The following is a 72,089-nucleotide window of genomic DNA, read 5'->3' on the forward strand; positions in this document are numbered from 1 at the left end:
CTGTCTGTACATTATTCCGACTACACTGATCCACCACCACCCGTGCCAGCCTTGCGCGAATTTCAGATGTCTACGTACCTCTACACACCCGTGTGAATTGTGTTTGAGTGCTACATATGTGTTCTAATAAAACCATCCGCTCTTGTGTATCCACGGAAATGATATTCATAGGATTTTTTCAGCAGTACAGAGAAGTTGGTGGAACATTATGATGGCTAAATAAACATGCAAAGGTTAACTTTTAATTTCGCAATTTGTTTCACACATGCTCAAAATTAAATTGGTTTTTTGAGTTTTTACAAAAAATTTTGTTTAAAAAAAGTTCAAAGTTAAATTGATCTATTTGAGATTGATTACCTTCATGGAAATATTTAAAGATTAGTATTTCAAAATTATTCATTTTGTGTTATAAATAGAGTTATTTTTCATGGAAGGACAAGACTCTAAGAGATATTTGCTGGCTATTAATCCCCTATCCTTTTTGAGGCATGCGTTTTGATATATTTAATATTCATGTCCTTAATTCTGTCATTTTATGAATGACTATTCATAGTATAGTATAGGAAAATACATTTCCTAAAATATCGTGAATAAAATTGTACGTTTTACGAGTAACTATGTTCTATTTATGATTTAATCATATCAATTTCGGCATAAAAACTGATCCATCAACTAGAAAGTATTTCGCCTTAATAATAAACTTTAGCATATGTTTTTGCCATGAATATTAATTGGAAATATAGTTGGAAGAGGAATGAAAAGGGTTTTCATGGATGAAATTTTTTCCAAATCCATTAGAATATTTTGAACACAAATCAGACTATGTAAGCCATACCAGTCATTATGAAATCCATGCAACATAACTGCATCAGGATGTAAGGTTTGGAGTACCGACCACGACATTACGCTTACAGGTCAATTCACAGGTTCCTAGTATACAAGCCCACGGTTGAAGATAGATTATTATTATCTCACTGCTAATGCACCGGAGTCTATTTATCAAAACTAAATATAACAAAACTTAACTGAATTAAATACTTTTTTACAAGCGCAACTGATATACACTCATAGAAAATAGTAGCATACAAATATTTTATTTATGCATAAAATTGAACGGCACATTAATTTTGTTGAACCCATTACTGTTTTTTGTTTCAAATTCCCTGAAGCTATTACATATAATTGGCATTGATTGTGACTTGGGTGAAGCTCGACGATCCATAAAGTCTCATAAAGCTATCTTCATTAGGTATCTTTTGACATAGGGTGTGCTCTTACAGAACGGTATTTCGACTGTGGGAAAAAAAGAGAAAAATGCTACCCGCCTAAACGATATTAGTTTGAATAACAAACAAGGTTAATAGAGTATTCTAATATATCAAAACAACTTTTTATTTTTTATTGAGTCTAGAATTTATATTTGCAGAAACGGTATCAGAGAATTAGGCAGGGGTATGTTATATGCAAATCAAACCACGAATATTCCCTACGAAGCAATAATGTGCCAGCCATATAAGCCAAACCAAATATTTGTTGGATTGAAAGCATGTGTATGGCATTAACAAGAGAATATTTTTAATGAATTTTAATAATTGAAATTAATTTTCTCTGATTTCCCACACGCTACTGGTGGCAACTAAAGCTAATAGTAATGCTATTATTTTCATTTGGATTATCATCGAATTTCATTCGGTGTGCTCTATGGAACTCATGCCAAATCCTGGACTATTATGCCTTGCGGCTATTTGCCTAAAAAGCAGTAATGTTACCCAAAACATAAATCATAGCTGTATTCAATAGTGATAAATGTTGTTTATCACGCGGGAGCCATTTCTCCTTGTGCCGTTCTGTGCAACAAATGTGTCCACCTAATAAATCAATTTTGCTGAGCCGCGCAGTTTTTGTAAATTCTAATTAATTTTCAATTTAATCTGTGCTTACTGACTAAATTTGAAGTCCGCAGAAGTGCTGCGAACTTATACCTAACGTATAAATTTAATTTATAATTTTTTATCATTTTTCATAGAGAAAAGGAACCGGCATTGTACGCTAAATTCAACTCACAGGTCATTTCTCTTGACACTTTGTAGGCATTACGTAACTTATCACGACTGTACGAGAACATGATTTATTGCGGTGTGTGATAAGAACTTTGTGAGCAAGCGACCACGAACGTGACTCGGTCGGAGAAAAGGACGCTCAACCCCGGGCGCCTCATTGCTCCATCTCCCCGCGAATGCATATCCTTTTGGCCCGACATCTTGGCCCTTTGGCCCATTTTGCCCCTCTGCTTCCAGTTTGCATCCATGTGGCGTCGCCGGAAGCTTTGTAAGAGGAATAAGGGAAGGGTTATGCTTGGAGGGTTCACCCGAGGCCGTGGAAAAAGTCAAACGTGTCAGCAGTGTGCTTTGAGCGCACACTTTTTCTGTGTTCCGCAATGATACGGGCAAGGCAATAGGGCAGTATTAGTTCCTGCCAACGTTTTCCTCGCAGGGATGCAGCTGAAGACCATATAGACGTTTCTGCAATGTATATTCCCCGTGTAATATCCGCCTGGTTCAAGTCAAGATTTCCGTCGATGTTTTAAAGAACAATGTAAATGACAGCCTAGTAGATGTGATTTGGAATTAAGCAGAAGTTATATAGACATTTAAAAATGCAGTCTAGGGAGAAATACGCGTGGGCTTGGTGGTTTGATTTCTTAAGGGATATAAAATAAAATGGACATTCTATATTAAAGAATCTACAAAATTAAAACCATGAAACACTAAGATTTCAAAACTGTAATATTTACTCAAATAATGAATTTATATTTCTAAGTGTTACGTTGGAGCTCAATTATAAAAGAATTTAAATTACTTAAAAACAACTAAGAGCTTTCCATCAACAGCAAAACAAATGAATAGACTGATATGGTACGCAAATTCAGTTGATGTAAACATTCTAAAATATTTATTTACCCCTTTCGACCCACCGTTACAAACGATGAGACTAGACGTGAATAAATGTATGATTTGAGAGAATATTCCATTCAATTTGTTTACAAATATAACAGTGACTTTTTTATGAGACCTCTGTAGTTTATGATGTACTTTGTAGATTGTAAAGAGTTTTTACGGCGATATATTTTCTATGAGTGAGAAACAGTGCCCTGAAATTACATAATTCCTGGTTTATTAGATTGATTTGCTAGCAAAAGCTGTTGCACAAACGATCTTTTGGAGACCTAAAAAAGAAATGTTTTAAAATTTCATTTCTTGATATTTAGTTTAATAATAGAATAGTTCTGTAAAAGTATGATTACGTACAATACTGTAAACCTAATATTATGTTATAGTGTAAGAATGGATCTCGCAAAAATAAAAAAATCATCATTATATAAGCATAGAAAGTATTTGGTGAAATTAGATTAAGTGAAGTGAAATTATTTCTTGATAATTAAAATAACTGAAAAAAGTACAGATATCCATAATAATCACAGTAATTTCATAGTTTTTACACAATAGATATTATAAATTAGTTGTAATTATGGATACTTGTAACTAGGTTAGCCGTACTGAATACCCATCACTGTTTTCTAGTTTCATCGGCATTAAACAAAATGTAATGATTTGAATATCTTACCATCATGCAGGAATATTAATTTTAAAACTACTAATACTAAGTATTTTTTGATCATTTGGGGTGAAATAAACTTAAGATCAAATAATTAGTCCCCTAAAACATAGACATACACGTACATTGCAAATGTATTCTAAGCAGTATCTAGTACATCAGCTATGGCAACTGCTTCGATAAAGAGAAAAATTTAAGAATTCTGAATGAGCAGGACAAGTGGCAAGTGGAACCATAACCGAACAAGCCTCCAGACTATCAAATGCTACACAGCTTGGAAAAGAAGCCACATGCATCTATTAAAATGCACATCAAAGTTAGCTTTGATAACTGTCACTACTCTACAGTGTGATCTGATTTCTTCACAGTTGTACTCATGGTATTTACAGCAAAAGGATTTTGTGATTAAGTATTAATTGGAACGCAGCTTCAATATGATCTGAATTTACTTATCCACGTTTATCCATATTATTTTCGATTTATTTTGGTGTACGCAAAGATAATTATGAAAAATAAGAAAATATAAAAATCTCCAAAACGAGCCATTTACTCATTAAACTAAAATACAAATTTGAAAAAGCTACCCATTTGGGAATACGAACGGATAATAATTTTCCAAGACAAACACTTCATACATAATGATATACCACTGGGATATACTTTTTAGGTTTAATAGGGAAAATTTTGTATAAAGCTTCATGCGAAGTCACCAAAGGTTCACAAAAGTTCACTATGAGTGGCTCGTTACATATACGCATCCGTTCGCCTCCTTGTAACCCCAAAAACTCGAGCTAAACTTAATCTCCATCAAAGTATCTTGTATGTTATTTCCTACAAGTACTACCAGGGTTTGCGGCAGTAGGTTATGCATCACCAGAGTTAAACTTTTCTCTTAACGATAAGCCGTTTGTAATTATATGTCATTTTATTCGACGAAGGTGAATTGGACCAACACCTATTAGGAAGGAGATTGAGGATAAAATAGGGGATATTTTAAATAATAAAATGAAATAGTTTATTTATTTTTAAATCCTATCATAAACGGATAGGGCATTAAAAATATTCGTTTCGTGCTCGTTCTAGCAAGGTTAAGTGGGAACAATTACGTTAATGCAAACACTGAATATATTTTCGTGAAAGTTCCACGGCGAAGAATTCTTCGATTCAATTGTCATTCAAACCAACAACATCGACCCACGAGTTGTTTTGGTCGACGCTTTTCGCGGCCGCTCACATTTCCATCTCTCTCCTCCTTTCTGTTATCCACTCCCTCCTTCCTTTCCCTCGAGAACTCGTCGGAAACACGCGGTCACGGTCTCTCGTCACGTCGCCAGGCTTCCGGTTAGTATGCGTGCGCCCGTGGTCTGGTCGGGCGTGCGAATTGTGCGGGACGGCCCTTTTCGGGGCTAGGAATCGCCTGGACGCTGCGGGTCAGTTTGCGATGGACTCGTAGGTTAAATGGGGCCGGAGAGGCGTGGTGAACCTTCGGGGGAGGGTGGTGCGGGAGGAGAGAAACGGAAGCGTTGCCGAACGAGCGCGGGGTCGCATTGCATATGTCGCCTTCCTGCGCGGCTGAGTCGTTCGCTGTCTCCCGTCCTTCCTCCCCTTTCTCTTCCAAACCGCTCCTGCGAAACATTTGAGCAATGCGATCTCTCTCCGTCTGCAATCCCCTTCCATGATGCACTACGTCACTTCTCCCTCTCTCTCTCTCTCACTCTCTGCAGTGAACGATTGAGTTTCAACGTCAGCTTAAGACGATTGAAGATTAACAAAGGAATGAGACTTTTGAACTCCACAAAAGAATATAATGATGACGATTACTGAAGTTGCTACAGTGTCGTGAAACTAGTAGAAGTAAAAGCATAACTCTACATTTTGTTACCCTTATTTCATCATTAATGAAATTACATTTAGTCTCGGTATCAGCTTTCTCTCAGCAGTCAGCAGTAACTAATAGATGTACATGGAAGTTACTGTTTCATGGGTGATGTGATCTAACTTTTACATGAGATTGGTGACAGACATGTCCCATACTGATTTTTAATGCTTTTGTTTGAACTGGTTTCGATGCATTAGTAAATTTCATAGTAACTAGTTTTGTATATGAGATTCTAATGAACATGTATTGATTACCGAGTGATATCGCGTTCACTGTAGGGGATCTGGATTTTTAGAACGTATCAAAATTATTGGAGAAACTAGACTAGGAATTACTCATGGAGCAAAAATTTAAATTTCCGATAAAACTCTTTGCATATATTGGAAGGAGGCCTTTTTAGCGATAGTATTGATAATGCTAACGTCATAAGTGTGATGGTCCCATTGCGGGAGAGGGTAGACAATGAGGGTGTGAGCCAGCGCCTGACGGCATGTTGTCGGCCTAGTATCGGCGTTCCCCAGGTGAAGAAGGCGGTTGGAGCGGCGGCACGAAGGGCACGAAGTGTTCCAGGCTGCGAGTCTTGGCTCATGTTGGCTTTAATGATGCCGTCGACCGTGGCTTTGAAGAGATTCAGAATTTCTTCAGGGAATTCAACTTTTTCAATTGAGCGGATGGGTGGTTTCGAGGGGGTTAAAGTGACGCTCTCGATCTGCAGCCTTGGTTAGAGGATTGATCGTGGACCTCTGGTTTGGAATCGTATGGAAGTCATCAATCGGTTGCGTACTTTCTGTGGGGATATTGGAGCGTCCTTTGTCGACCTTCAGCTGTCGATCCAATCGTGTAGGAACCCCCTGAACCGTTCTAGTGTTCACTACACGTCAGAGCCCGCCAGGTGTGCAGCGAGTAGGGTATTTGAGCACTGCAGTGTTTTTTTTAAGATTAAAGCTTAGGTCAGCGTGTAAGTCAATTAGTGGGTCTCTAAAGTCATCTTAGCCAAATTATGTAGCTTTAAATGAAGTGAGTTTCAGTGCTAGCAATAATTCATTTACCACGAATCACATAAGATCAGACGAAAAATTTTATAGGGGATTCAATATTAATAAGAAGATGATTCTCGTTAAAAATTTAAAAAAAACCTTTAAATCAAGGAAAAATTATCTGTATTGGTAGATTATTGCGGAAATTAAAAAAAAAGTCGCAGAATATCATCACCTTATTCAAAACCGGGCGCAGATATAATTATTGGGGCAGAAAGCTTGTTATCTACTGATATTGTCGACGGTGAATTTTCCCAAAATCCTTTTAAATTTACAGTTATGGCAGAAAAATGGAATTGGGGACGGTATCTTCATTGCAGTTAAAAAATATTGCGTCAGAAGGTCAAAGGTAATTACGGGTATTGGTTTGGAAAGAGTTTTGTGTTCAATTAAAAAAGCTAAATCCAAAAGAATTAATGTATGCGCATTTAACAGACCGCAAGTCACCAGAGATAATTCAAAACTTGATTTAGATCAGCAAATCTAGTTTCTTATACCAACAAAATGATCACGATGTTATAATCGGTGGAGATTTCAATGTCCCATCTATTGACTGGAGAATATTTAGTTTTAAAACGGGCGGTATAGATAAAGATATCTGCAAATCGCTATTGTGTTCCTTTGCGTTGAACTCATTGCATCAACTTGTCCCTTAACCAACTGGGGATGAATTTATTCTTGATTTGTTATCAACAAATATTCCCGAAAACGTCTTAACTCTAGGAATTGTAAAAAGAATTAGTGACCACAGGGCACTAAATACTAAGTTTTCGCTGCATGGGGTCCGAAATAAGAAGCCTGAATGGAAAATACACTTGTTTAAAGAAGGAGACTATAATGCCTTAAGTGCATGGGACAGGGTCAATTTGCAAATTTTAAGAACAACAGTAATCACCGAAATGTTAAGGATACCAGGAATCACTTCCTTGATATCACACGCTCAGCAGACAAAAATTTAATTTCCAGTAAATTTATAAAAGATAAAACGGAGCCTAGGTGGGAAAACGCGGATGTCAGTATGCATTGCGACGTCAAAAGCTATTTCATACCAAAATGAAAAATATTAGGGAGGATATCTCTAGCGAAAAAAAGAATGAGATCACTTGTGACTACAAGATATCAAGGGTGAAGGGCCTAGAATGAATTTCGGCAAGCGTTAAGAGAATTCAAAAGGTTAGCGTAAAAAATAAAAAAAATAATCCAAAAGCATTTTGGTCACACGCCAGAGAAGTTTAGGGTAATAAGCCAATTGTCAATTCACTCAAAAATGGTAAAGGTGACAGAGCGGCCAGAAGCTTGGAAAAGGCTAACTTATTAAATTCCTTTTAAAGCGACTTCACCAATATCTCACCGAATGCCTCGAATTGCTTACCAAATCGTACTGGTCAACCGATGCCCAAAATTTGGAATCTCTTATAATGGAAAAGAGCGTTTTCTGTAAAGTATTAAGCCTAATAAATCCTCCGGGCTTGATGAAGTACCCTCTCATATATTTAAGGAGCTAACTTCGGAAATCGTGCCGTATATCGAAATATTGTTTAAGAAGTAGAGATAAGGTTCCCAGATATTGGAAAACGGCTAACGTTACACCAATATTTATTAACAGAGACAAGGAGGAACCGAGCAATAACAGGTCTATTTCCCTCGAGCCCATTTTGCGTAAGGATATGGCACATCACCTAGTTCGATCGTGAGACACCTCGATAATCAGGAGTTAATAATGAAAAATCAGCACGGTTTCCGAAAAGGTGTATCCTGCGAGACACAACTAGCGCTTTTCGGTCATGATAATAATCATAATAGTCTTACTTCGGGAGGGAGCAATGTTCCAGTGGACGCGATCTTTCTAGATTTTAAGAAAGCCTTCGACGAAGTACCTCATAGTAAACTACTCGAAAAGCTAGACACACCAGAGCATATGACACACGAGATAAAAATCTGTGTAAAAATATTGTAGAGAAAAATTTCCCCCATAGCATCTTTCCTTCTCCCAGCAAGGTGACACACAGTTCTTCGCACTTTTGAAATTATTTTCACAATTCTTTTCCATAACTTATACGACTACTTCTTCACCACAATCATCCACTTGGCCGTATGTACATACTCATAAATAGTCAAAGCCATAGGCTTGAGTTTATTCGATCAATTATTTAATTTATGTAATTAATTCTTCCACTTACGAAACTCTTTTCCTGTCGTCCCTTTTAATCAACTACTCAAAAATACCACTGAAATATATGCCAATACTATTTAAAATGATTTAAATTATGTAATGAATGAAAATTTATGTAAAACATCATTAGTTTTAAAAGAAAATTTTGTCAAATGCGATAATATATTTTATTTAGTTTAATTTTGACGTGTATAGTATCCGCCGTCACTTTGTGGAAACGATTCATAATGAATAAGAAATACTTAGTTTTTCCACACAAACTTTATTTTTTATTCCCTCCAACAGCCCCGAGAACAAGGGGGACCCCCCCCCCGTTCTCCTTCCTCTTTCTACCTGCCTGCCCAAAGGACTAACCGTCCCCACCCACTCTCCGACCAAATTACACCCCGTAATCCCTCCCCCCCCTAGCCATACTGACCAATAACTCTGTCCCTTACTCCTTCACCTCATATGTTCAGCATTGCAAGGGTATATATATGTGTGTATATTTCTGAAATAATTACCTGATGATGACGATCCTCGTCGAAACCCGGTCGTAAAAATAAAGTTTGTGTGGAAAAACTAAGTATTTCTTATTCATTAATTTTGACGATTTACCTTCATGCCAGACTTTATTTATTAATCCGGCAAACCTAACATATGATCGTATTTTTCACTCCAACCTTAGTCTGCCTTTTTAAGTATAACTGCCTATTTTTAATTTAGGTGAAAAAAGGAGTCATAGAAATTTATAAAGAAGTCTAGGCTATATTCCGATAATTTTATTAATATTGTATCTCCACCCCACTTCAATTCATGTTCGTAATCCTTGGCATATGTGATGAAATAGTTAACTGCGGCCTTGGTAATCGACAAATACTCTAATGACTGTTCTCCATCAAATAGTTACATTCCAAAAAGTAAAGTGAAGCTGATTTTTTGTTGTACCGCTTTTTTCTGTTTAATAAAATTACGTTTGCTGTGCACGAAAATATTATTGCAGCTTGTAGATCTCACTTTATGCAGATCTCACTTTCCTACTATTTTATGTAATAGGTCTTGGAAATAACTTGGTGAAGTCTTCTGGTCAAACTTTTCCCTAAGAAATGTTACGAACGTGAATATAACTAAAATACGTCTTCCATCAATGTTTCTGACCGTGTATGCTTTTCTTTTGCGGCATATTCTATTTATACCACCTTCTTTGCTTCCATTTAAAGTAATCCTAATTCAGCATGGATACATATCTCATTTTTAAATACAAAATCTTATCATTTACGACTTATATACTCTCTAGATGAAATAACTCGGCTTATCACGGTTATCCCTTCCACGCGTCCTTCCACATTTCTTCAATCCCTTGTTTTCATGAACGAAATTGCTACGTTTTCTCTTAGACTTTCCCATTATCTGCTATAGATTTATTCATATGCGTCCTCAATATTTTTTCTCTTTCCTTTTCCTGGAGCCTATTTTTTTTAGCTCTGGTATCATCTACATCTACATAATAACCCGCAAGCCGCCGCAAGGGCGTGTGGCGGAGGGTGTTAGGTCACTTACCTGGTATGTCTTAATGTCGCAGCGCTATTTTCAGCTGTTTGGATTTAGGACTGATTTCCCTGTATAATGATGTTAATGAGATAAGGTTATTTTCATTGAGCTGTTATTGACGTATTCCTATTTCCTCCCCTTTCTTCCCGATAATTTTCTCTCGTATACTAATGGATTTTTAAAATTACTATATAAGGTCTTCCATTCATCCCTATTTGAGAAGTAACCATCCTTTTTTTGTTTTCCACGTTGCTATTTTCATTAAAGCTTTTAGATCTTCCTCATTTCCTTATTTTTCATTATATTTTTTAAAATTAAAGGTCCACCTCAAAACCAACATTTTAATTAAGAGTGGATTTGCTTTTAAAAATTATGAATGTATATACCTCGTTTTAATTGCATGTCTGGCCAATTCTAAATAATATACTTCAGCGTTGAAACATTTCCACAAAAACATTAGATTTTACTTTTACTTTAAATTGCAATCTAACATGCATATTTTAAAATATCCTGGAAATTTTCCCATGTACTCACTTCTTAGTTATTTTATTTTTAAGACAGAAGTATGCTATATGCAATCCATAATGCCTCAAATTAATCTCGTTTTTTCGCCACTGTAATTTATTGCCCTTACACTTAATCTTTGTTCTTATTTCTATATTTTAACCCTATTTTCACTGAGATTCGCAGAGATTTCTATCCTTTTCTTTTAGCGAAGTAAATAATTAACTTGTCAAGCAAAGTTATCTCCCTACTTCTTCCTGGTGGTGAATTCTAGCTATATATCTGGAGTGCCCGTATTTTTTGTGCTTACTTTTATTTTACTAATGCTATTTTATAGCACTTACTTACTTGATATTAGCTATTTCCTCATAGATCTCCGCCACTCCATTTTGGTTCTTTTCACCCCCACCGTTGGATCCTCGGTACACGTTTTACACCAGTAACCCCCCTTTGCCTTTGTGTTTCTTTTATCAGTCAAATAATGTTACTCCGATTTATATTTTTGGTTGATGTATGCTGAATTCTCTGAATTAAGTAATATCAGTAGCCCATTTATAATATTCCACATCCATTTTCTGTCTTATTTAGCGTTGTTGGTGATTGAACTGTTCAATTTTTTGTCAAGAAGACCGCAAGGGCTTCTACCTCCCGCTGCCTGGCACGAAACTTCACATAATGAACCGAGTGCCATATCTGACGGGATTCATTATTCTTATGCTTCCGTTCATCTTGAGTTCGTTGGTAGATGAAACCTCAAGGTTTCTTTCATTTTCTTTCCACGAGTGTGTGTTAAGCGTAAATCAATATTTAAATAGCCACCGTACTGAGCCAGCCGCCTGGCATTACTGTACATGCGTCGAGGGGTATGAATTCCTTGGATACATTTTATATATAACCGGCATGGAACTGGTCCTACCGGGAAAATTACCATGGGTTTTGTCCTAGAAGAATGCTCAAGTCCTCCAACCGTGTCATTGTCGAAGATCAGTGGTTACGAGTGTAAATTTAATATTATAAAAGATAATAATATATTTTATTAGTTAAAATTAAACTTTACGAATTGTACATAATGTATTCTTTTTCAGTAATCCATACTTTTAATAGTATTATCCGGTCGATAATAGATGAGTTTGCCAGAAAAATTATCTCTAGAATATTGGCCTCATTTAATTCATTTTAAAATATTTTTTAAAATAATTATTATATTATTATATAATAATAATTTAATTTTCTTGCCGAAAATTATGTACTCATTAATTTATCACAGTTTTACTTGCGAGGAAATGAGTTTATTACTGTGATTCTTTGCTTGAATGGTAGGTTTTTCACGACTCCATACGCATACGGCAAGTAAGGGAAATTATATTTATGTTGACTTTCACAAATTCTGAAAATCATATCTTTGGACAGGCAATGTTTTATATTATTAAGCAGTATAATAGTTACATCTACTAATTTGGTGGCACATGCCTAAATTTAACTTTAAGCACCATAGTTGCGACGAAAAAGACTAATTTTTAATACTACGTTGTCAGAAACAACAAGCCATGAGAATACGGCCCTAGACGCATAATCACATTAATACATAAGAAATCGTGATTAATATTTTAATTTCAAGCACCACAGTTTCATTTTACCAGACGCCACCCATCGTAAAAGTCAAATGGAAAGATAAACATGAGTCTACTGTGTAAATTCATTCTCGTTTATCTCGCCGTATAATAACCAAAATGTAAATTGCCATGTTATTAAGACGAAACGCCGAAATTAAAAAAAAAGAAAACACTTCCGGCACATTAAAAAAATCCGGGAGGGAGAATTGAAAACTTCTGGACACGACCGAAACGGTTCCTGCAGAACCTGCGACGCGGTAATTTTTCTCCGCACAATTATGGGGCAGTAAAGTTTCTGTCTTGAGGTAATTCGAGGAAATGTCGCGGAGTCGGGGTGGGAGGATAGCGCACATGCATCAATTGTCGCCCGTAATTTGCACGACAAATCATCTCGATTCGGAAAGGGCGTTAAATCACTGCCTCCGCGCAATAAAAACGGAAATCCGGGGCAATAAACTCCATGCCACGCAAACATTCAATAAAACTCCTTTCCTCCCGGTCCTCTTGCTCCTCTTCTTACTCTCCCCTTGTCCCCTCCGCCTACTCTCTGCCTCTCCCGCTCCGACCCTCACCCGCGCCCTTTTACACCCCCTGAAGGGTGGCGGGAGATGATGGAACGGCGGGCTGGTGTTTGGGGAAGGGCGGTGGTTGGCGGAGGGTTAGTGTCGGAGATGAGGGGCTAGGGAATAACTCCAAAGCCGTCTCTCGAAACGCCACTGCCGCAGGATACTCGGGAAATACATAAAAAAAATTCCGGGGGCTCGCGGCCGTAAAACACAGGCGTGAATGCGAAAAGTGTGAGGAGGGTATCTGCGGTAGATAAGGACGCGCGGGACGCGTGAAGGGCAGCGATACCAATGCGGTCGGAGGAAGAGGAGGAATGGATTGCGGAAGCAGTTTGGGGATTCAGAAGGGGATATGTGGAAAAACGGGAATCAGTACTGGAAAATGGGAACGGCTCTCAAATTTTGTATTCGATTCGAACCCGGGAAAGCTGACAATCTCCGAAAAAAAAGTCGCGTTTTCTCGAAAAAGGACCTTTATTTTGCGTCAGAACCAAAGGTTGGTCTTCATGGGTTTACGCAGACCAACATTAAGGTGAATGTGGCATGAAGAATGTGAATAGTGATTCTACATTTAGGTTAATGCAGAATCACTATTCGCGTGACAGGCCAATAAAAATCTTTAAACTTATTTCTGCGGCCATGTCTACGTCAAATATAGATATGTCACTGGAAACTGGATAACTGTTTAAGGGAAGGTATTTTATGCCATGTAAAAGTCCATTTCCTGAAAAACGGCAAATGCTATGATAAGTTATATAGAAGGGATTAGAATCAATAAATTGTATTTCTTTGGCATTATGTAGGTATTCTCTTTTTAACCCAAAATACTGTAGACGAGGAGAGCTACGTGATTTTGCGTCTTTACCTATGCGTCGAAATCTTTAGTATCCTAATTAGTTTATTTTGAAAGCATACGTGTTTTACTCATTCAGTGCTCATATATTTTCCAGAAGTTGAGTATGGAACTATTGAATTCATAAGTTTCATATTGGATATTTAAGTTAACCCTTATTTTCTCCTAAATCCTTCCGTTCATAAAGAAGCTTGGTTTTGTTTCGGGCCTTTAAAACGAAATGGGCATTCAAATGCAACTCATAGTTCAGAGTGTGAGAAAAAAGACGTCCATGTAAAAAATAATTACGCACTGAATGACTGATAAAATTCTTGATAAAATCTTTATGTATCTGAATTCCTGGCAGGAATGGATTCGCTAGAGGCAGTCAAATAAAAATTTAAAGTTTCTACGCAGATCTCTGAAATAAGCATAATATGTTTGCATTTTAAAGTTTCAAATATGGTCTGGAAGAAATTAAATGGGAAATGAGTAACTTCTCTACTAGGAGAATTTGATTCTAAACGTATGGAAGAGTTATGTGAAATCCATAGTGAAAAATATGCAAATATAATCATTAGAAATAAGGAAAATGGATAATGTGGATATACGTATGCAGTAAACTTTCGAAATAGTTCTGCTGAGAATTAGACGGGACGCAGAGGAGATAATCACGAAGATTAAATGGGGTAAAAGAGGACAGAATGCCGGATGGAAATAATAATATGAAAATTTGAAAAAGCACGAGATATAATGGATCCTTAAGCAGGAAAAAATAAGGAAAAATTAATGGGTAACCTAAAATAGAATATCAAGGAAAAATGATTCACGGAAAATTAATACAGATATATGATAAGAGAAATATCGCGGAGTTTTAACGTAGAACGGAGAGGACTGCATAACTGAAGTTGCTAATCTTTGGAATAAAAAACAAATGAATGATTATGAGAGTTTTTGACTCTTGGATAAATGGTAACACTTCTATTTTTTAAAATTGATTCTCATTTATTCCTTTCTACGCTAGTACTGCGCTACGCTAAAAAGAAACTCTGGTAACTTTAATTTCACCTCCATTTTGTTCTTTTCGATGTGGCCAAAGGTTTATAATTTCTATGTAGTTATTTTGTTTTTATATTCCTTTTACCTCTTTATTAACTGTTTTTGTTTGTTATCATTTATTGAATATTTTTATGATTGGTATTCTTCGCTCTAAAGTAGGGTATGGGTGCGTAACAAAACAACCTGGCATCCGACACTACAGTAAACCATTCCAGGATTTGATATTTATTATAATTTTCAAATCGTTCTAGAAGTCATTCGTCTAATTTAATGGCCAAGCCAAAAAATGTGTCCAAAATTAAAATGGAAATATAATGCTTTATAATTCACCGAAATGCGGGACAAGACGATTCGAATAATGCACAGAGCTGCGGGGGTGCCCTGACAGTTACTTAAGCGGAGTCTTGTAAAGCTCTTAGAAATTTACGTTTGCATGTAATGATTATTAGAATTTGATCTGGAGGAAATAATTGTCTTGTGAATCACTGATCAGTAACCTGGTAGAAATGATTACAAAACCATGAGCGTACGCAGGGAGTATGAATCCTAGGTGGATTAAGGCCTGCAATGAAATAGTGACCTAGGCGTACAAAGTGAATTATTTTACAAATCAAAATTGAAACATTAACTAGTAATCCGAAATAAAGCGATCTACTTAGTAACGGAAGAAATGAGGAATCGAAGGTCAATCCGAGAGATGACCTCCCGAGATGAGAGAAAACTGGTGGAAAACTAGTGGGTTCCGGATGTGAGCTTCGAGCCGGTTATTGAGTTGATTAAACTGAGGAGGACATTGAGGCTGTATGACGGAAATGAGCAGAGATGGGAGCAAACGTAGGAATATACTGATCAATTCTGGGCCGTGTGTACATCGATGGAAAGGCAATCTGGATGCTATGAACCGGAACTGAGAGACTGGAAGATGGACTGCAAATAGGAGTTTTTTTATATTTTAGATAGCTGATTTGGGAACTAAACGCTCTTCCATTTAACCACCCTAGCTGACTCACGTGATTGCTGCTTGCCTCATTCTAGACACTGAAGAGTGACATACAAGTAAAGAGAAAAAATTAGAGCACAACTACAACACTGGTTTTTATGGTGTGTCATCATTATAAATATTACGTTGATTTTGAATTGTGAGATTAGAGCTCACCCGGAATAAAGGTGATGGACGGGAGAAATTCAAGTTTTTCGGTACATATCGCAGCGTGTATAAATTATAGGAAATAATGGAAGTTAAAATGATGTATATAATTATACTTACGGAACATACATTAGAGAACTACAAAATGAAAAATGTTGCTAATCTGTTTCCTTCTTTAATGCCTCTCAGTCTTAGTCTTGTAATTGTTGTATTTTCCAAATTATATTTCACAACTCTCTTTTATAACTCATGTGATTACATCTTCGCCGCATGATAGATGCTACGTTTTAGCTTAAACTTTATGATTGCCATGTACATGCCTAGCGTTGAAAATGCAGGGCTTGATCCAATATCCTTTAGAAGTGCCTTTATATTCTTTTTAGATTTAAAGGAGAAGAATTCAAGGCAATGCATGTGCATGAAGTAGACTAAGAGCTGTTTAAGCTTCTTAGATTTTTCTATCTATCCATGCATTCCCGGTCTACTCCCTATTCCCAGGACCATAGGCTCTTCTACAGTAGCTCTTTTACATTTTTCACCTTTGTCTCACCGGTTCCACCCATTTATTTCCTCCCTTCTGATATCATCACCGACATGACCTGACAATCTATTTCTTTGCTTTCCAGTACTCTGGTAACCTTCTTGGTTTATCAGTCCGCTATTTTCTCGCAAAAGTTTTTAAAACACCCATTTTAAAAATTTTTAGTTAGGACATTTATTCCATTACGTCTGGTATCAATTTTTTTCATCAATGGAAAGTTTTTTTGGTACTCAATGGAAAATAATGTTTTCATGATGAGGTTGTGTTGAAGGGCCAGCAATCGGACAGTGGCTGCAGGCTTTGCATCATCAGGAGAGTTTTTCGTCCCACGTATCTGCGATGTAAGCTTCCCTCTTCCTACTCCCGATAAAATAACAGAACATTACAGAGTTTTTGAATAACTATCGTTTGTCAGTTGATGACAGTCAATGTTTTGAGCATTTTGGAATAGGTGAAGCATTGAATATAACAGTTCATGAAGAAAAATTATGATGAGATTCTCAATAGAGAAGTACATTGAATATGTAATATGGTCATCTATAATAACGCGTTAGACAACTCAGAGTGTGTAAAATTTTGATAACAAAGCAGCTTCGTAAAATAGATACTCGTTTGCAGAGGTTCCTCTATATATATTGATTATTCTAATTATATTCGGGGGATCTCTCCCAATTCTTTCGATCACAATTTCTGAGCGTTATCTATATTCCTGCAATTGTCTATACAGATCTATTGTGTATTAATCAGAAGTTGTCATTTCAATATTTACATCTTCAAACAAATCAAGTTCCCCGTCCAATTTAATTCCGCACAAAATAAAACAATAAAGTGGTAAGAGCTAATGGAACCATGATTAGTGTCATTACTTTAAATTAGAATTATTTAAGACAGAGGTATATGTATCGATTATTTTAATAATTATTATGTATAAAATTCATGGAATTTATTTGTAAAAATGCTTATTTTAAGAGCCATCTTTCAGTTGTATGATTTTCACCTAATTTTGAGAAAATATCTGAGCACACGCTTTTCCAATGTGTGACCAAAAAAAAATATTTAGGCGGTAGGTAGATCAGCTTCATAGACATTTTTAAAAATTGTGTTGGTAGTCAAGATTTTGATCTAGTAAAACTTACAGCTTTTCGAATGCGACTACTTTTGAACTTTAGAGGAAACGGCAGAGCATAATTTGGACTAAAAGAATATTTATCCAACTTCGGAGTTTTTAACGATCTCATGGGGAAAATTATGTTTATCTGTAAAGCCAAAGCCTTTTTCTGCTCCTTCTCTTCTCTGACTTTCCCTCTTCTCTATTCAACTTCTCCTAATTTTACTTCTTTCCCTAGCGTGCGTCCCTTCCTCCATCGTCAATTTAGTACAACTCAGGTTTGACTACCTTTTTCGTGAATTTGATTTTTTTCGAATGGTCACTTGGAGAACTGGCATGCTACGGCTTTCCTCATTCAATCGGCATGGAGGGGGTTAAAAATGATCCCGTTCCTTATAACAGCTAGCTATTTTTAGCAAAGTTTTTTTGTGCTTTAAATTTTCAATTCTAGTGTATGTTCCACGAGGAAAGACATTGAATTTCCTCAGGCAATAAAGTGATAATCATCTGAAGTACTTCCTATAGTTAGACTATTAAAAATAATATTATTTCCCATTTGAACATTAAAATGAGCTGTTTTGTGGCATTTACTTAATAAACATTTATTTCAAGTTGCAGATCACCCAAAGTGCGTAGAAAATTTGTATCATTAAAGAAGCAAAATACACAAGAAAAGAAAACATTTTGTGGAAAAAATATCCTCTTGATTTTAAGTTCTTTCTTTGCATATTTTAAATTGACAAATATGTATGCCCTGGATTTCCAAATTGTGCTTTTAATCAGATGTGGGTGTTTACGCCTATGCGTGTGTTTGAAGACAGGGTGGAAAGAGAGTAAGTAGAAGAGAGTGTACAAGAGAATACTTGTATTGCATATGAAATGGGGCGGGGATGTTTAAGGGAGCAACGGTGGTACATGAGGCCTCCTCCGTCTTTGTACTTTCTAGGAGTGATGTTTCCTGCTAGCGATCCTCAGTGAAGGATTTGTAATGCCGTATTTAGACACGAGGTAATGCTCAAAATGGCTTTCGGTGGTGGACCCGTCTCACAGTCAGGCAGTAAAGTATGCGCTGCCGAAAGAAGGAAGGCCATCGAACTTTTTCTCTTCCACTTAATCTCTTACTACCCAGAAGAAAAATATAAAAATCCTGAGAAAAGGTCTTCACGATACTCACGAACTTATTAAAAAATATTTTCAGGTAGTTATTTCAGCATTGCGGGCGATCTATGCAATTCGATTCTCCATAACTTGGACCTTTTGCGCATTCATTGCTGGTTGGATTATAATGGCTGATAATTGACAATGGTTGGCATACATTAGTTTCATTCACATATTCCTCATTTTCCTTTAAATGAAAGCATTTCATTTCAATACTAAAACCTAACACGCATGTATATAATGCCCTTTCTATTTTAAGTTGTAACATAATTTTACATTATTTACTGTTAAAACATTTATCCTATAAAATGGAAACGCAAATGGCAGCAAAATTTAGTTGAAAACATTAATTACTAGACTGAGTCCTTAAAGTACGAAAGTATTTTATAATACCTGCCTCAGTGCAATAACGGAATGAAGTAAAACCACTCGTTTTTGGCGTGATAGTCCTCTTTGCCTTCTTAGAAAAATAGCGGTTATGATGAAATTTTAATTCAGGTTTATTGGATCTCTATTTCTGGAAATATTCAGGAGTACATTTTCCTCCGTTGTATTTTTTCACTTCTAGTGTAAGCGCGTGTTATTAGATTTTCCATCAACTTATTTCTTAGTTTTCCGTTGGTGTCGGGGTTGGCGTATATTTAAAAATACTTTACGATTTCGTAATTTTTAAACTTTGAAACATTCCTCTACACGGAAAAGATATTATTAGTTGCTAATATTTGCATTTTTAGAGTTATGGAAATTTGTTTTAAAATGTCATATCCGAATTTATATATTAACTCACTGTATTTTGTATCAATTGACCGAAGTCGATTCAGGATTCGGAAATGCTAAGAAATGAATGCGGGATTTTATCTTGATGCTCAAAAAATGTAACGAATATTTTCCACGTAGAACCTAATAACAAAAATAAATTGATATAACACCATATAGTTCTCCAATAGGCTTGTAATTTTACTTTTGGCTTTGATAAATCGCCTCCTGTCGTAACTTCTAGGCTTGATTGTCGGAATTTCATTAAAGTAAGCGAAATACTTTCATAATGCTTAGTAGTTTTTATTTGAGCACTTCAATATTTCTCACTGTTCTATTAAACCACTAGCTTGCTCTTAGATATGGTTAATTTAAGAAGCCTTTAATTTTTGGGGCATTTCACCTATCATGTTGAAATATTCACAAATTACGACGACAAAATCAAGAGAGAAAAGCACCAGTGTAAAGCGAAAAGTACCGATAGATCGTTCCACTGGCACTAAAAGGATTAATGCAACCTTCTCCTTTCAAACGTGTTCCACAATTTAATTTTCAAGGGCTTACCTAATGTTCCATGTAACGTCCGCCTTTTAAGGTGAATTTCTTTTGATTAAATGGATATCTTTAATTCTCTCTCTATCTAACTATTATCATAGTGGTCATATGAAAGAAATGTGTTGCTGTAAGCACCCACAAAATATTCAAGTTCGATGATTGCCTGTTTTTTTTAAATACATAAGTAACTTATATAAAATTCCAAGAAACTGCGGGAGAAGCCGCAACAGTAAATTTTCACGGAGTCATCCGTTAATATGCATTTCAATGCAACAATTTCAGACTGTAAAAATCATTCACCTTCGAACCTGTATCCCTCGATGTCCGGTCAAGTGCTTTAGCCAGTTAATCGAGGTGTCCTCTTAAGCTTTGGAATTTTGGGGCTTTAAAGGAACAAGATATTGTTACACACATTCGTAGTCGTGCGCGACGCGTCACAGTCCACGAGGTTGAAGCCAACTTTAAACACTTAGGCTGTTTATACCTGTGACAAAAAGTCCAAGAAACTGATGGAGATGCCGCAACAGTAACTTTTAACGGAGTCATCTGCTAATGTGCATTTCAATGCTCATTAGCAAATGACTCCGTTATTATGGTCACGATATCTCCCACTCTCATTGGAATTCATTTTATGCTACCGTTTCTAACCAGTTGGCAATCATTTTATTCAAATAAACGTAGCTTGCGCAGACATAGTTGCTCATACACCGGATCATAGTTACGTAACTGTTCACACTAACGGATAACACTTCTTTCTCACCCATCTTCTCCTTCCTGGTATACTATGTCACTATCAACTGCTATCTGCATTTGACATAACTTAAAGGACATTTTTTGTAAAAAAAAAGGTTTCCTTTCTGAGAGAAAATGAGTTACTACTTGAAAAATTATAATAAAAAAAATGTAAAATATATAGAAATAATTTGATGGCTCCTGCCATATATTCTGCTTGAAACTATACTGATTAAATCTAAAGATGGATATTCCCTCACGTTCCCGAAGTCATGTCGTATATTTTCTACTAGAAGAGTTCACTATTTTCGTTTATGAGAAAAAAATTATGCGTTAATAAGATAACTCTTGAACGAACTAAATAAGCTATCAAGATGATGAAAATGGTGACTTAGGAATTTAAGTAAATTGGCATTAATATTAACTTATTTGTGAGAATTCAATTATAAAAAATACTACTTACTTCGTGAAAGATGATATTAGAGATTATTGAGAGAAAAAATTTGATGGAAATGAGGGCAAATTTCAAAAATGAAGTCCCTAAAGGCTGAGTCACTGTGTAAAAATGTGAACAAACAGGTCAGGAAGACTTAAACATGGAGTAAGCTTTATAAAATGGAGAAAAAGGGAGCGAAAATAATTCGTGCCCATGGAGGAAGACTGGAAAGTTTATGAGGTTGAGGTAGCCAAACGAAGAAGCAATGACATGTTGATGAAGGAAGGAACTTGTGGTAGGCGTATTAAAATGTAGACGGAGCATAAGAAGATATAGCTGGATATTGCATTTATGAAGAAAGTAAATATTCTAGGTAAATGGAAAAGAATTGAGAAAAAAATGATCTTTTTAAAAGAGATGGATTAGAAAATAAGAACATGTGCTGGAAATGTGTGCTTATTTTTGAGGGAACTTGTTTATGCCTTTTAGAAATACTATATTTGATCTCACGAATACATGAAATAATTTTCAGGGTCAGTCGAAGACCAAATAATTTTAAATCACTAAATAAACATAATACAATTAAATGCAGGTGTTAATTTCTAGGAGCAAGCGATGCTAGTTTTAGTTTTAAAACCGGTACTCATTACTATGTGATCCTAAATCATTACTCCCTAGGGCACGAAAAATATCCGTTGGACCTATCCCAATTTAAAAAATGTCATGTACGTAATGGACTATCCTTGGACTATCCTATATTCTCCCATTGAAAATATCGGAGGCGAGCTCAAGTGGGAGCAGGTGGAGGAACTGAGATGGGGTTAGTGAGGACGTTAGGGAAGCCACGTCGTGAGCGGTCGGGAAATAACACCAGTATACCGAAATGTGAACGAAGAAAAGAGAAGTAGGCGCAGTCAGCGGAAGTGTCGTGGGAGTCAGGCGTCAAAGTGAAGAGAGAAGTCGTAATGAGGCAGTTCGTGGAAGTGAGTGGATGAGAGCGATAGGGATCAGGTGGGGAAGAGCACTGGGGAGCGTTCAATCCCCCTAGGCTTTTTTTGTACCATTACCCACAGTATAGATTACGGAGGTCATTCGTTGGTTACTGCACCCTCTCTGTAAGGCTCCCACGGCGGGGAAGAGTGACGTAGTGGCTTAATAAAATGGGAAGAGAATGGATAGGAAGGGTGGCTGGAGACCGTCATTCACATTTTTTTTAAATTGGGCCAGAATTGAGACTGTGATGCACTCATCCGTTCCAGTGCAAGTATTGCTATTTGATGATTAATGGCCATGATTTAATGGCATGAAACACTCATGGCCATACCCCACACCTTTTATGTTAAAAATTTACTGAATTGTCAGTGTTATGGGTTAACTTATAATTGCATAATGGGATGGAGTAAAATTAGGTCAAAAGCTTGAATAAACACATATAAGAAATTATCGAAAGTGAAAATAGCGATTTCTTTCGAATAATACAATATTTTTCATTGTAACAAATGCCTGTTGAAGATTTTTAGAGTGAAGGTTGATTTTTTGTAGTACCTGAAAATTGATAACTAGCCTCTTACCCCTATTATATACGAGGGTCGTTTAATAAGTAAAGAGATAAATGCCTCGAACTCAAAAACGATATTTTGGATTGTTACAAAATATTTTAAAAGGCTAATCTTCAATATATTGACCCCCAATATTTAAGCACTTGCCTTATCTTTCTTGTAGCTTCCTAATTCCTTTGGCAAAGAATTATTTCGTTTGGACATGAAACAACTTTTGCAATACTTCTTTGACTTCCTCGTTGTTGACAAATCTTTTTCCAAGTAAGTCGTCTTTGAGTGGTCCTAAAAGGTTAATATAAAAAATTCCCGTTTCATTTTGAAGACACCTCATGTTCCCCCTGTGAAAGAAATAGAAATGATACACGTAGAGACTACTTTTCATATTAAAGTTATTTCATAATTTTTTATTCAATTTTAGCATAGTTTTATGCCTCTAATATCCTCCATTGTAAAAATACCTATATTTGTACTGTATAATGTCTTTGTACTGTATAATTTTTTACTGAAATGCTGATCATTCAGTTAAACGGCATCCCCGCTCTTAATTTATTTCCTTTCACTTCAGCTTTCTTAAAAACTCGTTTCTAATTACATCAATTTTCATTGATTAATATTATCCACACCCAAAGCTTTTCACTACTATTCTCTACTGCGTTCCAGGATAACTGCAATCCCTGAGCCCAACGTCTTACAATAATCTTTTTCATATGCAAATATGTGTCTAAAAGCTCCTCGCTAATTTTTCATCCAGCGCCTAGGCATATGGTACAATTTCCGGGTTACGTCTAGGATAAAAATAAATAGCCCTGTCTAAAAACCATTTCTTCCTCTCCACCTGACTACTTTCCCTCCCTATTTATCACGCAATCTTTTAATTTCTTAGACTCTGACAGAGATTGCCTTCAGGGTTATCTTTTCAGTCTACTCTTTAATGTTATAACACTTTTACTAATTCTACTCGTTAAATCCTTCCAAAAGATTCTCGATTACCAAGAATCAAGCCAATGTGCCATTATTATTCTTCCGCATCAAATTTTTATTTTTTAAAACTAATTAGCTGTGGCGTCATTTTGTGGATGCGTTGAAGAATGTAAAGCTTTTTTTAGTACTTTCCACGCTTAAAAATCAAAACAGAACATACGTTGAACGGAAAGCGGGTTGTTAAGATACGTCAGCCATCAAAATACCTTACGAGTAGGCAAAGTATTATGGTAACAATGTGGTGAAAAATAAGGAACTGTGTTGACTAGGTTAAAATGGCCGTATATATTTATCGCCATGACCAGGAGCAAATTTCAGTAAATTTTATTCTAATGAGCAGTGAATTTTCCACGATTTTATTGTCAATGGTCAATTCTCTCAACATTCGAATACTGAGTTTCCAGTTTCACCACCATCATTGCCGTCAGATTCCGAAAAATTTACGGTTAACTTTGCATCAATAATCAAGAGGTTTCATAATAGTTTTAGTATAATATTTTGCTCAAAATTCGACGAATAGTTGTATTTTTAGCACACTTCGACTAGCAATAGGAATACAAAAGCTAACGGAGCCATAATTAGCCCTTGAAAATCACATGTAAAGTGAAGATTTTTTTCAATTAGTTTCACAGGGATCGAGAAAGAACACGAATTAATAATGCTGTCCCAAAATCTTTCATTTTTTGCTTTAAAAGTGGAATTCAATTGTGTCACCTTTACGAATTTTGAGATCAAGGTTATGGATATAGACTCGTATGATTCAGAAGCTTGAGCATAAATTGGAATAGAGATCAAAGATAGAGAGATGGAAGGCCAAGTTTATTAGGATAATGAGAGCAGAGTTGTATGGGGAAACACAAAAGTAGAAGGAAAATAGATGAAAAGAAAATGAGTACGTATATCACATATGTGATATACATAGTATTAGACATATACTAAGTCAATGGCCCTAAGAAGAATGTTAAATAAGCTAGGAGGATTGAGAAGCTGAAAAGATAAATATGATGGAATGACAGATATGACGGAATATAACATACGCAAATCTTTAAATATATGGTAGACAAATTTGGAGATATCTCTGACCGCAATAAAAATTGGTGATCGTAAAAATAACTTTTTTTTGTTTTCCATCTCGTTTCAAATTAGTTAAAATGATCCTTCATAAACATCAGTCTGAAAGATTATATTTTTAAAAGGAAAATATTTAAGTAGCTAAAATTATACCAAAATTTTACAGTTACTTTATACACCCATCTGTGAGAATGTAAAATCAACATACATTCGTGGTGACGTTGAATATACGATGCATTTGTATTTTTGATTGTTTTGTGGTTATTTTTTATGCATATGAGTTAGAGATCACTAAAACCATTCTACCAGCAAATCACCTTGCGTAGTAATTAAATCCTCCATTTTTTATCAATTATGTTTTCACATGCATTTTTGTGTATTAATGTCAACTGAAATTAGTGGAAAAGAACTGAGAAGGTAATGCAAAGTTTCAGGTGCAATGATGGTGCAATAGGGAAGCGTCGGTCATTTAATATAATCGGAAATGCGACCTTACTACGCTTTACAATTCTATATCGGCGTCAAAACCAGCCAAAAATATTATTTAATTTTTAGAAAATTAATGCTAAGCTAGTTTTGCTTTCTGTGAGCTATTAAACTCAGCCATGTGGGAAATTGTAGAAAGTCTTACGCCTTGCAAGCATTATTTTAAAGTAAATTTTATTAAAAATATATAACTGGCTGTTAATTTTAAGTTGAGTTTTCTCTTATAGAAAATAGAGTTTTATAATGATATTTTTCAGTATTTACAAAAAATAATGCGCATTAATAAATTGAAGCTACCAACGTATTCACACGTCAACGTTAAAAAATATAACAATTTTTTCTCAGCTTTTAAACTTAGAACTTGTATATAAAACTGGAAAAATATCTAAATACCTTCATAAAATATTTTCTACGTTTTTATTGGCTTTACGCGAGCTATAAAATCAATAATAATGTGAGCTACATACTAAATATATTGACAAAGACTTGTTAAAAATGAAATTATATATCTTTATGGTTAAAATTTTCATTTATAATTTCATAAAGTCATTCACTATTCTATAATGCAATTTCGTTATTTACAAATTAATATTACATTAATACTTACTGAAAATATTTTTCTTAGGTGAATTTAACAATCATTTTGTTAATGAGCGCATGAAAGCGAGCCCCTTCATCTCATGTTTGGCTACGTTTCACATCTCCAAGTATATGGGTCAAAATTAACAATACCCGAATCAAGTTAATAAATAAAAAAGAGGAAGTAGGGCCATGAATATTGAGGTCACGGGGGTAAGAGCAACGTATCGTTAACTCTTGTTGAGTTTATTCAAGACCCGGACATGGAGTCATCATTTTTATTTTCAGTTTGCAAATTCGGGACATTTCGAGACGGCTTGACACCTTCTGGGCGGCATTCCTTCAAATGATGAGCCCCAAACCCCTTCACTCCCACCCGAGTTCAGTACGTCCACGTTGGCGGCATTGGAGCGGAGAGACGGGCGTATCGGGAAATGTTTTGGGGGGATGGGATGGGTTTTGCGGGCGGAGGATCTGGGCTGGCTTTAGTTCGGAGGGAGTGGAGGCGCAGGAAGGGAAGAGAACGTTTGTTTGCGCGAGCGTGTGTGTTTGCGTGTAAATTTTGGTATATGTGTGTGTGCGTGTGTTAGCTCTGGGCTTGCTTCGTGAGATAGGGCATGTGGGCGGGGTGTGTGCATGGGCGTGGGATGGTCGTCGATGGCAAGGCGAGGAGGGTGACAAGGTCGAAGGGTCGATATCCGTGGCGGCGGAATAGGAATCGGATCAGGTGGGAGTGGCGCGGTCTCTCTTCGGATAAATAAAGCACTCTGGTCTTTCGGTGGGCGTATGTAGCATTCTTTCCACCCACAGAGTCTCTGATAAGCCTCCCCGCCCATTCCAACACCCCCTGAACTCCTCCGCGATTCAAGTGCGACGCATCCATCCACCCATTGGTGTGGGGTTTTTGAATGCGATCGGGCAAGGAAAAGTGGGGATAACGATGTTCCTTCACCGTTTCTAGTGGAGCGCTTTTGCCTGCGACCTCCCCGTAAGTAATGCGAACGGGAAAAGGAGATTGTTGCAGTGCAGGAAGGGAATCTAAAGAGAAGAGAAGACAGAGTGCAATAATCGAATTATTCTTATTTCTTAATTGCACATTTTTGTCACGTATTCGCTAGTGAGAACAAAAATAATCCTTGCTGGCTCGATCCTAATTTATGGCTTTGAAAAGAAATGGTAAATAATTGGTTTTGCGGATATCACCTGCTGAAAGATACGGATAAGAAGCTTTTTTGATCGTACCACCTAAAGGTTTTCACGAATGAACTCTAGTGCTCATACTCTAAATGGCATAGTGCCGTGGATCCCATGTTACTGATACTAAAGAAGTATTGAAATGTCAACCATTTCCATTATTAGGAGAAAAAAATGTTTACCAATACCAATGCAAGAAAAATTTAAGTTTAAATTACTAAATTCTCGGAGGGAGTATTTATTATATCCATTAATTCAACTAAATATGCCTCTTATGATGCTGCTTTTGAATAAATTCACATTAACTGCGCTGTATTCATGAATTATATCTACATAAAACCATAAATATGGCAATGAAATCGAACGTCGGTTTGGTAGGTGATGGTAGCATTTACCCAGTAATAAACGCAACGGCGTGTAAAATTTAAACAAGGTAGGGGGAGAGTTCCTTTCCCTGTGCCGATTATGGTTTCCTAGGAAGATCTGATACCCAAAAAATTACACAGGTTGGATGGGGCTGAGGGTGCCCGGAGAGGTTTCCCTGGAAATCGAACACGCCCTCCAGTCAGTAGTCCAACACTACCCCTGCCCACTGCCGTGATCCATTATATTAAGAAATGTTACCAATTTATTAAAATATTTTCTTTCTTGGATAAAATGAAGAAATGTATAGGCTTTAGTTCGTGATTTTCTAATATAGTTTGAAATTTTTTTAATTTTTTTAACTTTATGGGGAATATTAGAAATATTTCACGTTTTAGATGCTGTTGTACAGTAATTTGAAAAGTTAGGAAAGTCTTATATTATGAACTCGCAGTTTGTTGGTTAGCCCACCAAAATTCTTGACCCACGACTTTGTTGAATTCTAGAAAAACTCTAATATATAAAACTTTTATGAAATTCTTAATGCTTTTTCCACTCTCTTTTCCAAAAAAATGCACTTGCAGTAGATAGGACGTAATATCTTCGCAGGCTTTAGGACGAAAATGTATGCAAAATGAAAATAAAGTGGTTCCTACAAGAGAAGGCTGTACTATCTCGGCTTATGGGAAATATATTTGTTGGAAAGGCACGGATAAACAGAGTGGATAAAATTGTAAAGAAAATTAGAGCTTATGTTAATTGAAGCGAGAATATTTTGCTTTTGCCAAAAAAATTCTTAGAAAAAGCGTGCTGGACATAAATTTCTGAATAAACTGAAAGAATTTGAGTATAATAAGTAGGAATAATTAAACCTCATAGAAATATTTTTAATAAAGCTTCTGCATTTTCAATGAACCGAGGATCATGGTCCTTCCTAAAAATCATTCGATATTTTTCTTTTGCAAATTTTGTTTTTCGTTTTATTACTCTCCAATGGTTGGAAATATTCCAGGAAGTTGGTTAGTATTGCATAATTGCTTATTAGTATTTCCATTTCCTGAATTTATTTTTGCCCACTGAAAAAATATCCATTGATGATAATGTAATTATAATTTAAAGCATTCAGAAGCCAAACAACACTCTAATCTCGAATTCAAGAAATTATACGACGCCAAACGACAAGGCAAATAAGTACCCAAGGGAGGGTTCACAATCCGAGATCTTAAGGCTGTTCGGCAAATGCATTAAACGTACATGATAAGGTTATTGGCACGTGTCCATTGCGTTATGAGATGTAAATTATAAAGGCGTCAGTATTGACTCGTTTATTTATGCTAAGGAATGCATTTTTGGGGTAGTTGCATTCTGCTAAAATAGGTCAATTCTTGGTAACAAAAGTAAATTTAAAAAACTCCACGTTGTAAAAAATAAGTGTTCGTCATGATACAGAATTCAACTCGTTCGCATTCGTATTCTTTCTCGAAATACGTAGACTCGGCCAGTCATTTAGTCTAATAAATGTAATTCTTTCATTGCAGTGGTTCATCTTTGTACAGTCACTGACGCTGAGTAACATGGTAAACTAGGGTGAAAGCTAGAGAGCAAGCAAAGAGAAGCAAAGAGAGAAAGCAAGTAGCTTTCATTCTACTAAATTGTGAAATGACAGGTAGCTCAACGGTTTGAGGTGATGTGGTTATGGATAAGGTAGGCATGAAAATAGCAAAATCGCAATATATGTGTTTATTTCGAATACCATTTTCCATTTTACTTGGTATCTACTAGAATTAAAATCCTATAGTTCATCCAGCCTTAGTTTATCCACCATACTGAATAATTATTATAAAAAATCTGCGTAAATAAACTTCCTGATTATACAAGATAGTACATACTTTTTGCACTAGTTCTTTCGGATAGTTTTTAAACATAAGGTAGTAAAACAATTAACCAACAATTTTTAGCAATTAAAATACGATCACTGGAACTTGAAACCAAATTTATTGAACAGTTCTTATTGAATTAAGAAAGTTTGGACTTTACTGTGCACTCAAGTAAAAGCCTAATGTTCTACAGTGTTGTCAATCATTTGCGATTACCAACAAATAATCTTCATCGTAATTTTCTCCACCGGCAACTAAGCAAATAGTCAGCTGCAAAACCATTTCCGCAAATTTTTTTCTCACTTTGACGATAAAAGTCGTAAATTTCGCGATGGACATGTGTGAGGCAATGTCAACATTTTCACTTTGTTGAAGCAATTACATACCTAAATGCTAATAATGGCCACATATAAGCTCCTACCACTAAATGTGATGATTCTTAGTGGTGAGGCACAGTAACAGCTGTAAACACTGTGAGACGAGTGAATGACAAAGAGGGTAGGTTGGAAACCATCTACCAGGTCCATGCAATATCATCAGAAACGACGAGGTAGTACAAATAAAATAAGATTCACATGGAAATCTCATTTTACACTCTAATGTGTGTGACTTTTTCGTCAAATGGGGCATTCTCTGTTATCTATCCACGGAGCTATAGAAGAAACAGTGGGTGGATAAAAATGAGTATGAGGCAAACCACGAGTTTCTGAATTGGGTAGAATTCAAGAAAAACGAGAGACAGATGAGAAAATGAAGAAACATTAAAGAAAGGACTTGCAAGGCTATTAATGTCAAAGGGAAAAGGAAAACCTAAGAAGTGAAAACAAAGGAAGGCGGAACCCGTGCTGCTTTCTCTTTAGGAAGGGCAAAAGGGAAAGGTGACGCGGGTTTAATTATAAATTAGACTCTCCCTTTTTCGTTAAATATTTAAAGTCGTTTGGGTTCCTTATTTTCACTCACAACCTCCTCTCGTCTGTCTCTTCACGATCCATTGCTGCGGTAGGAGGCCGACAGTGAGCCCAACTTGCACCTTTATTTGTTTACTGATTTATTAATTTAATGATCCTTCCCTGACATTTCTGAAAATCAAAAAAACTGCCCTCAATACAATGAACTATAAGGGACTTGCAAATGAATACTTATCACAACAATACTCTTGGAACTCTTTTGCAAGGTCAACAAAAAAGCGTTCTTCATAACATGAGTTTCTTTCACGTAATAACATTAATTTTTCTCTTTGCTTCATAATGGACTAGTCCGATCGAATTAATCGGCTGAGTAATCACGCTCATTTTTTAAAATAATTTCAGTAATATTGGATTTACAAGCCATTCAATAGATTGATTGTTATTTGTTGGTATATTTGGCAAAAGATTTCAGTAGTTAACTATGAATTAAAATTTAATTAACTCACACTCTCATGAGCTCATTAGGTAAGAGTTAATATTTTACTGTACCCTTTGACCTAGAACTCACTTCCTCGTTCTTTGTAGCTAGGAGATGATTTTCAAAAGATACGCAAAGTGTAAACCTTGAGAAAAGCATAAGCCTCTCTTCGTGAAGTAAACAAAAAACGTAATGACTTGGGTACACTGCATGTGCGCAGACATATTTGCGACGTTGCGAAGGAGGAGGGAAGGTAATTTTTGCGCTTGGAACAGATGTTGTTTCATTACCTGGTAATAATAGAGAAACATTGTTTCCTCTGTCCCTTACAAAGACTCTTCTTCCCTTTTTTCTTTATGCTTGGGGACAAAACACTGTGTATGGAGCTACGTAATTTTGATAAGAAAGAGGCTTTCATTACCAAAATGTTTGGTGATTTAAGATGAATTGAAGGACTTCGATTATTGGTTCACTTTTCCCTCCTTTTCGTAGTGTTTGTGGTGTTACTGCTTTACATTAATCGCCATAATGCTTCATTTGATAATGCGATGCATAAGAAATTTAAGCAATGAATTCCATATGATAAACGATATTTAAGCAGGACATTGACATAATAGTGCTTCGTTCGTTCTTACAAAGAGAACACTTGCGCAAAATCCGAAAGTATTCATGAGGAGCAGATGCATTAATATTTTGTCTCAAATAAAGTTTTATCAGAAAAACTCAGAAGTGATGAATTGATTTAAGAAAGAAAATAATGTATGATGCATTTGAAACGTATCAACATGCAAACTAAAGAATCTCGTCTTTGCAGTCTCGGAGGTATATGTTTATGAAGCAAGAAATATGTTCTCAATACTAACGCCAACTACCAGGATAAATATAAAAATTTAATGGAAAAAATATATATTATATATTCTTGTTTAGTAAGAAATTCGTGAGGCTTAAAATAAAATTACGAAAGAAATTTTAAAGATTGTATAAACTGTAATGCGGAGACAGTAGTTGAAAACAAGAGAAAGAAAAAATTCAAGAGGATATAGTTTGCCGTAATGTGGACAGAATTAAGACAAATAAGAGATGACATCGTTGAATCAGCAAAAGAATTACCAACCCACAAATACAAGAGTGAGAGAAATGAAAAAGGAAACGTACGTAAAGGAAAAACGTCAAGATGAGATCAAATAGTATACTGAGTAGAACAGTATTTAATATCTTATTAGAGCAATTGCCAGAAAATAAGGTAAATTACTGCTAGTGATTTTGCAATTTATGAAAATAATGAATGATAAAGCCTCAAGAGATACGAAATAAATGGAGGAACATTTGACGTGTGCCAGTTGGAGAGAAACTAAGTAAAATTATAAATTTGAAGAATTCGAAATTTGAATTGATGAGTTACTCGTCACGTCCAAAGCGTGGCAAGAATGGAGGATGTTGTTCAGAGATGAGCCAGGAAAATGATTTGCATTTTGTGTGCTGTGAAGTTGACCAAGTTTAAGTAGTTTCTCAAGGAAATAAGGTCGTAAGTTGGTGCGTTAGCAAATCAATTTGGGTGGAAATATTTTAGAAGCACACGATACTTTAAATGGCTACTCATATTGCAGAAAGTGCCTGATCAATGCACGTTCATTACCTATAATACATGAGACTAATTCATTCATAGCAAGCAACAAGTTTTAGAGTAGTGACTCTTCATTCACATATAACCGTTCGTTCATTTTCCTAAGCGCCCCAGGGCTCACGGTGTGGATAGAGCCCATTTTCCACTATTAATCACTAGACAAAATGTAAGGCTAATATGCATCCAATTACTTAGATATCGATGATCAACATTAACAATATTGAATGAAAGTTCTGTATTCATTTGATCTTTGGTGATAAGGTATTGCCCTCGATATATAGTAGCTTCATTCTCGAAATTTCTGCGAAGTGAGAAATCCACCTTTCAGAAGTGACAGGAATTCGCCTCACGCATATCGGCCGCGTTAGCTTATTAGATTAATCTTTCACCTACGAAATTCCAGGTTCAAATCCCATTACTGTTTATGCTCATTTTTACATATTTTTCTTTTCCCACATATATCACATCTTCATGTGGAATCTGTTGGAAATATGGGAGATCGGAATGATAAAACTGTGTTGTGTTACAAGGAAACGAAGTACACTAAATTAATGGAGTTGACATATCCAAAAGACTGAGCTGGCCCCTCGCCTATCAAAAACCAACCTGATATCAATAAATGTGGAAGACGACCGTCGTTAACCATATACTATATATGAATTTTGAAGAGGTTGATATTGAGCGTCCTCAACCCTTACGAAGATATGTTGCCTTGCCAAAGAAAATATAGGCCAATTTTGAAGTGATTCCCGTGAAATACTCAGGAGCCTCCTGTTATCTCGAGAAAGGAAAGATTAGTGGGATGAAGCGCCTTGAGTGGCGGCTTTAAAAATCATTCGCCTCTAATGAACCCGCTAATCGCCCCCCTTGTTAACCTTGAGGAAAGATTACCCCCTAACCTTTTGGCACGCTCAGCAAAAGCATGAGCTTACGCACATTATATGACCGTGTGAATCGGGGAGGTCGGGGCATGACTGAGCGTAGACCAGGGTTCGCAAGGAATGGGAGACCCGAGATGGCGCTCAGAAAGAAAAAGGAGGTGGGTGGGAGGACGGAGGGGTTTCCGCCGCTCACAGAACCCAGGAAGACTACATAACACCCTGAACACGAGCGGCGGTCGCTTTATCTTACTGGGAAGACACAGGAATAGATCGATGGTTGGATGGCTCCAAGCAAGAGTGTGGCGAAGGATAATGCTCCCCGTCCTTGTTATCCAAACCCCAAAATCCTATTCACGCCACATTGCTGTCCTCCCACGCCCTCCCAATTTCCCATCTCGCGTTCCCTGTATCCTCATTTTCAATTTTCAGAAGCGTGCCGTCATTTCCACGCTGGGAGGTCGCATAGAGAGAGAGAGAGGAAGAGAGGGATGAAATACGGCGGGGTTCCTTTGCTTCGCGGCTCTATCCCGCGGGAAGAGATGGTGTGAGTGGGGAAAAAATCGTGCAGCCAGGGGCTAATTATGGGTGCCTAGTGTTCTAAATATCAGAGGATTTATTGCGATTCGCCCCGCCGCCGCCACCTGGCCGACAATAAATTCAGTCAATCGCGGTAATGGCCCAATGTTCTTCATCGACCGCTAGGCTAGGGGTTGAATCTACCAGGGGCGTCGATATATTCAGCCACTAGTAGTCGGTAATGACCTGAAGATATTTAAAATTTACCAAGACGTACTAGGTTATAGCGATTTGCTATGGCCATATTTAAATTTTACATATCTATTCAGTATAGAGCATTACTTTTCCTCCCTTGTCTGTATTTATCGCGCTTACTTACGTTGTTACCGTTCAAAGGCATAGCATTGGGAAAACTTAATAGCGTCTTAATGGCGAATGTATCGGTCCTCGTTTATGTTGTTTAAGACATTTTTGTCAAAGAGAATCATATCCAGTTTCTAATTTCACCCGTTCTCCAATTTTGGAATACTACCGAAAGATGGTACCTTTTGGAAAGATTACAGATATGTATAAGACATCTTCCACGTAAATCTTCGTATCTAATAGTCTTATGTCATATTTCTCTATCTCTTTCCCACCACATTGTGTAAGTATGGTAAGTTCTATGAACTAAACTATTAAAACATGAGTTATATAATTCAAATAAAAAGGACCATGTGTTTCAATCTTTCATTCAATTTGTGTGGCCATAACGGCTCAAAAACTTTTCGCCATTTGCAGTAGTTTTACGCTAAATAAATATCGGTTTATTTTAGTCCTCCTCTCCATTCTTAAATCAAATATCTGACTGAATCTGTAACTACTTTACTAGATAATTGGTGTACCTAACAGTTAAATGGTTTGCAAATTAGCTGGAATATTATTTGGATATTGCGTTTCGTCATGCTTGAGGAGATTTTTTTCCTTACTTTATCTGTTTTTCTTTAGGTTGATAGATATCAGACCTCGTTTTTCGGCCGATCACTTATTATAATACTCTCCACTCCATACTTTGTGCTGGCCACGAGTCCAGGATTGTGAGAACGGAGTCTCTTGAGCACTATGATGCCACACTAGTTTGATTATCATTGGCGTAGCCTTGTCCCTCATACCCTCCCACTCACGAGGGTGCCGTACACCAAATTCATTCGGAAGTGTGCATACTTACTGGTGCGTCCTGCAGCACTGCATGGGCGGTGAATTCGTTGAATAATCTGAGACGAGGCGAGGAGTGAACATCCTTTTGGGCTGGCTGGATATATTAGCGAATTAATCATCCGCAATTTCACGGGTGGCGTCCCGCTTTCTGCAATTGGAAACTGTTTTGGCGTTTACCTCCCTTCAACTTCTCCCCGAAGACCGATATCGTGGATGCCATGCACTATGCATGGTTATCAGGAATTTGGCTCCATGAGGTATACTTGGTAATCGACGTATTCAGCAACGAGGGAGAGGGAAAAAAACAAGCTCGAAAGTAATTTATAACGCGTGTGGCAGTGAACATTTTCCCCGCAGTAGCGAGGGGAAAAATTTTCCAGTAATATGATCATATTAAAATACCTATAATTGCCATTTATGTTGAAGGAGTTTTTTAAATGTTACATTGAAACATGTTATAATTATTTTAACGTTTAAGTAATTTCATAGATATTAGTTCAACGGGAAAATATCTTTATAAATAGATTGTAAATACTACGAAAGATATTAAGTTCAAAGAAACTCCGGGGGTTTGTAACTCTTAACGGAGTCAGTATGTGTCCGCTGGTGTGCGTTATAATTGTACATCTTCAATGTGTAAAAATCATCCACTTTGACCGAGAACCTGTCATGGCGAATAATTTTCATACTTTGATGCCATTTCATTGAAAACATGCTAACATGTAGAATGAGTGAATAACTGATTGAAGCACTTTTCCACTTGATAAAATTTTTATTTTACGACCGGGTTTCGATGCATTACATCATCATCAGGTAACCAACTGAAGTTTTGTTCAAGCTTATATACATTCCGGAAGGGGTGGAGAGGACGCGGTAGGAAACGAGGGGTGGGGGAAGGGGGGGGGGAGATAAGGGAGACATTTACAAGAAATAGCGGAAACAGCGTATAGAGTCTTACTATATATATAGTCTTGGGGTTCGAAGTGGTCCTGAGGTATCTCGATCCCTACTTGAGGTGCTTTGTGGAGGGCACTTTGAGTGAGTACGCCGTCCGTCGGATGGGACGTTAAGCTGCGGACCCCTTGGCGCCTTTCGTAAAGAGTAGGCTAATGCCGACGCCGGGTTTCTCTCCACCCTTCATCCTTTCCTGTCCATCTCCTATGGCGCAAATGACCTTAGCTGTCGGTCGCCTCCCCTCAAAACTACTACTCGAAGTGGTCCTATTGGGTGGATGGCGGCAGTCTCCAATAAACCATCGGTGGCCGGGACGAAACCAGTAGACGGGGGCTGGGTTTGGAGGCCAAGGATTAGGCCCTTCTGGAAGGATGGTGGTGGAATACCCCCACCTAATTCACACACTGGGGGGGGGGGGGGAAAGGAGAAAGCACTCAAGGAAGGAGGCGGTTGTGTGTCACCCGTGGACAAAGTTTACCAACGAAGGCTGATGGAAAGGAGGTGCCAGGAAGAAGTGAATTGCATGTCATCAAGAAGAGGGGTTTTCTTCTTAACTCGTTTGACAATTTCCAATTGTTCCAACGCGTCTAATTTTCTGCATTTATTTGACCCATGCAGCACTTTTAATATAAATTCACAGGTGTGGTCAGTCTCGAGTAAGTGTTTGGCGATAATTGATGTCGTGTTGCCCTAATATCGTGCACTTCTCGTGTTCTTTGATTCGGGTGGAGAAATTCCTACCCGTTTGGGTAGGAATTTCTCCACCCGAAAAGTGGAACAGTGCTTCAATCAGTTATTCATTATGTTCGACTTCCACCACATCACGCCTGAATCTACTCAATATGTAGGATGAGATTTTGATTGATTTTTTAGTCGATGAAGTTTTATATAGCTGTTATGCTATGAATTTTAGTTTTCTTCGAATGGTAAATGAAACATACTTCCAATAATAACTAGGCTAAGCTCTAAGCTTCAACTGATTTTTACACATATTTTTCCCACTATTTTAGTTTGGCAGCATATGAGTATTACTTGTGATACTGAATTCCGTTTGTGTTGGCTTTGAATATTAGCGAAAAAATACTGCAGGGCTGAGAGCAGTCCAACTCTTACAATGTTTGGCGACCAATAGGATAGCGCCTATTTCGGAAACTACCATTACTGATTAGGGTTTGACTGTTGAAGGATCGAATAATTAATTCACCACGACATTGAAAATATTGAAACTACCCTGAAGTATGACTGAATACTCTCATATTAGCAATTCATGAATGAAGGAAGTGAAATGATTCGAGCATTAAAAATATCGAATTACGGCGGATCATAATCAAGTCTAGATCACAAGGTATGGTGTTTGGATTTTGATCTTGTTTTCTTTTATTATTTACAACACAAAATTAGCCTACAAGATTTACTTTATAGTCATTTCAGGTTGGAAACGAAGTCAATTTCAAAAGGAAAATATCCTACCAGTGTTAACGACCAGAAACAATTGCAATTGATTGTGTGATTTAAGAAGAGGGAGCTCCTTTTAGGGAATCAAGGTGATTGTGCTGCAGAATGGAAATTTAATGATTCATTTATAAATATGGCAGGGTTAGACAGCAAATTAATGCGGGGTATTGAAGGAAGGCGGAATAAATTGGTAGAGAGGCGATATTGAGCAATCAAAAATATTTAAGCTGTGGTACAGATGAGATTTTTGAGCAAAGGGGGAGAAGGAAAAGACCTAATCTGGACTGAATGAAGAGGTTAGGCACAACGACCAAAAAGGTTTATAATTAAGGAAAACCAGAGATTCGGCCGACAGACTTCGGAAGTCAATGACAGCATGTCAGTTTTTCAGACCCCGTTCAAAACCTTCTTCTAGTCAACAGGCTACTTACGATTATGTTGAACATTTATAATGGAAAATTATCCCCATTTTTTAAAGTTATCACATTCAATCTAGCTTTTAATCTAACAAATGGCCGAAGGACTATAAAGGCGTAAATTTCGGTAGGGTAGGCAGTCGTTAACATGGAAAATACAGGTACGGCCTTGTACACCTGCACAAGGTCGTACTATACCATATGTCATATCAGAGTTTTCTGTAATCTTTTCTTTTGTGATAATTCTTACTGATAGTCCCTGTCGTTGAATCCCTACTAATCGTGAAAGCTAAGTAAACTGCTCTATGTGTTCCAGTGTTTGTCCTCCAATTGTTCTAATTTGCCTTCCTCCTCAAAAACCGCATTACATTTTATATGGTGTGATAGTATATCTAACACAATTATTCTCTAATGCTCTCAGCAGCTAGTGTAACAATGTTTCTCATCGCACAGCTAAAACCAACTCATCAGGAAATGTGACGAATTTTTTTATCCTTCCCCTGCTCTCTTGGAAAACATTTTCTGTGATAACTTGATAACAGGATGTTCATGAGGGAAAAGTTATTTCTCGCAATTAGAAAATAAATTTTTGCTTATTTAAAGAAAAAGGATCAAGTGTGTAGTTTTTCTTTATCATATTCATTGTTTTACTAATTTTAACAACAATTTAAAAATTGATATGACATGTCATATTTTACGCTTGATTATTATCTTAGAGTTTTTACGCACCTATTTTCGAAGTGGCGAAAGAAGTATATGACGGAAGAATGTGATAGTCCCTTCATTTTAATGTGATAAGATTATTGATTTTCGTTACCTAAACTGACATACGCAAGGATGATAACAGCAATAGCAATAATTTGGAACCTGCACTATAAAAAGTATTTCTAATTACCTTTCGGATATGTCTCAGGAAGGGTGAGGGGAAGGGCAGGGTCATAAGGTTGAGGGTAAATGTAAGCGACTCGGTCATCACCATGCACCGAGCATATAATTAATCTTAAATGTTTAAATTCCATGAACCATGCTAACCTCCTTAATTATTAGTTAATGTTTCATCTCAAATAATATGCGAGTATATTGAAACTCATGAATCTGTTATTTTTATTTGATGGGTGAAATTGAAGTAATTTTTAGTATCGGAAAATAATATTGTGTATTCGTACTACTAAAAGATAACAATTTACATTCGAGATATAGTAGAAAAATGCCAAAATTTAAGCATATTTTAGGATTAAAAGAATGAAAATCCATCAATCCAGAACGACTTCCGAATGCGAGTGATTAGTCCTACACTTAACTTAATATCGAACCCGAATCTTCAAAGCTCGATTTTTCTAGTAGTGAAAAGTTTTCCACATAAATCTGAGTCCTAGTGCAGAGGAGACAAATACTCGTGCTTGTTGGCAAATACTTGCATATATATATATATACTTACATTCGGAAAGGGAGGGTGGGGTGGGGGGGATGAAACGGCGCGAGACTAAGTGAAAAGAAGTGGAAACAACCCTTTCATCCGGGCGATCCTCTCCATTTTTTTCCTTAAACCCCCCACCCACTCCAACCTCCACCTCCGTGAAGGGCGCGCTCAATAATGAAGGAAGACGGGCGTCGTCGAGTGAATGAAGGAAGGAGCCAGAGAGGGAGTGGGGGAGAGATGGGAAAGGGGAGTGGGGGGCGGAGTCCACATTCTCCCCGGCGACGAAATGTCACTTCCGGACGACGGAAGGGGGAGAGGGAGGACGGGGGTGAGAAAGAGTGGGGGGGTTTGATGGTACTGGCGGAGGGAGGGGAGGGGAATCGGGAGTGTTGGGAGAAATGCTATTACTTCGCGAATGCGATTAGAGGGCATGAGTCCCAAGAGGAAGCAGAGATGGGATTTTGAAACGGGTGGAGGGGAATGGGGGAAAAAAACGATGAGTCTCTGAGACGTGTGAAGCAAAGGAGGGTTGTGTGAGAGTCAGGTCGTCTCTTCCAGATAAATATTCACTCGAATGCAGTCCGGCCATTACATGGAATAGGTGTTGAGAGGGGTGCGAACGATCCCTGCTTAAAATTCCTCCCACTCATTCTCTCTCTCTTTCGCTTTGCCTCGCACGTCATAGGCACGCAGCAGTCCATTCCATCCACCGTTCCAGAGGAAACATTATGTTACGGATCAATGATTTTATCTTAATTGGACTCGTATTAAGAGCGACGCACTGTGTGAAAGCATGTCGACATCCTCGTCCAAGGCGTTTTAATCGTATAGAGGTTTGTTGAATATGAAACAAGGGTCAGTTTCGTGATGAAGTGTGGACGAATGCGCAGAAATGGTGTTTCTCATTATGAAAGAGCACTAACAAAGATTATTTCATTTATAAGGACGTCATTTTATTTATAGAAGAGTATACATTTCATTTCCGCTCACCAGTTAGGAGTTAATTCAGAACATTTTTGATAACGTTTCCATTAGCGTATTCTCGGAGTTTTAAGCTGGTGTCCCTCAACCACTTCAGGACGACGATCCGCAAAAGGATTAATAAAAGGCTGCGTCAGTTTTCTCAGACTATAGAAACGTTCACCAGAGTAAGAAAAGTTTCAAGTTACGTTCGTAGAATTTGACTAAATTTAATTAAAAGACGGAGAGGAAAATGTAATAATATAAACCTACGTGTAATGTACACATGCGTTATTGTACTTTCGTTGACACTACATTGTTTAAGCCGGTCAGTGCTGTAAAAATGAAACTATTATATTTCAATGGGCAGAGCGCTAAGTTTCCAGCCGGAGGATTCAGGTTCGATCTCGGTTCAAGTCTCCAGATATCTTCAGTTTCACTCTAGCTGTAAAATGTTTCGGGTACAAGAAAGAAAGGCTTTTCCTGGAAACGACATGTGTTACAAGGAAAGAATCTGGCTCACATACACTGATGGTTGGATTTTACACGCTTAGTACCTTCACCTGTCAAAACCAACATTCGGGTTGATTATTGTGAAGTTGTTTATACAGTCTATATACAACCTGTGGGAGATGGGGTAGACCAGATAAGCGTGTCTACCTCTGGAACCGAAGGTCGCTGGTTCCAGTCCCATGGTTGGGGGGAACGTGGCTTAGCAAAAAAATCGTTAATGGTTCCGAATGAGGCAACCACACGTTGAAAGAAAAAATATGGTTTTTCGGCACGAGACAATAGCAATAGACTCCAGCTAAAAAGCTACCCTGAACCCATGGTGAAAGGCAGCAGTTTCACCATTAGGCACTGGTGGCGCAGACCGAGTGGGTCGGTCTGGCATTAGCTACCACAACCACGGTATCGGCTGCAGGACTGCAATGTGGGAGGCAACGGGAAACCACCACATTATTTTCCCTAGAATATGCAGCCTTATCTTACATTCGAATACATTTATATGGAAAGATATGTGCTGCAGTAAACTAGGATTGAAATACGAAAGAAAAAGATACACCCTGTAAAAAGCCTGATGTCATAAGCTACATTCTAATAGTATTACCTAAGCATCCTTATACTATAATAAAGGTAGAGACGTCCCTCATCGATTACAGAGACATTATTGAAGCATTACCAGTATATGCGCAGCAAATCGATCATGTAAACCATGCCTTCCTATTAAGCTGCTACTAAGTACTCGTAATTTTTACGAAGAAAATAATCAGTGCAGTATGTTCATCAGCCATAATTCCACTGCTGAGCAAATATTATTTCAAATAATTTGTGATCTAGTAGCTCTGTCTCTCTTAATATTTGTATGAAAGTTCATTGAGTTCAAATGTATTATACATTGTCTCTCAGTACATGAAATGCAATAGTCCAGTTGTATTGCATGATTTTTCCCACTGGAGGACACACTCCCCTCTTCGTATATCAGAGTTGGCCCGCCCTCACCCTGAGTTAATTGGAGGACGGCTAAACGCTTGAAGGGTGGAGGGCCAGGGTGACAGTTGGGTGGGGTTCCTTAAACGTGGAAGGGGCGCGTAGTGCGTAGAAAATAGACGTGTCTGGAAGAGGTGGGGTAACGGAAGAAAGAAGAACGTGGTGCTAATGGAGAAATTGATGACTTCATGCCGGAAACAAAATTAAAACCCTCTTTAATGCTGTTACGAATTGGAAAACTCAATTCTTTAGAGATTTAAAGAGCAATTTGGTAGACGGGACCCGAACCCTTCCTTCAATTTTCTTTGAAGAGAATTTATTCATACTTCTTTGAAATGCTCTCTTTTCCTCAATATATAGTACGTCTCACTTCTCTTGGGGCTCCAATAGCTAGAGTTTTGCTTTTCGCATAAATATAATTATATACGCCACCCAGGTTTTATTATCCCAAGGGAGTACATTAGATGCCATGAAAAATCTTATGATATTCAGCCTAAACCTGTATGTTTTAATATAAAGTCTACTACATTAATTAAAAATTCAACAGAACACTTCTTTGCTTTTGTCCACCACCCTCAACCTAAAATATTTTCTTAAGTAAATGATAACATACCAAATGTGAGGACCATAACGTTAAAATGAAGACAAATACATTTTTGGTAGTTATATAGGTAATTGGTTTGGTAGGTACTTGTTGTTTGTTGGTTGGTAGCGTGCTGGTAGTTTATTTTCACTTTCTACTAATATTTGATAAAAAAACTATTTTGCGATGCCTCCTTCAATAGCTACGTTATACTATCCCTTAAGACTAGGCCTGCAGTACCTATATTTCTGATAATCTCTTGATAAATAAAGGGGCTGTCTCATAGTTTTTAATAAAGTCAATTTTTATCAGCTGACTTAGCGCTCACACAGTTGCTATGAGCTATCTGGTAAGGTACTTTTACAGAGTCAAACATTAGTAAACAAAAAGAGTGTCTTATTTGTGATTCTATGCATATAACTGGCATGCACATTTTCATGGAAATCATAATGCAAATATTCCAAATACACACAATAAATAACCTGTAAGGTAAATTAGTGCGAATAACCAGTACAATACGAAGTAGGAGCAGGTTATTAAAATATTCTCTAATATTTTCCTTATTCTTCTGTGATTTACGTAGCATGGTAGTTAGCCTCATATTCCAAGTACGCCAAAAAAAGGGAAGATGAATCACACACCGTAATATAATGAGGAAGTACTTGGTATGATGGGCGAAGATAGGGGTTCGTTGGGAGAAATCCCAACAATGCAGGCAGGAAAAGTGGATGAAGGGGGTATTGACTTGCAGTGGAATGTTGAAGACTGTAATTGAGGGGAGAATGTTAGGCAAACGAGGAAAGGGAAGGAGCAGGATAGGGATGTTAGACGGGGTGAAGGGAGGAAGAAAGTACTCAGAGATGAAGAGGGACCTGATATAGAATAGGATGCTGGATTTTGTGTTTTGTTAGGAGTCACAAAATATTTTATTTAGTAGCTGTGTCCATCCAAAAACCTACCTTAACCAGTAGATTACCTAATAATAATAATAATTAGGTTTTTACTGGATCATTCCACCTGCAGGGGAAGCAAACGGTTTATAATATAGTCGTATTTTAATGTTACCACGATCAGTGGTGATGCACCTCATGCGATAGTGCTAAAACATTTTAAAAATATTCAGTAATGGATGCAAAGTTTTTCCATTGCAAATTACTGTTTGAAAAATATTTTCTAAAAAAGTTATTATTAAGTTATATTTATTCAGTAATTCAGCAGTTATATTTGAGAATAGAATTTCCACTGCATAGAGTCAGAATGTTAGTCTTTCTATGCATCTTTTCATACTTGTCAATTTTTTAAGCTCTCGAAAGCCATGTTTTTCCTAGTGGCATCCTATTTTTGTAAATCGAAAAGAAATTTCTTTATAGAAAATATTTTATCATGAAATTAATTGTATTAACATTAGCATTTACAGTATTTGGTTAATTGCATGTCACTTCAATATTATTAATTTTACCATCTTGAATACTTCGGGATGCTGTGGTTTATTTGGTCAATTGTCGTCTCTTAATCGGATGCCTAAGAAGTTTCGATTTAATCATTATTTCCTTTCAAGTTTTGATTTTATGCCAACTATTGTACTTCCTAGGAACTTTTACGCTGTTTTTAAAACCCACGTGCTTACAACTGAGCTGTCTACGTTTCTTCAGAAATTTCAACTGAATTCATAATATATATCGGCTTACAAAAGATCTCACATTTACTCGCCGCCCATATTGATGTATTGTCAACGATATTCTTACATCTATAATATCAATATCGAACAAGTGTCTACAAAACGGTTTTTCCCTAGTGGCACGTAAAACTAAACATTAATTGCTAGAGAAAGAATTATTTCAATGGCTATTGGTTTTATAATCATAATTTTCAAGACATTTCAGTTGATTAAACTGTTTTAATAGTATTAATATTTTTTTCAAACTTGAGATAAAAGCCAATTTTAATGCAGCCATATGATGAGAAATTCTATGAACCATAGAGGGCCGATCTATCTCGTGTACGTTCGTTGATTTTCAGAGCCAGATACATACAAACGAGAAAGAGTCAAGATACCGAAAAAATTGCCATCTTCCCCAGTCTCCTCAACCCCCCCCCCTGAAAGACGGTCTCCTAATGTTATTCACAGGATAAATCAAAAGGACAGAGCCTTCGTCTAGATCGTAAGGGAGTAAATCATCTGCCTAATATCTCGCAAGAGCGTCATTCCACGTTCCGTCCCTTCTCTTCTTTCCTTCTCTTCCTCCTTACCTTCTCCCCTTCTTCCATTGCCAAATTGAAAATTATTACGGCAAAACAAATTTTATCGCGAACTTAATGTGAAATTTGTAATCACTTAATTTTTTCCTGCTTTTTTACATTCACGGTGACGTGCATAATGGAAACACTTCCGTATTCCGAGTGCATTTACTTGAGGCATTCATTTTCTTCGTTAAATGTGCCCTGATTTAAATTTATAACTCGCATAAAATTGCCTACTATTATCTCTTTAAGAAGTGACCGTATAATCTTTTTTTCCGTTCTACTATTCCGCGCATTACATTATCCATAATTTTTAAAATATTTCCCGAAACTTATCGTTCTATTAATCTAGGCACATAAATATATTTCTTCAGTCATTAATCTTCTGATTTTAAAAACACATCTCCATTCTTGTGGCTAAGCACAGTCAAAGTCTCAAAGTTTTTCGGACCAATTATTTTTTCAGCATTGCGCTAAAAGAGATTTTTCTTATTCTATGCTCATTTCTACAACGGAAATAGTTCCAGAGCATTAAACAAATAAAAATGCGAATAATTAGCATTTCTTCTGCCATCTTCCGGTTGTCGCAATTCGTTCCTCTTACTCTCCTTCCGAAAAGGCAAGGGCGCGATGACGTCACGCCATGGTCTTCGAAGGGAAGGGAATGTTCGGCAGATTTATGGCTCCTGAATATTCGTAGTCCCAGACAACGAACGCTCCTTAAATTAAAAGCGCGGATTCTGTTTTTTTTTCTATCTCATGTGCACTGGGGTCCATTTTTACGGAGCTTAGATTGGCTGCTGCATTTGCGAAACCGCCCCGGACGCGGGAAGGCAGGGATGGCTCCGAGTGAGGTCGGTCTGGGGGAGGGCAATGGATTTAAGTCTTGCATTTGCGAGTCGTCGTGGGAGGAAACGATAGGGATGGGGGAGTGTGAAACAAAACAGTCGTCGAGTACGGGAGGAGAGATACGGGGGATGAAAGGAAAGGGTCGGGAAGTGGAGAGGGAGGGGCAATAAGACGGAATAAGTTATTGCGTCTGCTTTCACGGCGCAAAAAAAATTACTATGGGAAACTTTATTTCTGAGAGTTTTGGTCCTGCGCTAATATCGGTCGCATGTTTTCTCATTTTTTGCGTGCATGTTCAAGACCGGCCCTGAAGATCAGCGATGCACATTTCTTGTTCCTGCGACAAGTCCCGTTCGGTGAAAATATTATTAAAAAGCGAAGTACGTATTATTTTTTGCGCTTCGAGTGATCCTCAAAAAAAAACTCAGAAATGTCTGTAGTGGAATTTTGTAGGATTATTTTAACATTCCCTTCGGAAGTACTACAATGCTGATGTCTTTATCTAAAACTTGTGCATATAAGATTATGTTTTCTTTGGAAACGGGAGTGGGGTTATGGAATAGCATGTAAAATGCAATGGGTTACCTGATTTCGGTATGTTTTCTAATGAATTTTAAAAGATACCTTATTGGAAGTCATTAATCGCCCTCGGTCTTCGTAACTCTGTGGTCCTCGTTGCAACATAAGTCAACAGTGTTTCTACCGTTTCATATCTTTTTGCGTTTTTTTACATAGCAAGTGACTTTAGCATAGTTTAGTGATTCACGAATCTATCTTTAGTAAAGAAGGTAATGATTGTAGTTTTACTTTTCCCATTGTAGTAACTTTTGCCCTAGAAATGTCCTCCATTTGACTTCATACGAATTTATGAGAATAATGCGTGAAAATATATTGGAGGCGATGATATTACTTTACTTCCTGTTTGCTGTGACTAATATATATATATATATATATATATCAATATATATATATATATATATATATATATATATATATATATATATATATATATATATATATATATATATATATATATATATATATATATAAAGGAGAACATATGTTCATCAAACGAAGAGAAATTCAAACAAATGCAAATAAATATATAACACTAAGTTCATAATACGAAAACCGACTGATATGACATTTTAAAAATATGTTTGTCCCCCAATTTTTTCTCCTCTGCATACATTTATAAGGAAAAACGAGTAATAGTGACAAAACAATGACTATGTAATTTAATTTTTTGGGCTTGTATAAATATGCACTCTGAGATGAAATTCATCTGAGATAATTAATCCTTCAGTATTAAAGTATTCTCTCCTCTTGGCATGAGCGTCAGGTTAAGTATACAATGACATGTACTATATAGTTCAAATAGATTATGTGACATTCGGTCTTACAATAATAGTTAATTCAAATTTAAACGAAGACATAGAGAGTCCTTCCTTGTACTGGAGAGCACCTCGAGTTATTAGAAGTATAGCTTTAATAACCCAATGATAAATGTGTACGAAAAATATGACTTATCTCTGAAGGAGTGGGAGGGCTCATGGTTTCTCAATTTTTTATGTATGTAATTCTAAATGAAGGGTTATTTCCCAATATATTACATTCATAGAGAGTGAAGAGTGAAAATTAATGAGAATAGATATATATTTTGGTAAACTATACTTGTGACAAATTTTAATTTTGTCTTATACCCTGAATAAATTAGATTTGGTGCTCATTTATGTACTTTTCTTCAGAATGTTCCTTCTTCGAAAAGGCTTGAATGAGAACTTTTCAATATAAAACCGTTTCAATAAATATGACATTAAATGTGTTAATCGGTGATTTTATCAAGCATTCACCATTTGGAGACTTCTGATTACACACTTTGAAAGACAAAAGAATAGAGAGCACTTTGATGTAGGACATGACGTTGCATTGTTTCAAAAGTTATCCTTTGAGGATAAAATATAGTTCGGGTTACTTGTAGGTGTGTTTTATGATATGAATATGGAGAGCGACTGAGAAAATTAAGTATTCGACAAAATAGACCAGCATATATTTAAAGAATGGTGTTTAGGACTTGAAAGAATGCAATGCAAAGGCGAAAAGAGGTGTTGGGCGTAGTGAAAGTGAAGGTTGAAAGACAATATTCTAAGCAAGCACAAAGCATGGATGGATAGATGTATATCATAAGATGGTGAAAATTGTCAAAGGAGTGAAATTGTGGGGCAAGCGAAATAGAGGGAATGCACGATACTAAATAACCGGCATTAAAGACTGTATGATCGGAGTTTTAAAGTATATGGAGCTATTTAATGATTCAATTTAATTCAGGCAGTACTTATAAATGCTGGAAACAACGATCGAATCGATGAGATTCTAAGAAAATCACAATATTTGGTTATATGTGCTCATCAAAGCAAACCTTGAAAGAAGAAGAATATAAAATTCATAAGCAAAATATTTTGGAATAATAAGCCTATCAAGAGTTGTAGGTGAAGTAAACGCGAACATAAATATTCATACCGAGGGCGAGTAAAATAACTGTTGAGGACCTTTCCAGCAGTTATATCCTGGGCTAAAGTTAGTTTAAATTCCTTCTGATATAAAACGATCTTATACCGTCCATGCTATCACTTTCACGATTTGACCGCCTTTCACTTGAGAAACATACCTTTATCGAGGTTTTCCAAATCGGAGGAATTGAAATATCCCCGAACTTATCACCTATGTGAAATTCTTTAGATTATTTTCGCACGAACCGAAGTGCTCGCGTGACTCACTCAACGGTTCGGTTGAAAATTCGAACCGAACGACGGCTATGTCCACGTAAAATATTATCGTTAAACACTGATATCCTTCTATTCCAGGAATTTTTTCTTCGCGTGAAGGCTGTTGTTTTTAAGGTTCTCTCTGCAATCCTAATTCCGCTCTGATCTATCCATTTATATCAATCTACTGTGTGGTTCGTGCGTTCTATTCAACAGATACGTTGTGTGACAGGAAAGAGTATCGAGGAGATAACCCCTCCAAGGCTGATACTAAAGTTAAAAAGAGATTTTTAATGAATAAAAAGTAAGTCGTCGTAAAAATGTTGTTGATCATATTAACGGGAACTAGTTTCGTGTCTTAATTTTGACATTAATGAAGGTTTCTCCTATACTTTAATGAAAACCACGGTTATCAACCCCAAGGTTAGTATGATAAGCGAGGATAAAGTTCAACCTAAAATTAAATTTTAGCGCAGGGAGTTTGGCGAGTAACAATTGATGACCGTTTTTATTGAATAGGGATGCACGGGCACCCAATCGTATATTTTATGCAGGAAACAATATTTCATCCGTTGTAGGAATTTACATTTGTGGACTAAATCCGTTCTTTCCACTACGCCAAGCGTCCTCTCAGCAAAACAAAATCTCCCGTGAGAACCTTAGATTTGAAGCGGCGTTCCGCTATAAAATAAGACCAGTCCTCCATTAGTGTTTATCCTCACCTTCTTCAACAAAAAAATATGTAGGCTAATCCGCTACCGTCAGGACTGCACCGAGAGAGCAGCGCAACTGTGTAGGTGCAATCGATTGCGGGGGCGGTAATGTTGGAGAGGGGACGTCCAAATCGCCCGCGGGATCGATTCATATCTCACCTCTTCCACCCCACTAAAGCGCGGGCGTCGCGCGCCGTTCTGAAATATATTTTGCGAGAGAACGGTATTTTTCCAGAGCCGCCCGGGATTGTCATCGGATGGGGGAGAATAACAACTATTCCATCCGTCCGTCCCAGGGATCGCTCGGAGGACGGGTTCCCCTCCGCTTTTGTTCACGTTGACCGAGCAAGTGGAACGTGTCGCGAGCGCACGCCACCATCCCCCCAACTCACTTCTCCGTCTCTTCAATCTCACTCTTCCCCGCCATGACCCTCTCGCTCGCATCCTCCCACGCTTGAGTGTTACGGGCGGATCGAGGGGGAAATCCCAGGGAGATAGGCAGGACCGTCACCGGTTTGTCGGGCGCGTGTGATTTCTTCGTTCTCGGGGCTATGTGGCGGGCGTCAAGGGGATATCGGCTGGGACGTGCCATCCTCGCACGATCACGCACCGAGGAGGCTTAAGAGACGTTTACACAAGGAGTGTTTCCTCAACTCATAAGAGTAGATGACTGCCCTGTAGGTTGACTTTTACGAATGTTGTACACGCACTCGTATAAGACTTTGCCGACTATCTCTGCCGAATATAACACGCTTAAGTGAAGCAACTACTGCTCTACCTACCACTAGAGTAAGTACGACGAGCATTGGACCAGAATGCAGGGAACTTGTGTTAATATTTAGCATAATTTAAAACAATAAGAAGTTAAAATATGTTTGTGCTCTTACGCCTTGACATTAATTCATATTACGGAAGTAAACTCTATCGTTCTGTGCAATTCTAAGTCTCGTAGGCTGTGAGTTTTGGTCAAGGAGCTCCCAACTTAATTCCTTCAGCATACTCGTCTCAAATATTCTCTCCTCTTAATATTTTGCAGCAAATCTAATGAATTTTCTTTGTGCATTCCCTAGGTATTTAATTGATGTTTTGTTACAGAAATCCCAAATATTTGTACCATATACCATGTATGACTGGAGTAAAGTTCCTACTTAGGAGGCTCAATTTTACAGTGGCCGCCTCACGCATTACGTGGATTTAGTCATTTTTCCTCTCAAAAATTTCATTCCAGGCGAGTTTTCCCTTGCGGGTTTGAAATCAAAAGAATCATCACGAGACAAGCTCAACCCTTACCCACCAAATCAGCGTAATGCTTGATTTATTGTCGTATGAATGTTATACTTTTTAATTACCTCATACTAAATTATTTGCGATCACCACTGGAAGATTGCTCGTGATATTGATCGTAAAAATTAATTTAGTCTCCTAGTTTGAGTCTATCAGTAATTCAATTTGATATAATTAACAGCTTACTATTAAACTCCTGCGGGTATACACCGCTTTTAACCGACAAAGAATTCGATGCATTCGATAATTTCGTTGAAATAAGTAAATCTCCCAGGTAGGTGGTTCCAATCAACAATAGTTCTATTTAAAAAAGAGTATTTTTTCTTATTTTATTTTTTGGGTATTTAATTTTATTTTGAAACTGTGGTCGTTTTTTCCCTTAAAGTTAGGCTTTTCTATCTCTATCCACAAATCTTCCCACGCTTCGTCATTAGTAACAATTCTATACATCCCGCCTAACCTACTCCTTTTTCTTCTATTTTTCAAACTCTCCCATTTCAGTATATCTAACATTTCTGTGACACTATCTGTTCTTTTGTGCCTTCCGAGCACATATCTTGCTGCCTTTCTTTGAACTTTTTCTATATTTTAATATGTCCCACCTCATATGGATCCCATACTATGGACGAGTATTCTAAGATAGGGCTAACCAGTACCTTATATGCTTTTTCTTTTGTGGCTACGCTACTTCCTTTTAAAATTCTCACTACCCAATGCAATACCTTAAATGCATTCCTTGTCAAATTATCTATATAAGTTATCATTATCTACTTGGACATATCTTTATTCATGCAAAAACCTTATAACTTTAAATAGTCTTGAGCACTGACAAATTATTACCCAAAATCCTCGATCGGCTTTTTTGCTGAAAAATTAGTTGGACATTGATAACACTAGATTATCTTCCAAGCCCTAAAAATATTGTCTTGACTCAGAGCACCATTTCCCTCAGTCGCCAAGTTGATGCGTTAAATTTGCAACATAATTTGGTGAAATCGCTTGAATGTCGACTTAAATACAATTTACTATTCCAATTAGCGACACTTTTAAGTTCGGAGAATGTGCCTCCAGGGAAGTGTTAAATAAACTGCTCCATAATAAATATTGAATAAATATATGTAGTGAGAGAAATGACAAGTAGCTGCGTTTGTTTTGCAGCCTCAACAAAGAAGAGTGCCGAACTTCTTAATCGTGTTGCCGACTACTTCCGGTCAAATTACAGAAGCATGGAGAAGAGGGCGCGTTTTATATCAATAACAAATATTTTTATTTCAAATTCTCTAATGACTTTGTTAATATCGTTCAAGATATTACCAGATCGATCCGTAACTTGCTTCTGCAGCTTTGAGTTCAAGCCTTTAGAAAACTTTTAGAAAGGTTCAGAACAAACGAGTTTAAATATGACACTGAAGGAATTATAATGGCCCCACACTACTTAGGTAGATCAGACCACAAAGATAAACTAAGGGAGATAGATTCCAAGACAGATAGGTACAAATACTCATTCTTTCCCCGAACAATCAGTAATCATAATAGCAAGAAACCGAAGTCACTTTAGAAATATTAAAAACTTTGAATTTACAAGTCGGAACAAAATGAAACACTATAGAGATGTTAGGTATACTTTCAGGTGCATGTGTATGTTAGTTGGTAGTTTGAGTGTTTGCATGTGTGTGGGGTGTAAGTGTTCATGCATGAATGTATGCCATGTTTTTTTTTTATATATGATTTTGTCGTTATTGCATGCGATTTTTTTTTTTAATTATTTTTCTTTTCTAAATTATGGGTGGTGTCCTAGCACCCCCCGCCACACGCCCTTGCGGCGGCTTGCGGGGTATTGAGTAGATGTAGATGTAGATGAAGCCTATTAGTTTTACCGAGCATAGAACAGTTGGTTAGTTTGTACGAGTAAATTTTCCGAATAACTGGATTAGTTTAGTTTGCACACCTATCTTTATTAATCTTTGGGTAAACAAATCAAAGAGTAAGAGAATTAAGCCTATCAGAACAGACAAGCAGATCTATCAGCCTCGTCTTTCGAGCCCTTAAGATGATGCAAGTGAAACCTTGGGCTGAGTGTAGCTTGCTTTGTTTGGCTTGCAAGTAGCTTGATTTGTTTGTACTCTGGAGGGATTATGCCATCTAAAAAATATATCACGCGTTATTTTCCCAAAATGCTCTCCATTTACCTAACAATTGTAATTTCAATCTATTTTGCGATATAAAATGAAGTTTTTTTTCTGTCTCAATACTAGAAGAATTAAGTTTTAATGTGCGTCGACTTGGTGGATCATTTTGCTCCGCTACATGCATTTAGCCCATTCAAAACATTTTTCAAAACAAAACATTTTTAATTGGTTTTTAAATTCAATGTAGCAATGAAATAAGATGGTAATTATGTAATCAGACGTGATTCATAGAAGGCGTATCATGTCTAATTTATTTAAAAGGCTAAGGGCATTTTGTATGGCATGAAAAATCATTTTTATATGCTGCTTGTTGGCATTTCGTCACAATAGGTTATCTAAAACTACATGGTACTGCTAGTGTGTGTGGAAGAGGGTAGCAGAACGGTTTAAATTCTTAAGATATTAAGAGAGGACCAGAATAATGACAGTGCGGTGTAAAATTCTCTCCTATGAGGAGAAACGAGTCTGTAAATTGACAGTACCCTAATTTAAGATGATAATCAAGTTGACTTTTTTATTTTAGGAGGCAAAATATTACGATGCTGAATTACCGAATGCAATTTCTGAACTGACATAATTTAGATAACTCTGATCTAAATATCTCTTCATCATTATGCCCTCCTTCTCATCAGAGAATTTCTCCGTTGCTCGAGAGCAATTAGCAATTTTTGTGGGGTACAGAAATACATTGAGAGATACTTATAGATATTTTGGAACAAAATTATGAGCGGGATACTTCGATTAGCATGTATTCTAAGATGCCATGCCTTCAATTTATTTGAATACCACCCTTAAGTTTTAATGAGCGTGTGCTATTCCCCCGTCTCATTTGCAATTTGAATCCCCCTTTTCCTCAGCTCAATTTGTCCATGCATCGGGCGAACGTGAGTGATTCCCACACTTCCGCCTCCAGATGAGAGGAGAATGCTCTTCCTCAGCAAGTAGAACCGTTTTGTGTCCGACTTGAGAAACTCAGGGTAATCTCCAAGAAGCTGAGGGAGCAAGGTCCTTCCTTATCTCTCTCGCCCCTCGCGTAGCTGGGAAGGTTTCTGAGGGGATTGAAGGGTGACGAAGGACGGGCGGGGCATGAAGGAAATCCCGGCCTGAAGAGCCTTTAGCCGCGGACATTTGCATCGTCTTCTGCCTGGAAATTCAGCCTCGCCTCCTCAATCGTTAATTGGTGCCGCAAAAGATTATATTCGCCCTCGAAATCCATCCGACCGTACTTCCACTTGCGGCCACCACCATGGAAGGAACATTTTTTCTAACAGTTTTGTCTTCCATTCCATATGATCTACGTGAATCGAGCCGCTCTTACTTTTTCCTAGGATACATGAAACAATTAACTCGGTGCTACGATAAAATACTTTGATGGAGGGATGCTGATGATGAAGAGTTTTATCTGAATATTGTTATCGTAATAAAGTATTTCAATAAATTACCGTTCCATGAGCGTTTCACTTGGCCTCATTTGTTGAAATCGTTTTCAACTGACTTTTGAAGCTGTCCGGAAAAGATGGACTTCAGTGATTTCAGCGATAAACTTAATGAAATTTCTTCATAATACACTGAATACTTATTTTAGAATGTGAAATAATATGTGAATTTTAATAGGATGTGAAGACTTTAGTTGAAAAAACATCAAGCAACAAGCATCAGAAAAAAAACGCCCAACTAACTTTATTGGTAATATATAATGTATCCAGTTCAGAACTCTAAATTACTGCGCTTGTGGGAATCTATATTCACTTTAACCCCCCTGTTACAAGCCTAAATTAACATTAACTGTTTTGCTTTCGGCTATTTTATTAACTTTCAATACATATTTTAACGTTTATGTTGAGCACTTATGTCAATTATTGGGAAAATAAATTACAAAATAATTTGCACTTTAGTTATTATTACAACATTATACTTCTACACCAATGCCTTGGATTATGTTGAGAAGGACATCTTCTTCTTCGGTGGAGTCATTTTTTTGCCATAAAAACTACTAAGTAAACGCAACAAGTCTATGAAATGAAGGACACAATGTATTTTTCCACAGTTCTCCATTTTGATACTACTAGGTTCAACGCTTAGGCGTCATCATCAGGTATAAATTACTCAAGCTGCGGTCCATTTATACATGTGCCATTCATGTGGGGGAAGGGGGGGGGAGAAAGGGGGGGAAAGAAGAGGGAGTGAGGGAGGGGAAATAGGTCGGGTTGTGATCCGCGTTGAAGGGAAGAAGGAGAGGGATTTTAAGCGTCAGAAAAGGCGATTAGTGTGGTTCACAGTTGGGGAGAAAGTAGTTAGGTCTTTCCGTGTAGGAAGGGGATGCTTCCAGGATTGGGAAGAGCGCCTATCACAACCCCAACTCTTTCCCCTCTTCCCCTTTCCCCTCCTCCCCTTCCTCAACCGCCCCTTTCTCGAAATGAATGGTATACAAATGCACCGCAACTCGACTAATTTGTACCTGATGATGACGCCTAAGCTTTGAAACTAGTACTACCAACATAAAGAACAGTGGGAAAATGCATTGCATTTTTTATTTAATGAACAGGAACTTCCACAAAGTTGAGCCAGAAACAATCGAATGCAAACAAAATCCACTTTTTCTTAATAAAATGAAGAATAATAATGTAACTAGGTTTAATATCTCATTTTTATCGAATAATTGACTATAATTGTGAGTTCATGTCCTAAACGGTCTAATCAGGCACGTTTATTTATGCGATAAGTTTACATTCATCAGTAAAGTTCTACTCTTGAGAGATTTGACATCAAGCCAGACTTGGCTTAGCTGGAAATCAGATGGCAAGAACACTGCAGATTGTGTCCAATAGAGCAAAAAATAAGTATTGATAATGTGAGGCGTCTATTTTCGTTAATTAGTCTGTTTTTGTAGACTCGGTTTCCCCTTGAGACAAATAGAACTGGATCAGATTTTCAGACTTTGCTACTTTATTCTTTAATATATTCGTGCCTAATGAAGTTTATGATCTACATCCTTGATAGCGATAAGTTTTTCCCGAAGTATTTTTTTGCCATGAAATTTCAGGAAATATGATGCGCTAAAAGATTTATTTCTAGCAGGAAGCACCCATTGAAATGTGAAGGTGATAGGGATGCAAAAGTTCCGACGTCTTGTTAATGCTAGGAGTTTCCAGCACCCTGATTCGATATTTTAATATTAGCTCTTTATGAAAGGTCCATAAAATTTTTACACTATGCGAAATAAGTGGAATTTCTCCTAATCACCCTTATTTTTCAACGTCATTTGCGGAAATTTTCGGTGCCTTTAATGAAAAGTAAGATAATTTGGAAAAATAACTCCCCCAGGTAAAATTGCAGAAAAGATCATTATCCTTCCCCTTAGGATATCCATATCTATTACGCGTATTCTAAATGAAAAACTTATCTCTAAGTCATTGGATTTTACATGAATTACAAGATCTTTAAGAGGTACACAGAATGCAATTCGGAGAACTTTATATTACTGTTAATTGCAAATCAGCCGGTAGCAATGAAAAATATACCCTTTGCTATAAATTAATTCATCCTAATCCCTTTTCGTGCATAAATACATTTTTACAATTTACAAAGTTCCGATGATCGGTAATTAGTAGGCAGGAGACTAGAATTTTCGCTGCAAACATTTTTACAATCGCAACTTTTGTCGTTTATTTAAACTAATAAATCTACGTAACATCCCGTTGGGTCGCCAAAAAGGCATGTGGAGGGAGTTGTTAGGGACGCTAGTCTTTTATGTTGAAATATGCACTAAAATATCAGATCGTGTTTCTCATATTTATCCGGTCGGTGCTCATTATAATTTCGAAAAAGATAAGGGCTGGAATTTTTTAGGGCTACAGAACAATGAATTTGATTTCTCACACAGCTGAAGTTGTTCTCAGAATCATTAACAAAACGATTGAGCGCAGAGATTATGACTATTTAAGCGATGGTCAGTTTGCAATTCGGCAGGGAAGAGATACGCACGTTGCCATTGCAGTAATGGGTTCACTAATCGAGAGGAACATAGAAATCAAAATTAGATATATTTGTTTGTTTCGTAGATTTCAAAAAGTCTTTTAATAGAGTGAATTGGAATAAATCAATAAATATACTGTAGAAAATTGAAATGGATTGGAGGGATAGGAGACTAATCAGCAACATATACTTATCTCACATTGCTCAGGTAGGAGTGGCGAATGGAAAGTCGGAATGGGCAGTATAAAGGAGTAGGAAAGGGGTGTCCATTATCACTTGCGCTATTCAATCTATATGTGGAGGAAATGGACATAGGAATGGGATATATGAGTGATAGAGGCAATGGATGAACAGAATACAGGAATGAAAGTCGGTGGACAATTCATAGAATTAGTGAGGTTTGGCGTATTATCAAACTTTAGTTTGTCATCCACTTTACATTTTTTTGTCACTTTAGTCATTCAGCCAAGGGGTTTCAAATATTGCTGAAAATTGGAAAGTAAGTAGTAGTAGTTTTTAGGGGAGGTCGGTCGCCGCAACATTAACGCCGCAATAGAGAGTCAAGGGAGTTTGTGTTATTATCAGTTATAGTAGTATTCAGGGGAGGCAACCGACTGCTGGGGTCATTTGCGCCATAGGGGATGGACAGGAAAGGGTGAAGGGAGGAGAGAAACCCGGCGTCGGCATTAGCCTGCTCTTTACGAAAGGCGCCAAGGGGTCCGCAGCTTAACGTCCCATCCGACGGACGGCGTACTCACTCAAAGTGCCCTCCACAAAGCACCTCAAGTAGGGATCGAGATACCTCTGAAAAATATTCAACACCGCTGGGATTTGAACCCACGCCCTCAGGGTGGGAAGCCAGTGCGTTAGCCCCCGCACCATCTCGATCCCCTGGAAAGTAAGTGCGATGGGTATGGGATGAGAATAAATGCAAACAAAACGAATGATATGTTGCTTTCCAGGAAGAGAAAGGCTAAGCTTAACGTAAAAAGACGAGAGCAGAAACTAGAGCAGGTGGATCAGTTTACGTGTCTTGTACGTATTGGATCAGAATTGTCAAAATAGTAAGGTCGTAGGGAGAAGAATTGCTTTAGGCGAAAATGGAGGGCATGGGTGGCAGGGATGTTGAGTAAGTATTTTAAGAAAAGGTTCCTCAAAAGTTTGATATGGAGCGGGGTTTTGTGCGGCTCGGAAACATGGTCAATAAAGCAAGATGATAGGCGCAGATTTGAGGCTTATGGAATGTGAGGCAGGAGAAAGATGGAAAAGGTGAAATATACAGATAGAAAAACAAATAAGGAGTTGTTGTGCATGGTGAGATAGACGAGAGCATTACTGGGAGAATTGAACAGGAGGAAGGGAAGATGGATTCAGAGCGTTTTGATTTGCAATGGGATGTTGCCGCCTGTAAGACATAGGAAATGTTGGGCAAGCAAACAAGGGATAGGAATAAGATAGGGATGATGGACGGCATGAAAGTAGGAAGGAAGTATACGGTAATGAGGAGGGGCTTACTGTAGAGTTTAATATTGGGCTGTTTTTTCTTTGGGGTGACAAGGGATTGTCCTTGAACTATGTGGTGCTTATTGTCTACCCAAAGCCTACGTTTACCGATATATTACCGATGATAAAATTTATTCACTAATATATAAGTTTAAATATATATTAAGGCAAACATGTGCATATGTTTAATGACATTTATTTTCAATCTTGGGGCCTCTAGAGACAGATGTATTATTACGTAGGTTGTTCCTAACCGGGTTCAGTTGATAACTATGAAATACTCTAATCAACCTATCGCCCATGTTCACTTAATTTTTTCCGTATCCTTTGGTTGTACCCTCCTCACCCTTGAACGTTCCCTTCCCATCCGACCAAACCGTTTCTTGCCTCCTATTATCCTCACGTCCCCCTCGGGGGCTATGGGCGTGGTGGAAAAGGGTTGGGGGGGGATATGAGGAGCTTCTTACTTAACGACTTCATCTCTCCTTCTACAGCTACGCCGTCGTTAAGTCGACGACTTTTTTCCCCCCATCCCGTCATCCACTTTCACCCGAACGGCGAAATTAGCGGCTCCGTCCTCACTCCCTGATGAAAAAACTTCCGCGTAATCGGTCGGTCCGTCTGCCGCGTGCGGAAGGGAAATACGAAGGAGTTTCAAAAAGGCCGGGGAAACTTTTGCCCAGGACTCCACCGAGTGCGCTGCATGCGCCTTCCCATAAGACGGTGATACTTGAGACCGTGAAATCTGAGGGAAGTGTCGACCGAGTTTTGGGGGTTGTTGTTTTTGGCGAAATCGTTATTGCCGAGAGAGAGAGAGGTGAGATTGCCTAGGGGAGGGGGGTTGAGAATGGGAGATTGGGAATTCGGTAGTTTAGTCAGCAGGCTGAAGGAAGTTATCATGGCGTGCCGTGTCGAGAACCACGGAATCGTGGAATTTTAGTGCAAGAAACCGCCTATTAAAACTGTTGACTCTTGAAATAAATAGAATCCAAAAGGTTTCAATTTAATAAGTAGTAGAGGTAATAAGAGGTAACAAACGACATTGCCGACCCCGGTGGCGTCGGGGTAACGTCCTCGTCTGCCATTTCAACTGTCTCGGGGTCGAGGTCTTGGTGAGTTTTCCTCCACCTAGGGCTTGGGTGTTTGTAAATGTGACCATTGTTATCGTTGTTAATAGTTCGATGTAAAGGCCAAAATGTGCTGTTAACGGACTAATACTGAATAAATAAATAAATAAATAAATAAAAATAAATACGATATAAAATGGAATTTTTCAACGGTTACAATCAATGAAACCAAACTAAATAAAGCTCACCTGTCGTATGTGTAGGAATCAAACCTCATTCAACCATGTATAAGAATTAGGTTAATAGCTTTAAAATATATCAGTTTTGTATGCATTATAAAGGTATATAAACTGTAGTTAAAATAGTACATCTACATCTACATAATACCCCGCAAGCCGCCGCAAGGGCGTGTGGCGGGGGGTGTTAGGTCACCAACCGTAAAAACGAAAAATACCACATGCAAAAAACAACACGGAAAATTACACCCCAGCAGCGCACACACTCATGCAAAACTCCCTCCATCCAATACTCATGCAAACACATACACCGCAAAACAACAAAAAACTGCACCCCAGGATACAGCACGAAAGCCATCCTAAAACACGCAAGCCAGGACACAACAAGCAAGAATGTGAAACATCACTACCACATGAAAATGCACCACAAAACACTCTACCCCCCAAAGAGACAGTAAAAGGAAGGGAATGCGACCCAACGTTGCAGGTAGCAGGAATTTCCCCCCCCCCCGGGAGGGAAGAGGGACTGAAAGGGAAACTTAAAAACAGATGGACAGAACACGAATGATGTCATGCGGAAAGAATGGGTTATTATAACAAAACACATAAGGTTAGTGGAGGAGCATGCATTTAAGTAGAACTAATTATTTTTTAGACACTGAGGGTGGCAAGTGGAATTTTTACTATCTATAACCCTACAGTTGCCATCCCGTATTGTCCGTGGGAAGAAGGAGTCCTTGAGTCGTAGTAATGCGATAGCTGTAAAGGATGAAGCGTCATTACAAGTAATAGAAAAAAAAATTTCATACGTGCATTAAATCATACGTCAACATCCATTGCAAGACGGCCAGTAAGCTAAAGTGTCGCAGGGGGTGATGACACATCAAGCATTCAGATTCAAAATTCAATGATGCTTCAATGTTAGCTATCTAATGATTCAAATAATATTCACAAAAGTTTGCATCAAATATTCTTTCAAAATGAAAAATGCTTTTTGTCACATTTGAGACAAGAAGCTAGTCAGAAACAACATAAAATTAAGACCAAATAATTTCCACACATGAGACAACTGGACATTCAAATAATTATGCCCTCAGCAATGTTATTTGCAGTTTAATGAGACATCAATGGATCCCCTGACTTAATTGGGAAAAAATTATTTTACAAGCCTATATATGCATATATAAAACTTATATTTATGTATGTATATATATATATATATATATATATATACTACCTTGATCAAAAATTTCCCGGAATTTATTCAGAAAATTAAAAATACAAGTTTATTCATCTAAATCTATATTGTCCCCTTCAAAGTAATCCCCATCGACTGCAACACACTTATGCCAGCGCTTGATCCAATCCTCGAAACATTTTTTATATTCGGTTTTCGGTATGTCCATCAGTGCTTCCTGCGATTTTTCCATTACTTCCTCTCGGCTGCTAAAACGCGTTCCCCGTAATGGTTTTTTAACTCGATTGAACAGAAAGAAGTCACAGGGAGCCAAATCAGGTGAATTCGGTGGCTGTTGGATGGTATTTGTTGCATTTTTCGTCAAAAAATTACGAATAATGATAGCACTGTGCGACGGTGCGTTATCATGGTGCAAAATCCACGAGTTTTCTGCCCACATTTCTGGTCTCTTTCGGCGAATTGCTTCACGCAAACGTCTCATAACGCCCAAATAATACTCTTTGTTTACTGTCTGGCCTTCTGGCAAAAATTCATGATGCACTACACCGTTGTAATCCATGAAAACCGTCAGCATTGCCTTCTTTTTTGACTGAAAACGACGTGGTTTTTTTGGTCTCGGCTCATTTGGTGAACGCCATTCACTTGCCTGATGTCTGGATTGCGTGTCGTACTCATAAACCCACGTCTCGTCTCCAGTAATGATCCTTTTGATGAATGTGGGATCGGATTCAGCCTCGCAAATCATGTCTTTTGCGACGTCAACACGGTCTCTTTTTTGCATGAAATTGAGGTCTTTTGGCATGCTACACGACGGAAACCCAAATCATTAACCACAATGTCTTGGGCGGATCCATAGGCAATGTTCAAGTCCTCCGCTATTTCTCTGATGGTTAATTTGCGGTTATTGACCAACATTTCTTTTACTTTATCAATTTTTTCACCGACTTTCGATGTCGATGGTCTGCCACTGCGTTCATCATCTTCGATTGACTCACGACCACTTCTGAACCGCTCGTGCCACTGGTAAACGACCGTTTTTTTTAGAGAATCGTTGCCGAAACACTTTTCCAACATTTCCAACGTCCGTGCGCCACTAAATCCGTTTTTTACGCAAAATTTAATACAAGTTCGTTGTTGCAAATTTAAATCCATTTCTGAAATTGTAAAAAATCGCCAACACACACAGAGATAGATGTACTCTTGGCTACGTAACTTTTGCAAATGTCATGTTATGACACTAAGATTTAAAGGGAATATCAACAACAGATGTACCAATTTAACAAAAAAAACAGAACTCAAATCGGAACGATGGGAGCGCCACACGGTGGTTATTCCGGGAACTTTTTGATCAAGGTAGTATATAACACAGATGTAGATTTTTAGAATATAGAGACACAAAGAAAGGACACTCACAATTTGTAATTTGACGTTTTGACAGCACGGCTGTCGTCTTCAGAATGGCGTTCTCGGGGAAGGGCGGAGAGGATGTGCGGGGGAGAGGTGGGGGAAGGAGAGGTAAAGGGACCAATAGGAAATGAACAAGGAGGTGGGGGGATATGTAGGCAGCCATATGGTGCATTCAGTGGGCTTGGTTCAGCCTGGGCGGTTTGAATGATTGGGCCACCCAGATATGCGCCATCTCGCAGGTTCTCACCTCTATTATACTCGCAGATTTGGGAAGGATTTCAATCACCGAAACGGAGAAACAGTCGTCAAAAGATTGATTGTGGAAAGCGGTGTGAGTAGGGATGGGATAATTAAGAAAGGTGGGAGATTTGGTGGAATATCGGTGGTTATTCATGCGGAGGGAAAGTGCGGTCGTGCATTCGCCCACGTAGAAGGCAGGGCAGGAGTTACAGGAGAGGCGATATATAATATTTTTTGAAGTACAGGTGGCGAGTGGTTGGGAGTTGGTACTGAGTGAGGGGGAGGGTCTTAAAAGATGACAGCATTTGCAGCGTGGGCGGTTGCATGGTGCGGATAGGGGCGGGGGAGAGACGGGGGTGCTTGAAGTTGGATTTGTGGACTTGAAGATGTCTCGCAAGTTCGACGGGCGTTTAAACGAAACAGAGGGACAGTGTGGGAATAAAAGTGATGTGGACTGAGTGTTATTGATAATTGGGAAGAGGTCACGGATTAGATGTTTAATTTTGTGTGTTCCGGGGAAGAAAGTGGTGATAAGATTAGGGCATTTTGGGCGGTTTGGTTCGGGCAGAGGAGTGTATTGATTTGACGGTTTGAGGATTTTACTATTTAGTAGTTTTTCACGGTACCCACATTTTCTGAGAGATTTATGCAGCTGGTCCAAGTGTTTATATATATATATATATATATATATAATTTTATATATATATATAATTTTATATATATATATATATATAATTTTATATATATATATATAATTTTATATATATATATATATATATATATATATATATATAGAGAGAGAGAGAGAGAGAGTTGATCTCTATAAACTTATTTCCAAAATCTCTCTTTCCGGAGTCCAAAGTAGATGATAATGCTTATTCAACATCATTTAAGAAGAAATCTACTTCCAAATGATGAATAGTGTAAGAACTTTCATCAATTTAAAATTATATCTAGTAATTTTAAGGTTGATACCAACTAGTCTTTTGTTTAAGCGTAAAAATATGAAACATATACATTCGGATCATAAATAAAATGAGACACTTCCGTGGAACTCATGACCCATGGCTTTTAGACCAGCATTCCCACTGTCATATATAATTACCATGAGTAATATTTATCATCTGTTAATGGGGGAATGAGAAATCAAAGCTTGCTTAATAGCCGGCAATAGCATCCTAACGCAGCGTCTAACGCATCTATTTCTTTAGGATCTGCTCGATTTTTCTTACGCTTCATTTTTAAGGCCTTAATTGGAAAATATTCCAAAACCTTCGATGATCTATCGGATAATGAGGAACAGGAGATAATATCATATTTGTGGGAGCGAGTAAAATTAATATGGATCGAAACTCACGTTCAGATCCACGAAGCTCGTCAACGAGGATGACTCAGGAACTTTCGAGCACCAAGTCTTCAGCATCATATCCTATTAGATCAGATAAATGAGCCTTCTTTGATTTTTTCTTTCTATAGGAACGATACTTTAATGCACTCCGCCCATACTATCCAGACTCTTATGAAGATGTGATTGGAGTCGGGCTCTTTAAGAGGTCGAGACCAAATTGAACCCGTTTCACGGGTTATTGGTAAGCACGAGTGAACCATTTCATAAGGTCTATTTCGAGAAAAAATATTTCAATGATAAAATATGATTGATGTCATCAATCAAAAGAAACCATGTTAACAAAGTCTTGGTTAATTAAGTGTAAACAAAATTTATGACTGGAATAAGATCGAGGATATAAGTTTCGAGAGATCAAGTGTAGAGCCTGCAGATTTGAGTTGTAATATTTCGCACTAATGATAATGGATCTCAATAACATAAACGGCCTCGCCAAGAAAAAATTGTAGTTTTAATTTTCTCTGTTCAATTAGTCAATAGTTTTGCCATAGTTTCATATAGCCTTTATATTAATGCCCTTCTTGCTATTAGCAGCTCTAGTCTCTCATGTATAGAGAAGTATTTCACACTTAAATACTATCGTGCACGTGCCCGAGTTAACATTATCTCCAGGATTGAATTATTTGAAAATATTTCATTAATTAAGAATTAAGAAAAACTTAAAATATCTGATGCAATTTTTTTAAAACAGAAACAATTTAAGTTTTGAATCCCCCACTGCCATGCACTATATAGGTGACTTGCAAGGTACCATGGTAGATGTAAAATATACGTCACCTACTTCGTTTTAGGTGGACAAATATTTCCTATTCCTACTCATGTAGTTTGTTAGTCAGCTCAGTCAGCCAGTCCATTAATCAACGAGATTTCTTTGATAATGGTTATGGACTCATACAAATTAAAGTACAGAAGGTAGGTACTTGCTCTTCAGATATTAATTTCTAAACGACTTTATTTCGTTTACAATAAAGATGTAATAATTTCGAAAGGTCACATTGATGCGTAAAAGTCATGCATATACTTGTATACCGTGCACGCCGGTTTCCTCTCTGGTTTGGAACCTGAGAGAGGGTTTGAACCTAACAAATTTATTTCGTCCATATATCATCAAGATGATTGCGCCCTCGTCCACGCCAAAATGGATATTAACATCTCGTGCCTTTGGGTTGATGGGCGAGCATTGTGTCCACAAGGGGTCAGAAGGGAATGGAAGTCAGGGAGATCCTCACTCCCCACGCTTGGCTGTAGGGACATCCATCCGACTAAATATCAAAGACAGGCGGCTATTTTATAAGGCACGTACGCAGGGAAATATGGGCGGGACTCCCGCGGTACACATGACAGGGCGTTGCCGCTGATATTAAAGGGGCCGAGGAGAAAGCACCCATATTTCCTTTCCTTCACCTCAAAATTACGTCTGTAAGCCTAAATCTGATATTACCATAGCTGTGGCGCAAATCACATTTGCTTGGATTATTTCCCATCATCCTTGTTGAATGTAATCCTCTTATTTCTTACGTTCGATAGATTTCCATCTAATACCTGCAAAGGCTAGGTCGTGAATATCTCTGCCATAATCCGAGATTACTGAAATTTCTTCTGATTTTCAACTAGTGATCATTCCCTTTTATCAATAAATTCATGTGTTTAATTCATTTAAAGTAACTCCCAAATAGGTATAGAAAAATATCTTATTTTCAGAGATATTTTTTTAAGCTTAGAATTTTTTTTACTAATAGATTCAGAGCCTCAACTTTTCTCTCCCATAGATTATGGAAGAATAGATCTACGCAATTTATTCTAACGCGACGGAAAACTTCCCAACTTTATAATTATGAAGTGAAAATATTAATAAATTTGGAGTTTCACGTAGTGGAAAAGGGGTGGATATGGCTTGAGTGCTACTATTCCAAGCGAATGACATCTATATTTTACTGTGCAATTTCAGCATACTGTTTTAATTTTGGCCAAATAAACCACAAGCTTTAGAAAGTTAATGTTTTTTGATTAGTTATAATAATGGAGATAGGATTTTCTGGTGACCATCGAAAATTATCAACAAGAATTGATGAATGTTATTCTTGAATGTGAGCCTCGAAAACCATACGCATTCGACTTTAAATCAATACGAACTTGTATTGCTTTGATTACAGTAGAAGCATCCGAAGTAGAACTAAGTGAAATTTGTCTAAAATATTGTTGAAATTTCGCTGTGAGCGAGTTATTTAATGGGTGTTGCGTAGAAGTGTTCCTAAAATACAAGTACGCACGTTCGTTCTTGTATGTACGGTGCAAAAATAGTGCAACTGAAGAACATGTATCTTACGCGAATTAAAACTGTCATTAATGGTGCGGTTTTGCAAAACACTTCGGATTAACTTGATGACTTAGTATCTACTTTCGTGCTCGACCTAAAAAGAAAATTTGCCTTCTGAATTTAGTGTGTTCTAAAGATCTTATAATGGTAATTAGAGAGAATTATTACGAGTGAATACACGTTAGAGTAACTTTCGTTATATTTACCTGCCATTAGGACTCACGTGCATAAACCTAGTTAGGTAAACAAGAGAGTTAAACGTATTTTCCATTATATTTCGAGAATTACGAGATGAACAAGAAAGAGAAATAACCTGCGAATGAGATTCTGGCTCATATCTGAGATTGAACGTTTAATTAATTATTTAATTAATAAATGGAAGTGCCTGCGACAGTTACTTAAATAATGAGTTTTAATCAAGGGCCCTTATCTTGCAGATGTACGAAATGTTGAAGAGGATTGATGAAGATATATTCAAACAAAATAAATATGCAAGAAATAATCTAAGATGAATCCACATCTATCCGGACGTTTGAAACACGGTAACTCTCGTGAGGTTCTAGCGCACACTGTTAGGGTTTAGAGTGCGTCGAACTATGCATCAGTTAACCTCCAATTAAAGTAAAAATAAGTAACTCAAAATGAGCATCTGACCTAAGGTAAGCACCTTCCACTCGGGTGTGTGAAATATTAATTTGCCTCTCTAAAATTATGACCCCAGGTTAAATTCAGTAGTCATATGAATTTGGGTAGTGTACCTTACCAATCGTTTCTTTTCGTACTTTGATTTAATTACTTCCACTCAATTTTTTGTTGAAAGTAAGACTTTGCTACTTTGGCAAATTAGTGTATCATTATGTCCAATTCATCAAAAAAATGGGTTGAGTATTTAGATAAAGCTGAGACGGAAGTGACTCCAACAAGTTACTTTCACAAGGATTTAAGGCATTTTTAATGATATTTAACGAGAAAATATTTTTAATAGCTGAAGATCATCTAACAATCTCGCGGAAATTTTTTATGAAACGCGCTCCGAGTTCAAATCAGCCACCGCCCGGGAGCAGTTTTTTTACGGAGCCCCAACATGAAAAGGTGGTCGTATCATGCATAATAATATAATGAATGCCCGTCAAAGGGACGAGGCGTTCAAGGTAGGTATATGAAGGGAGGGATGGAAGGGGTTGGATTGGTGTGGGTTGGCCGATGCTGTCCTGGCCGCGGCCAATGAATTTAATGCGAATCCTTTCAAGTATGGAAACAGGGAAATGGGAGAGATGACTTGGGTGGGGGGGAGGTGACCAACGTGTGGGGAGAGGGGAAGATACGTAGGGGAAGGAATCAGAAGGGGGAGGATGAATGCAGGGATCCGGAAGGGAAGAGAGAACAGCGTGGTTTGAAAGCCGCTCTGAGAATGGGCAGCCATCCGGTGTCATCCACTCGCCCCATCTTCGGCCCCGCCCCGGTCCCGTAAACACGCCGAGGGCCAGCTCGCACCCCCCTCAGTTCCCGCCTTGTCCACCCCTCACCTACCATACTCCTCATCCCCAAACGCCACCCCCTCAAAACCCACTCCCCCGCCTCATCCGCCCCGTCTGCGGTGAATAGGGTCACAACAATGGGGACCCTAGGGAGAGAGAGAGGACAAGGGTGACGTGAGAACTAACCCCTCCACCCCTCCTGCTTCGAACCCCTTATGTGACGCGCTGCCCATGACCCCTCTCATAAAACCGCTTCCCGGCCATACTTCGCTCACCCCATCTCCGCGTCCACGTTCCCTCCCGCCGACACCTCCCCAAATTACCGCAGGGCCGCTCGTCCCACTACCGATCCGCTTCCAGGTAATGAGCGGACTACGACCGACGGTTGTGGAAGGGATGCGAAAGGAACTCGTCGGGCCGATTCCCACCTCTCTGCTTTCTACCGCAAGATTGATTTCCTCGTGGTCCACTTTCAGGCAACTCGCAATAATAAACATTTATTATTCTCGTCATTACCTACTTGTGTTTGTGTACCGCCCCTCGGGCAAAACCCTAACTTCTGCAATCAAACAGAAAGCCTTGGCCTTTAGACCCCACGGGAAAGCTATTGATTTTCATAAAACTTGTTTTTTAAGTGGAAAGTGGGACGATGTAGGCAAACCATTGGGTGATACGTACTTACATTATTAGAAGAAATTGTGAATCCAAAGTACATCTAACTGAATGCATCATCTAAGAAGTATCTTATTTTACTGCATTTGCATTGCACTCGTATCTTAGACCCATCTCAGGAATTCAAATTTAAATTTAAAATGACATTGAATTGAGGTCGCAAGTATGTCAGACATTATCACAGAATTCATTTAATTGAATGCTGTCTATTCTTATGTCCTTATATCCTGTGACAAAAAGATCGGATCCGTCTAAATTTTTTATGAAGAGAAGTAATGTCAGTAAAAAACACCTAATTTTGTCTCAAGAGATATGGAAATGCATTCTCATAATTATCCGTCAAAAATAATCTAGAAAAGATATACGGTTGGTAATTCACCTATGCATCTGTATGATAACCCATAAGTCACTACTCGGAAATTTAGTATGGTGATTCCACACTAAAGATCATATTTAAGTTTTAAGTAAATATTAATTATCTAAAAAGTTGCATCATATTTCAAATACTGGATACCTATTTAAATAATACCATGCATTCCACCGCTTGAGTGTACGTCACGGGGTTATTACAAACCATTTATGCAGTATAAAAAATCAAAATTTGATGTTACTTATTATTTTAATGAACCATAAACACCCGTACCAAACAACCCGAAGATCGGTTTGATTGGTCCTCATCGGAGAGTCCAATCCGAGCATCGTTATCACCAACGCCGATAAAGGCTCACCAGTAGTCATTTTAAGCACCAATGATTAAGTTTCCAAAGCCCTCGGTAACCTTAATCATACATACCTTTAACACTCTCACCAACAACCCTAAACCAACTTTCAAAAAAGAACTTCGGTCTTTCCTTCTCCAGTTGGGACCAGAAGAAAGCCTCTCCTACCAAAACATTTCCCTACTTTCACCCACAAACCCCAGTTTTATCTCCTCCCAAAAAAATATAAACATAGCACCCCCTGTTGCTCTATGGTTTCCAGTTTAATCTTCTCCACCGAAAGAATCTCCGCATTCCGTTTCCACCCCCTACAACCTCTTACTCTCTCCTTGCACTCCTTCATGAAGGACACATATCACTTTCTCCACCGTTTAAATTATGTCACCATTCCCTCCACCTCCAACCTACTTATGGCCTAAGATTAAAAAGGAGATTAGGATAAATGATTACGTAAGGAATGATCAGTTTGGATTCAGAAAGGAGAAATCTAGGCGTGATTGCATAGCAATAATGAGATCAATAATATATAGAAACATAGAATGCAATCAGAGTGTTTGATATTCCAGTTTCATAAATTTCAACTGGCGTTTGATATGACGAAATACGCACAATTGATGAATTCATTCCCGAAAATAGGAGTAGTCGAGTTATTCTAAATCTTTACACTGGGAGGATAGTAAATGAACAGTCTGCATGAGCTGTACTTCATGTGATCATAGTTCACATCTGCTCCCGGAAAAATTTGTATGTTGATAGGGGTATCCTTAAATTTATTCCTAAATATAATATAATTAACTGATGTCCACCAACATATTCCGGACTTTCCATGAGTACCTACGTCTCTTCAGTAATTGAAGAGGTGTTAGTTTGAATTAATATATATTTTTTGCAAGACTCAATCATTTCCTTTCAGTCAACATTCCGATCTCCAAAAGAGTACTTTCCTACCTCACTCTTGTCTCTCCCTATTAGCGCTCTCCAATTACTCATTATCATCAATTTTTCCACCAATATACTTGAGTAATAATTTCATCTATTGTAAGTATGTTCAATAAATATTGAAATGTAATTAATGTATTGATTGACTTGAAATATTGTCAATGAAGCAGGGTGATACAGATTGTTTGGAATTTTTAGAAAGGACGGAAAACGTGGAGTTGACATACGTAAATGAGGAAGTGCTAGGCGTGGTGGGGAGGAGAGTGAATTTTTGGGAGAAATTAAAAAGAGGCAGGAAAGTTGGATAGAGAGCATTTTGATTAACAATGGGATATTAAATACTGTGATAGAGGGCAAATTTGTCAGGCAAATGAGGATGTGTTAGAAACATACGTATATAGGCATGTTGGATGGAATGAATAGAGAAATAAAATTTGCCGTATTATAGAGGATCTTGCTGTAATGTCGGTTGTTCCGTCATGTTTTATTAGGTCGGGTTTCGATGGACACAGCATATAAAATGGTTGAATATACATACATGTATTGTGTAAAATAAAAAAAAGGTATAATCGAAGCATTGTGTAAGCTATGTCCATCAAAACCAACCTAAAGTAAGAGAATAGCAATAAGAATAATAACTTTTTGATGCCTAAAAATATATACTGTGGCAAAGCCATTTTCTATTGAAGTCCTGAAAACCCATAATTATCCTATATATTTTATGTGATTTAAATATGTTCTAGTGATTTAGTGATTGGTCAGGATTATTGTGTTAAATGCGGATGATTAAGGCAACACTCACACATTGTCACTAGGATCATTATTAAAATGATGATAGGAAAGGAACCTTTCCGGGACAGAAGATCCTCTAAGTATTGTAAACTGCAAGTAAAATACAAGAGCCAAAAACATTTGTCATTAAAATGTAGAGATATTTAGTTGTGGAATGAGGAGGATGGGATTTAAAATGTAAAAGTTAAAAATAAAAATCATAATCATAAGTCCCATGAGCACTTGACATGAAATATTAAGTGTAGGGTGAGTACGAGAGTACGATTAGGGTAAAAGATTATGTGAAGGCAGAGGATATTGAAATTGACAAAATTTAAGTCGTTGAACGAAATAAATTATTAATTCGGGGAACATGGGGTTCAAGGTGCACATGGATACCGTATATTTCCATGGCCGGAGTTCATGTTATTTTAATATTATAATTTTTAATAATTATTTATCAATAAGTGCTCATGGCCGGATATGGCTATGAACTCTTATTCATTTATTATATCCCCTATGTCAATTTCGACGGGCGCACGAGCTAATTATTTTCTGATACTAAATACTGCAATGCTATCGATGGAATTTCAGGTCAGAGATAGGTGAAACAGAACCTCATGGTAACGATACTAATATATTTAATTAAAAAATAATGAAAATGTAGCGGAGAATATCTTTAAATACTTTTAGGAATGAAATAGGGGCGATTAAAGAACTTGGAATGAGGAAGGTGAAAACGGATGTTGGAACAGATGGTGTCCCTGCAATTTTATGCAAAGGTTTCGAAGAAATAGGTTTTTTGGCTCTCATTCACAGCATGAGAAAAGAGTTTTCCCAGAAGAATTCATTAGGCCTATTTTAATATCAGTCCAACAGAAAAGAATATGGGAAAAGTCTCTGAGGAACATGAATTTAATTTCGCACTTGGAAACAGAACTCTAATAATCATCTATAAAGGTTGGAGAAGATGGAAAGTGCCTATTTAGGCTAAGATGAGTTTTGGTTTGAGAGGGGATAGGAGCTTTTGATGCCATTGCACAGATAAATAATTAAATGGCTATGAATATAGAGAACAGGATGTCATTCTTTATACCATGGAATTAAAGAAGACGTTCGATATTTTAGGAAGATCAAGGTCACTGGGAAATGTTGGCATGTATCAGCATAGAATTTGTATTCCAGACTGCTGCATAAATCGTATTTCAGGAACAAGTGCTGTGGTAATAAAATTGGTATGATCATCAGGCAAAGAATATGGATGTGCGTTATTAGCTGCTCTATTTAGATTAAAATACCCACAAAATGAGAAGCACCGAATTATTGCAGGGTACGAAATGATGTAGACGAGAAGCTCGGTGATATGTACGTAGATATTATTTGAACGCAATTTGGTATGCCAACCAATACATTCATTCAGGGTATGTTACAGGATTTGCATGAGTACGCAACGTCAAAACCTTTTGAAAACATGTAACTACTCCATTTAGAAGTTATTTTTGATGATCTTACTTGTACGAGTTAGAATTTATGAGAAATATTGCGTTAAACATAGAAGTATGTATGAAAAATTGGGGATCGATGGCATGCTATTTAATTATAAATGTAATGGGCTGCACATATTGGCTGTAATTAAGTCTTTATTTTGGTCTGTAAAGGAAAAGAGACTTTTGATTCGAGGATTTGGAAAAATATGGAAATATGGAAAAATGAAAAAATTAGTGAGGTAGGCAAAGTAGTGTTTTGTTATTTTGAAACGGAACAAAGTTGTAGGGATAAACTCATGATGATTGACAATAGATGTGAGAGGCGTTGATAAAAGACAAAACCTGGGTAAACAGGGAAGGGGGAGAAGGAATATCAAGAAGCAGGGCCGTGAATGTGAAT

Source organism: Hetaerina americana, unplaced genomic scaffold (genome assembly GCF_022747635.1).
Source record: "Hetaerina americana unplaced genomic scaffold, ioHetAmer1.1.p SCAF_9, whole genome shotgun sequence".
In the NCBI taxonomy this organism is placed as follows: domain Eukaryota; kingdom Metazoa; phylum Arthropoda; class Insecta; order Odonata; family Calopterygidae; genus Hetaerina; species Hetaerina americana.